Source organism: Stegostoma tigrinum, unplaced genomic scaffold (genome assembly GCF_030684315.1).
Source record: "Stegostoma tigrinum isolate sSteTig4 unplaced genomic scaffold, sSteTig4.hap1 scaffold_183, whole genome shotgun sequence".
NCBI lineage: Eukaryota > Metazoa > Chordata > Chondrichthyes > Orectolobiformes > Stegostomatidae > Stegostoma > Stegostoma tigrinum.
Window position 1 is genome coordinate 1 of NW_026728123.1, and position 70,000 is coordinate 70,000.

At 50.4% G+C, this 70,000-nt stretch overlaps 1 protein-coding gene across 4 annotated transcripts; it reads left to right on the forward strand.

Annotated features, from left to right (window-relative positions):
* The first annotated feature begins 13,529 nt into the window (after positions 1-13,529).
* On the forward strand, positions 13,530-47,418 carry LOC132207865 (uncharacterized). Of its 4 annotated transcripts, XR_009443925.1 has the most exons (5): positions 13,530-13,687; positions 20,021-20,153; positions 30,533-30,669; positions 32,447-32,605; positions 38,882-42,751. XR_009443925.1 is itself a non-coding variant. In XM_059643710.1 (4 exons), exons 1-4 carry the CDS (start codon positions 19,828-19,830, stop codon positions 44,695-44,697), a joined length of 843 nt encoding a protein of 280 aa, XP_059499693.1. In that variant the 5' UTR covers positions 19,536-19,827; the 3' UTR covers positions 44,698-47,418. The 4 variants fall into 4 exon arrangements, 2 of the variants coding, with proteins under 2 accessions (XP_059499693.1, XP_059499692.1); XM_059643710.1 differs by lacking the exons at positions 13,530-13,687; positions 32,447-32,605 and adding an exon at positions 44,591-47,418 and having other exon boundaries at positions 19,536-20,153; positions 38,882-39,154; XM_059643709.1 differs by lacking the exons at positions 13,530-13,687; positions 32,447-32,605 and adding an exon at positions 43,258-47,418 and having other exon boundaries at positions 19,537-20,153; positions 38,882-39,099.
* Positions 47,419-70,000: the final 22,582 nt, after the last annotated feature.

Consider the following 70,000-nt stretch of genomic DNA (forward strand, 5'->3'; position numbering starts at 1 on the left):
CCTCCTCCTCCTCCACTCCACCCACCCTCCTCCTCCACTCCCCCCACACCCCTCCTCCTCCTCCTCCTCCTCCTCCTCCTCCTCCTCCACTCCCCCACCTCCTCCTCCTCCTCCTCTCCCCCACTCTCCTCCTCCTCCTCCTCCTCTCCCCCACTCTCCTCCTCCTCCTCCTCCTCCTCCACTCCCCACATCCTCCCCCTCCTCCTCCCCCCACCCCCCTCCTCCTCCGCCTCCTCCCCCACCCCCCTCCTCCTCCTTCTCCACTCCACCCACCCTCCTCCACTCCCACCATCCTCCCCTCTCACCCCCACCCTCTTCCACCCCCTCCTTCCCGCCCCACCCCCCTCCTCCTTCTTCCCGCCCCACCCTCCTCCTTCCGCCCCCCAACCCCCCCTCCTTTGACCATACCCTTCCTCCTACTCCTCGTTTCCCCCACCCTCCTGCTCCACCTCCTTTTGCCCCCACCCTCCGCCACCCCATCCTCCTCACAGCCACTTGCCCTTCCGTCCTCACCCGCACACAGCCACTTGCCCCTTCTGTCCTCACCCGCGCACAGCCCCTTGCCCCTGCAGTACTTAGCAACTGACAGCAACTTGCCTCCTCTGTCATTACCCGTCCCCAGCTGTCCTGACCCCCTCAGCCTCTTGCCCCTGCAGTCTTCACCCGTCCACGGCGACTTGCCCTTTCCGTCCTGACTCGCTCACGGCGACTTGCGCCTCACTCCTGACGCACTCAGCGCCAGTTGCCCCTGCAGCCCTGACCCGCTCACAGGACTGACCCCCCCAGCCCTGACCCGCTCACAGGGACTGACCCCCCAGCCCTGACCCGCGGACAGGGACTGGCAGCCCCAGCCCTGACCTGCTGACAACTATTTGCCACGCAGCCCTGAACCGCTCACAGGGTCTTGCCCCCGCACCCTGACCCCCTGACCCGCTGACAGGGACTGTCCCCAGCAGCCCTGACCCGCTGACAGGGAAAGGCCCCCTGCAGTCCAGACCCGCTAACAGTGACTCCCCCCCGCATCCCTGACCCGCTCACACGGACTGGCCCCGCAGCCCTGTCCCGCCGACAGCGACTTGCCTCTGCAGCCCTCTCCCGCCGACAGCGATTTGCCCCTGCAGCCCTGTCCCGCCGACAGTGATTTGCCCCCTGCATCCTGTCCCGCTGACAGGGACTGGCCCCCGCAGCCCTGACCCGCTCACAGGGAAAGGCCCCCTGCAGTCCAGACCCGCTAACAGTGACTCCCCCCCGCATCCCTGACCCGCTCACACGGACTGGCCCCCTGCATTCCTGACCCGCTCACAGGGACTGGCCCCCTGCAGTCCTGACCCGCTCACAGGGACTGGCCCCCTGCAGTCCTGTCCTGCTCACAGCGATTTGCCCCTGCAGCCCTGACCCGCTCACAGGGACTGGCCCCCTGCAGTCCTGACCCGCTCACAGGGACTGGCCCCGCAGCCCTGACCCGCTCACAGCGATTTGCCCCCTGCAATACTGTCGCGCTCACCGGGCCTGGCCCTCGCAGCCCTGACCCGCTCACAGGCACTCCACTCCCCGCAGCCCTGACCCGCTGACAGGGTCTGGCCCCCTGCAGTCCAGACCCGCTAACCAGTGACTCCCCCCCGCATCCCTGACCCGCTCACACCGACTGGCCCCCTGCAGCCCTGACCCGCTGACAGGGACTGGCCCCCTGCAGTCCAGACCCGCTGACAGTGACTCCCTCCCGCATCCCTGACCCGCTCACACGGACTGGCCCCCTGCAGTCCTGACCCGCTCACAGGGACTGGCCCCCTGCAGTCCTGTCCTGCTCACAGCGATTTGCCCCCCGCAGCCCTGACCCGCACACGGGGACCGTCCCCCGCAGCCCTGACCCGCACACGGGGACCGTCCCCCGCAGCCCTGACCCGCTCACGGGGACCGTCCCCCGCAGCCCTGACCCGCTCACGGGGACCGTCCCCCGCAGCCCCGTCGCGCTGACGGGGACCGTCCCCCGCAGCCCCGTCGCGCTGACGGGGACCGTCCCCCGCAGCCCCGTCGCGCTGACGGGGACCGTCCCCCGCAGCCCCGTCGCGCTGACGGGTACCGTCCCCCGCAGCCCCGTCGCGCTGACGGGACCGGCCCCGGCAGCCCCGTCGCGCTGACGGGGACCGGCCCCCGGCAGCCCCGTCGCGCTGACGGGGACCGTCTCCCCCGCACCCCTGACCCGCGGACAGCTATTTGCCACCGCAGCCCTGAACCGCTCACAGGGTCTTGCCCCTGCACCCGGCCTCCCTGACAGGGACTGTCCCCCGCAGCCCTGACCTCACAGGGAGTCTCCCCGCTGCCCTTTCCCGCTCACGGGGACCGGCCCCCGCGGCCCCGTCCCGCCCACGGCGACCGGCCCGCGCGGCCCCGTCCCGCCCACGGGGACCGGGCCCGCGCGGCCCCGTCCCGCCCACGGGGACCGGCCCCCGCGGCCCCGTCCCGCCCACGGGACCGGCCCCCGCGGCCCCGTCCCGCCCACGGGGACCGGCCCCCGCGGCCCCGTCCCGCCCACGGCGACCGGCCCGCGCGGCCCCGTCCCGCCCACGGGGACCGGGCCCGCGCGGCCCCGTCCCGCCCACGGGGACCGGCCCCCGCGGCCCCGTCCCGCCCACGGGGACCGGCCCCCGCGGCCCCGTCCCGCCCACGGGGACCGGCCCCCGCGGCCCCGTCCCGCCCACGGGACCGGCCCCCGCGGGCCCCGTCCCGCCCACGGGGACCGGCCCCCGCGGCCCCGTCCCGCCCACGGGGACCGGCCCCCGCGGCCCCGTCCCGCCCACGGGGACCGGCCCCCCGCGGCCCCGTCCCGCCCACGGGGACCGGCCCCCGCGGCCCCGTCCCGCCCACGGGGACCGGCCCCCGCGGCCCCGTCCCGCCCACGGGGACCGGCCCCCGCGGCCCCGTCCCGCCCACGGGGACCGGCCCCCGCGGCCCCCGTCCCGCCCACGGGGACCGGCCCCCGCGGCCCCGTCCCGCCCACGGGGACCGGCCCCCGCGGCCCCGTCCCGCCCACGGGGACCGGCCCCCGCGGCCCCGTCCCGCCCACGGGGACCGGCCCCCGCGGCCCCGTCCCGCCCACGGGGACCGGCCCCCGCGGCCCCGTCCCGCCCACGGGGACCGGCCCCCGCGGCCCCGTCCCGCCCACGGGGACCGGCCCCCGCGGCCCCGTCCCGCCCACGGGGACCGGCCCCCGCGGCCCCGTCCCGCCCACGGGGACCGGCCCCCGCGGCCCCGTCCCGCCCACGGGGACCGGCCCCCGCGGCCCCCGTCCCGCCCACGGGGACCGGCCCCCGCGGCCCCGTCCCGCCCACGGGGACCGGCCCCCGCGGCCCCGTCCCGCCCACGGGGACCGGCCCCCGCGGCCCCGTCCCGCCCACGGGGACCGGCCCCCGCGGCCCCGTCCCGCCCACGGGGACCGGCCCCCCGCGGCCCCGTCCCGCCCACGGGGACCGGCCCCCGCGGCCCCGTCCCGCCCACGGGGACCGGCCCCCGCGGCCCCGTCCCGCCCACGGGGACCGGCCCCCGCGGCCCCGTCCCGCCCACGGGGACTTGCCTCCTCTGTCCTCAGCCGCTCACGGCGACTTGCCCCCCTCTGTCCCGACCTGCTCACAGCGACTGGCCCCTGCAGACCTGACCCACTCTCAAACACCCCACCCTCCTCCTCCTCCTTCTCTCCCCTCCCCGACCCTCTTCCTGCATCCGCCCCCCCCACACTCGTCTTCCTTCCCCCCCCCAACACCCTCCTCCTTCCACCCCCCCACCCTCCTCCTCCTTCCATCCCCCCACCCTCCTCTTGCTTTCCCCACCACCCTCCTCCACAACCTCCTTTGCCCCCACCCTCCTCCTCCTTCCCCCCACCCTCCTCTTCCTCCCCCCAACCCTCCTCCTCCTTCCACCCCCGACTCCCCTCCTCCTTCCACCCCGATCCGCCTCCTCTTTCCACCCCCCCACCCTCCTCCTCCTTCCACCCCCCCACCCTCCTCCTCCTTCCACCCCCCCACCCCTCCTCTTCCTTTCCCCACCACCGTTCTCCCACAACCTCCTTTGCCCCACCCTCCACCTCCCCCCACCCTCCTCCTCCTTCCACCCCCTACTCCCCTCCTCCTTCCACCCCCTACTCCCCTCCTCCTTCACCCCCCTATCCTCCTCCTCCTTCCAGCCCCTACCCTCCTCCTCCTTCCACCCCCAACCCCCCTCCTCCTTTCCCCCACCCTTCTCCTCCTTTCCCCCCACCCTTCTCCTCCTTTCCCCCCACCCTCCTCTTCCTTTCCCCACCAACCCCCCTCCTTTCTCCCCCCAATGCTCCTCCTTTCCCCCCCCAATGCTCCTCCTTTCCCCCCGACCCCCTTTCCCCGACCCCCCTTTCCCGACCCCCCTTTCCCCGACCCCCCTTTCCCCGACCCCCCTTTCCCCGACCCCCCTTTCCCCGACCCCCCTCCTCCTTCCACCCCCTATCCTCCTCCTCCTTCCACCCCCTATCCTCTTCCTCCTTCCACCCCCCACCCCCCACCCCCCTCCTCCTCCTCATTCCCCCAACCCCCCTCCTCCTCCTTCCCCCCCCAACCCCCCTCTTGCTCCTCCTTTGTTATCACGGAGCAGGAGGAGGGTGGTGTGGAAGGAGGAGGAGTGGGCTGGGGGGCCAATGGAGGAGTTGAGGAGGAGGAGAGATATGGGGAACTGCAGATGCTGGAGAATCCACGTGAACAAAGTGTGGAGCTGGATGAACACAGCAGGCCAAGCAGCACCTCAGGAGCGAAAAGCTGACGTTTCGGGCCTAGACCATTCTTCGGAGACGGGGATGGGGAGAGGGAACTGGAATAAATAGGGAGAGGCGGACCGAAGAAGGAGAGAAAACAAGATAGGTATTGAGGAGAGTATAGGTGAGGTTGGGTGAGGATAGGTCAGTCCAGGGAAGATGGATAGGTCAAGGAGGTAGGATGAGGGGAGAGGTAGGAAATGGAGGTGTGGCTTGAGGTGGGTCAGAGGGATGGGTGAGAGGAAGAACAGGTGTGGAATGCAGTGGGCGGAGGGGATGAGCTGAGCTGGTTTTGGGATGCAGTGGGGGGAGGGGGCGAGCTGAGCTGGTTTTGGGATGCAGTGGGGGGAGGGGACGAGCTGAGCTGGTTTTGGGATGCAGTGGGGGAAGGGGAGATTTTGAAGCTTGTTTTCTCTCCATCTTTGGTCCGCCTCCCCCTCTCTCCCTATTTATTCCAGATCCCCCACCCCATCCCCGTCTGTGATAGAGGGTCTGGGCCCGAAACGTCAGCTTTTGTGCTCCTGAGATGCCGCTTGGCCTGTTGGTGTTCATCCAGCTCCACACTTTGTTAAACTGGATTCTCCAGCGTCTGCAGTTCACATTATCTCTTCCCCCCACTCCTCCTCCCCCGACCACCCTCCTCCTCATCCTCCTCCTTACCCTCTCCCTCTCCTCCTCCTCCTCCTCCTCCACTCCCCCCACCCTCTTCCTCTTCCTCCACTCCCCCCACCCTCCTCCTCCTCCTCCTCCTCCTCCTCCTCCTCGACTCCTCCACTCTCCCCTCCTCCACTCCCCCTCCTCCACTCCCCTCCTCCACTCCCCCTCCTCCACTCCCCCTCCTCCTCCTCCTCCACTCCCCGCTCCTCCTCCTCCACTCCCCCCCTCCCCCTCCTCCTCCACTCCCCCCCTCCCCCTCCTCCTCCACTCCCCCCACCCTCCTCCTCCTCCTCCACTGCCCCCACCCTCCGCCTCCTCCTCCTCCTCCTCCGCCTCCTCCTCCTCCTCCTCCTCCTCCTCCTCGACTCCTCCACTCTCCTCCCCCTCCTCCTCCACTCCCCCTCCTCCTCCTCCTCCACTCCCCCTCCTCCTCCTCCTCCACTCCCCCCACCCTCCTCCTCCTCCTCCTCCTCCACTCCCCCATCTTCCTCCTCCTCCACTCCCCCATCCTCCTCCTCCACTCCCCATGCTCCTCCTCCTCCACTCCCCACATCCTCCTCCTGCTCTCCTCCACTCCCCCCACTCTCCCCCTCCTCCTCCTCCTCCTCCACTCCCCCCACCTTCCTCCTCCTCCACTCCCCCTCCCCCTCCTCCTCCTCCTCCTCCACTCCCCCCACCTTCCTCCTCCTCCACTCTCCCCACCCTCCTCCTCCTCCTCCACTCTCCCCACCCTCCTCCTCCCTCCTCCTCCACTCCCCCCACCTTCCTCCTCTTCCACTCCCCTCCTCCTCCTCCTCCTCCACTCCCCCCACCTTCCTCCTCCTCCACTCTCCACACCCTCCTCCTCCTCCACTCCCCACATCCTCCTCCTCCTCCTCCACTCCCCCCACTCTCCTCCTCCTCCTCCTCCTCCACTCCACCCACCCTCTTCCTCCTCCTCCTCCTCCTCCTCCTCCTCCTCCTCCTCCTCCACTCCCCCCTTCCTCCTCCTCCTCCTCCTCCTCCTCCTCCACTCCCCCCCATCCTCCTCCTCCTCCTCCTCCTCGACTCCTCCACTCTCCTCCTCCTCCTCCTCCTCCACTCCCCCCTCCTCCTCCTCCTCCACTCCCCCCACCCTCCTCCTCCTCCACTCCCCCCACCCTCCTCCTCCTCTCCCCTCCTCCTCCTCCTTCACTCTCCTCCCCCTCCTCCTCCACACCCCCTCCTCCTCCTCCTCCTCTCCCCCCACCCTCCTCCTCCTCCTCCTCCTCTCCCCCCACCCTCCTCCTCCTCCTCCTCTCCCCCCACCCTCCTCCTCCTCCTCCTCCTCTCCCCCCACCCTCCTCCTCCTCCTCCTCCTCCTCCTCCTCCTCCTCCTCCACTCCCCCATCCTCCTCCTCCTCCACCCCACCCACCCTCCTCCTCCTCCTCCACTCCCCCCACCCTCCTCCTCCTCCTCCTCCACTCCCCCCACCCTCCTCCTCCTCCTCCTCCTCCTCCTCCTCCACTCCCCACATCCTCCACTCCCCACATCCTCCTCCTCCTCCTCCACTCCCCCACTCTCCTCCTCCTCCTCCTCCACTCCACCCACCCTCCTCCTCCTCCTCCACTCCCCCCACTCTGCTCCTCCTCCTCCTCCCCCCCACCCCCATCTCCTCCGCCTCCTCCCCCCCACCCCCCTCCTCCTCCTTCTCCACTCCACCCACCCTCCTCCACTCCCACCATCCCTCCCTCTCACCCCCATCCTCTTCCACCCCCTCCTTCCCGCCCCACCCCCCTCCTCCTTCTTCCCGCCCCCTCTCCCTCCTTCCGCCCCCCCAACCCCCCCTCCTTTGACCATACCCTTCCTCCTACTCCGCTGTTCCCCCACCCTCCTGCTCCACCTCCTTTTGCCCCACCCTCCGCCACCCCGTCCTCCTCACAGCCACTTGCCCTTCCGTCCTCACCCGCACACAGCCACTTGCCCCTTCTGTCCTCACCCGCGCACAGCCCCTTGCCCCTGCAGTACTTGGCAACTGACAGCAACTTGCCTCCTCTGTCATTACCCGTCCCCAGCTGTCCTGACCCCCTCAGCCTCTTGCCCCTGCAGTCTTCACCCGTCCACGGCGACTTGCCCTTTCCGTCCTGACTCGCTCACGGCGACTTGCGCCCTCACTCCTGACGCACTCAGCGCCAGTTGCCCCTGCATCCCTGACCCGCTCACAGGGACTGACCCCCCCAGCCCTGACCCGCTCACAGGGACTGACCCCCCCAGCCCTGACCCGCGGACAGGGACTGGCCCCCCCAGCCCTGACCTGCTGACAGCTATTTGCCACCGCAGCCCTGAACCGCTCACAGGGTCTTGCCCCCGCACCCTGACCCGCTGACAGGGACTGTCCCCAGCAGCCCTGACCCGCTGACAGGGAAAGGCCCCCTGCAGTCCAGACCCGCTAACAGTGACTCCCCCCCGCATCCCTGACCCGCTCACACGGACTGGCCCCCGCAGCCCTGTCCCGCTGACAGCGACTTGCCTCTGCAGCCCTCTCCCGCCGACAGCGATTTGCCCCTGCAGCCCTGTCCCGCCGACAGTGATTTGCCCCCTGCAGTCCTGTCCCACTGACAGGGACTGGCCCCCGCAGCCCTGACCCGCTCACAGGGAAAGGCCCCCTGCAGTCCAGACCCGCTAACAGTGACTCCCCCCCGCATCCCTGACCCGCTCACACGGACTGGCCCCCTGCAGTCCTGACCCGCTCACAGGGACTGGCCCCCTGCAGTCCTGACCCGCTCACAGGGACTGGCCCCCTGCAGTCCTGTCCTGCTCACAGCGATTTGCCCCTGCAGCCCTGACCCGCTCACAGGGACTGGCCCCCTGCAGTCCTGACCCGCTCACAGGGACTGGCCCCGCAGCCCTGACCCGCTCACAGCGATTTGCCCCCTGCAATACTGTCGCGCTCACCGGGCCTGGCCCCCGCAGCCCTGACCCGCTCACAGGCACTCCCCCCCCCCCCCCCCCCCCCACTGCAGCCCTCACCCGCTGACAGGGACTGGCCCCCTGCAGTCCTGACCCGCTGACAGGGACTGGCCCCGTGCAGCCCTTGCCCGCTCACAGCGATTTGCCCCGGCAGCCCTGACCCGCTCACAGCGATTTGCCCACTGCAGTGCTGTCGCGCTCACAGGGCCTGGCCCCCGCAGCCCTGACCCGCTCACAGGCACTCTCTCTTCCCCGCCCCCCAGCCCTGACCCGCTCACAGGCACTTTTCCCCCCCCTCTCCCCCCCCCGCCGCAGCCCTGACCTGCTCACAGCGATTTGCCCCCCAGCCCTGACCCGCTCACAGCGATTTGCCCACTGCAGTGCTGTCGCGCTCACAGGGCCTGGCCCCCGCAGCCCTGACCGGCTCACAGGTACCGGCCCACGCAGCCCTGTCCCGCTGACAGGGACTGGCCCCCGCAGCCCTGTCCTGCTCACGGGGACTTGCCGCCTCAGTCCTGACCCCGCTCACGGGGACTGGCCCTCACAGCCCTGTCCCGCTCACAGCGATTTGCCCCCTGCAGTCCTGCCGCGCTGACAGGGACTGGCCCCCGCAGCTCTGACATGCTCACAGAGTCTGGCCCCCGCAGCCCTGTCCTGCTCATGGGGACCTGCCCCCGCAGCCCTGACCCGCTGACAGGGACCTGCCCCCGCAGCCCTGACCCGCTCACATCGACTTGCCCCCTCAGCCCTGCCCCGCTGACAGCGACTTGCCCCTTCAGTCCTGATCCGCTCTCAGCGACTGGCCCCTGCCGCCCTGTCCTGCTGACAGCGACTTGCCCCCACAGCCCTGTCCCACTCAGAGGGACTGGGCCCCGCACCCCTGACCCGCTCACAGCGACTTGCCCCCGCAGCCCTGTCCCGCTGACAGCGACTTGCCCCCGCAGCCCTGTCCCGCTGACAGCGACTTGCCCCCGCTGACAGCGATTTGCCCCTGCAGCCCTGTCCTGCTGACAGCGATTTGCCCCCTCAGTCCTGACCGGCTGACAGGTACCGGTCCCCGCAGCCCTGTCCCGCTGACATCGATTTGCCCCCTCAGTCCTGACCGGCTCACAGGTACCGGCCCCCGCAGCCCTGTCCTGCTGACATCGATTTGCCCCCTCAGTCCTGACCGGCTCACAGGTACTGGCCCCCGCAGCCCTGTCCAACTGACAGCGATTTGCCCCCTCAGTCCTGACCGGCTCACAGGTACTGGCCTCCACAGCCATGTGCCCCCTTAGTCCTGACCGGCTCACAGGTACTGGCCCCCGCAGCCCTGTCCCGCTGACAGCGATTTCCCCCCGCAGCCCTGTCCCGCTGACAGCGATTTGCTCCCTCAGTCCTGACTGGCTTACAGGTACTGGCCCCCGCAGCCCTGTCCCGCTCACGGGGACTTGCCCCCTCAGTCCTGACCCGCTCACAGGGACTGGCCCCCGCAGCCCTGTCCCGCTCACAGCGATTTGCCCCCTGCAGCCCTGTCGCGCTCACAGCGACTTGGCCCCCGCAGCCCTGACCCGCTCGCAGCGACTTGCCCCCTGCAGTCCTGTCGCGCTCACAGGGACTGGCCCCCCCAGCCCTGACCCGCTGACAGCTATTTGCCACCGCAGCCCTGAACCGCTCACAGGGTCTTGCCCCCGCACCCTGACCCCCCTGACCCGCTGACAGGGGCTGTCCCCAGCAGCCCTGACCCGCTGACAGGGACTTGCCCTCACAGCCCTGACCCGCTCCCAGGGACTTGCCCCCACAGCCCTGTCCCGCTGACAGCGACTTGCCCCCGCAGCCCTGTCCCGCTGACAGCGATTTGCCCCTGCAGCCCTGTCCTGCTGACAGTGATTTGCCCCCTGCAATCCTGTCCCGCTGACAGCGACTTGCCCCTCCTTCCTGATCTGCTCACAGGCACTTGTCCCCTCCGTCGTAACCCGCTCACAACGACTTGTCCCCTCTGTCCTGTCCCGCTCACAGCGTCTTGCCTTCCATCCCTCTTGCACAGGTCGCCCCTTGCTCAGAAACGGTCCCAATTATCCATGAGCCGGAAACCCTGCCCCCTGTGCCAGCTCCTTAACCGTGCATTCATCTCACCTATCTTTCTATGACAACTCTCTAACATGTGGCACTCGTGGCAACCCATAAATTATTACCCTCTGGGTCCTGCCTTTCAGCCTCTTTGCTAACTCCTTGTCCATAGTCCGCAGAATGTCTTCCCTCTTTCTGCCTATGTCATTGGTACCAACGTGCATGGTGGCCTTTGGCTGCTCACCCTCCACCTTAAGAATTTGTTGCAACCACTCAGAGATGTCCTTGACCTTGGCACCAGGAAAGCAACACACAGCCCTGGTGTCTCAAATGTGGCGACAGAATCTATGCCCCCAATGAATGAGTCTCCAACCACGCTCGCTCACTTGGATTTGCCTGACCCTGTCCCACAGCAGGGTGGTTTGTACCATGGACCTGGCTACTGCTGGTTCTATAACTGACCCAGTTTAGTTTTAGATCAGTGTTAACCTTGGTTTAGTGGATAACCAAGCACCTCAGTAGTCTACAATACAGGAGAAATACATTCTTCAGCTCACGGATTCTGTGACAGTCAAGGACAAGCACTGAATTGTTCTGACCTGATTTCCAACACCTGGCCCGTAGCCTTGCATGACTTGCATAGCACTTGCACATTTAAAAAAAAAATAAATGTATGGATGATGTGAGTGTAAGGACATGGAATTTTTTGGATATGGTCATATTCTCTCTTGTTGGAGCTGATTGCTGCTTTGCACTTGTATGGTGCAAATGTAACTTATCCTTTATCAGGCCAAGCCTGATCGTTGTCCAAGTCTCACTGTATTTTCTCATCGTTGACTTCACTGTTGGGTCTAACCAACATTTTGTACATACCCTGTCTATTCTGAAACTCTGTCACTTAATATTAAGTCTAACAAAGACAAGTATCCAATGTGCCTTCCAAACCACTTCAACGACCTCGTCCATTACATTGGGGGATCAACAGGCATACACATCAAGATCCTGAGATCCCTCTGATCATTGGTGCTTGTGAGGTCCCTATGATTCATCATGGGCTCCAAAATCTGTTTGTGCTGTGTCACCTAATCCTTATCCCGTTTGTCCTTAAATGAAATAATGTTCTCAAACGCTTCTCAAAAATTCTTCCCAATCCTACTTTTTGTAATCATGATACAAGTGAGCAGAAAACTTGGAACACAACAGCAACAGGAATGTGCCCTTTGGCCCACCGTGTTGGGCCAAACATGACAAGAAATGAAATAATCCCTTCTGCCTGTCCTTGATCCATAGTCCTCCATTCCTTGCATATTCGTGCACTTAACTAAAAGACCCTTTTAAATGCTTTCATCGTATCTGCATCCACTACCACCCCGGGCAATGTATTCCACACTTATAACATGCTCAGTGTGAAATATTTGCCCCTCACATCTCTTTTGAACTACCCCCCCCCTCTCAGCTTAAATGCATGCCCCCTAATAGTGGACACTTCAACTCCGGGGGAGAAATTTTCTGACCGTTAGCTGTATTTATGTATCTCCTAATTTTATAGACTTCTATCAAGCCTGCCCTCAGCTTCTACTGCCCCAGAGAAAACGAAGAGTTTTTCCAGCTCCTCCTCCTCGTTCATACCCTGTATTCCAGTCAGCATGCTGGTAAATCTCTTCTGCACCCTGTCCAAAGCCTGCACATCCTTAGTGTAATGTGGCGGCCAGAATTGAATGCAATACTCTGTGTGGTCTCAACAAAGTCTTGTAAAGTTGCAATGTGACATCCTGACTCTTGCACTGAGTTTCCCTCAGCATAAAGGCAAGCATGCGATGTGCCTTCTTGACCACCCTATCTACTTGTGTGGCTACTGTCAGGGAGTTATGGTCTAGGACCCCAAGATCCCTCTGGACTTCACTGCTGTTTGGGGTCCTGCCATTAACTGTGTATCCCTTTCCTTAACACTTGGTCTCCTAAAATGCAACACCTCATGCCTGCCCAGATTAAATTCCATCGGCCATTTCTCTGCTCGAGTTTGCAATTGGTCTGTATCTTGCTGTGTCCTTTGACAACCTCCCATGCTGCCCACAAGTCCATTGGTCCTTATATCATCTGCCAACTTACTAATCCCCCGTCTACATTTGCCACCAAGTCATTTACATATATCACAAACAGCAGAAGTCACATCGATGCGGAACACCACTCGTCACTGAGCTGCAGCCAGAAAAACAGCTTTCCACCACTGAGACGGCAAGAACTGTAGATGCTGGAATCAGAGTTAGCCAAGTGTGGAGCTGGAGGAACGCAGCAGGTCAGGCAGCATCAGAGGAACAGGAAAGCTGACATTGTTGATGCTGCCTGGCCTGCTGTGTTCCTCCAGCCCTACACTGTGTTATCTTTGTTAGCCTTCCACCGCTACCATCTGCCTTATATGGGCAGGACAAGTCACCATGGATCTCATGGATCCTAACCTTCTGGATGAGCATACCATGAGGAACCTTGTTAAAACGTTCGTATAATCCATGTATATGTTATCAACTGTTCTACCCGAATTGATCACCCTTGTCACCTCCGTGAAAACTTCAACTGACTTGGTAAGACATAACCTGCCCCGCATAATGCCATGCTGGCTGTCCCTTATTAGCCCATACCTTTGAGACATGAGACACTCACCAGTCTGTAGTTTCCTGGAAAGTCCCTGTTTTCCTGCTTGAACAGAGGAACGACTTTATCCACTCACCAGTCTCCGCAACCCCTCCAGTGCCTGGCAAGGATATCAGATCCTATTGAAAGTGGTGTGTTGATGCATTTGTGTAATGATTGTGTTTTGTTTCAGCCCTAACATTCAAAGCAATGTAAGAATGTCTTTGTGCAGCAGGCGAGGTGTGATGAGACTGAGCCTTAATACAATTGCAAGATGTTGAAAATTTGCCATTATTTATGAAAACAGTGATAAATTTCCATGATCAACATTTCTGTTACACTGCAATGATTATCCCGTGGCATGTAAAATCAGAAAGATACGATAAAATGAGACTGGGTCATATGCAGGGAGAATGTTTGCCTTTGATGTCTGTAGAAGTCGTGAAATATTTCCATGAATCTAAGAGTCACTTTTCCGTTCATTGAAGGACACAATCATCGCCTTGGAAGCTTCATCACGATACTACTTTGATTTCTTCTTCCCTCTTCAGAAATGCAATGTGCAAACTCAATTCCTTGGTTTTGGAAGTCCCATTGAGAACACGATTCATTTGCGCCGGCAAAATGCTCTGACCGAGAAAGAATTGAAGGTGAGTTTGTAGTTTGGAAGATCGCAGCAATTTATGCATCAACTTCTTCATCGATAACGTTCCATTGCTTTCAAACTGCATTTTCCACTCTGCGAGATAATAACTGTTAGATCAAGCAACAGCAGCGGTAGATGGGCTATGGGGAATGCAATGTTACAAAACCCGATCCATTCAACAACATATTTCAGATCTGTCAACAAATTAAATATTCCAGCACAGGATAAAACAAGGAAGATGAGAGTGAGGAGGCAATAGTTCTGATGACTTTAAGAACAGAAATTTACCTTTCTCCATTCGAGCAAAAAAGCAGGCACACAAATAAATAATCATCTAACAATGCACGTGTGCAACAGAGGCTACAGAGGGACTAAAAATGCCGAATTGTTGTCATGCGTATTGCTGAAAGGGTGAGTGAAACAGATTCTGTGGTAAATTTGAAGAAATACGGATAATGCATCTCAGGACGTTGGAGAAAGAATATTTATGGACTGAGGCAAATCGTATTGCCCTTTTCAGGAGTTAAGAGGTTCATATTGAATTGAAACACTTCCTTGTGTGCTTAGTTGCAGCTGGATGACAATTTCTGTTCCTGGTAGTATTTAGCAAACTGTTAAAAGTGAATGTCACTGCACAGAATTCCAAACATAACTCCAATCAGTACAGAAAATATCCAAGGGGTATGATGAGTTGTATCCTCTCATGTTGAACAACGCAGCTCCAGATACAATGGAGGCACTGATGATAATCTTCCAAGAATCCTTAGATTGTAGAAAATTCTCAGAGGATTGAAAGATTGTGAACATAACACCATTATTACAAAGATACTTGGACAAAATAGTAAGCAAGTATTGCCAATTTAGGTCAACCTGGGGAGATGTTCATGCCGGCAATGAAAGATGAAATAACAGGGTACTGAGTGTGCTATAACATCCTACAGAGTTAACATCCTTTCATAAAGGGGAAATAATACTTGACAAACTTGCTACAGTGCTTTGAGAAGGAAACAAACATTACTGATGAAGGACCACCAGTTGATGTAGTACATTGAGATTTCAACAAAGCATTTGATAAGGTACAGCTCATAAGGTGTCTCAAAAGAAAAGAGCCCGTGTGTTCAAGGGTAGTATGTTCGGATGGACGGAGGACTGCATCGTAAATAGAAGTAGAGTTGTAGCAGCAGGATGGTAACTTACAAGTCATGTACGGCCACAGAGCGAGTGCTGCGGAGGCCGAACACCTCGTGTTGACTGGGTTGATTTCGGAAATGGCAGAGGGGATTGCTATGCTTAGGAAAGTTGGGCTACACTCACTGGAGTTTATAAGATTGAAAAAAAACTTATTTTTTCGACATTTAAGATTCTTAAGAGTCTTGATAGTGTATATCCGTAGAGATGACTCCCATTTGTGAAAGATTTTACACCCAGAGGCCACATTTTCAAATTGGTTGCCTATTAATTCAGGGAAGAATTACTTCTTTCAGGTTGCAGCAATTTATTGAACACTTCAACCAAGAGTTCAGGCAGACCCTCTAATAAGAGACACCACCTCTGTATTAATTCTCTAGATTTGACAGAAGATCGGCCCTGTGAGAGGGTCAGTACTGAGGTATTGAAGCTTTGTCAGAAGGCGAATAATGAGTGCGGGCACTGAAGAAGTGCCTCATTGACAGGGGTTCAGTCCTGACCCCTGTGAGAGTTCATCATTGTCAGATGGTCAATACTGAGACAATGCTTCCTTGTAAAAGGATCAGCACTAAAGATCTGCCACACATTTTTAGTGTCAGTATTGAGGAAATGCAGCAATATGAGTGGGTCCGAACTGTGGGAGTGCATTATTGTCAGAACGCCAAGACTGAGGCAGCACCTCATTCTAAGGTGAGGCAATGCCATACAAATAGAAGGTCAGTCCTGAGATATTGCTACTGTGAGAGGGTCAGAAATAAAGGTGCCTCCTTGTCAGATGGTCAGAACTGAGGGATTGAAGCATTGTCAGAGCTTCGTTGTCAAAGGGTCAAATCTGTGGGAGTGCGATATTGTCAGAGGATCAATGCTGAGGCAGTGCCTCATAATAATGGTGTGTTTTTGATGACAGCGTGCATCGAAGTGGTTCTTTTGTGATTCTATCAAGTGCAGTTAAAGGAATGCTTGCCAATTTTCTGAAAGATGAACATTTATTGAGGAAATAAAAGATGGAGAAAGAGTAATTAAAAAGAATAACAAGTAGAGAGTAACAAAGAATAAGCCTCATGTTCTTGTGGCCGTGAGGGACCCCTCGATCAATGGCTGGCCTGGAGGCTGAGGTTGTTCCTGGCACCGTTCGCGGTCTCATTCCGAGATGACGTCCAGTGCCGAGGAACAAAATGCTCCCTCTGCTCCGGTGTAACAAACGACATGGCAAAGCAAAAAACCAGTTACAGAAATAAAATTAACTGTAAAACAGGAATGCTGACAGGACTCATTCAAAGTCAACCATTTCTCAAATATCAAGAAATGTTACCCTTCAGCCCATCCTATTCATGGGGTTGGAACTGCTAGTACCACACGAATGCAGCATCACGACTGAGGCAATGCAGCACTGTGCGAGGGTCAGTATTAAGGGTCAGTTTTGAGGCAGTGCCTTGATGTTATGGAGTCAGAACATTATTGCCACATGTTCAATACAGACAGTGTGTTGACCCTCTGTCAATGCTTCAATGCCTCAGTGCCTACCCTCTGATAATGAATCACTCCAACAGTTCTGACCCTATCTTGCAAGACCTCAGTATGACCTTTCTGACCCTATTACAGTGGGCCACTGCTCCAGTATTGACCATCTGATAATGATGCAATACCTCAGTTCTGACCCTCTGGCAGTTGTGCAACACCTCAGTCCGCACCCTTTCATCATTCGGCGCTTGCTCAATTATGAGCCCTTTGTGAGTTAGTTGTGAGGCAAGACTTCATTGCTGCAGTGTCAGTGCTGAGAGCGGGCCTTTTTATTACCTCATCAGTACCTAAGGTACTGGCTAATTGTCAGCAGGTCAGTTCTGAGGCAGCGTCTCTTTGCCCGAACCCTGACTCTAAACCCAGCCTCAGCCCTAAACCCATACAAACGCTCGCCTCAGGCTAACCCTCACCTCAGCATTAACCCTAACCCTAACCCTATCCTCAGCGTAAACCCTCCCTACCCTCAGCCCTAATGCTGATCCTCAGACCGAACATCTAGTCTCAGCCCTAAAGTGAGCCTCAGCCCTACCACTAGCTATGGCCTCAGCCCTAAAATGAACCGTAATACACAGCCCCAATTAACGCTTAGCCTCAACCCCAACCCTCGCCTAAGCTCCAAGTCTAACCTCAGCCCTAACCTAACCCCCAACACTTGCCTGCCAGAGAGTTAGTCCTGAGGAAGTGCTTTAATTTCAGAGATTTAGTCCTGAGAATGCGCTTCATTTTCAGAGTGACCATCTGAAACAGCGTCTCATTGAAATGGGGTCAGAATTGCTGGAATGCTACATGGAATGGTGACAGATTGTAGGACTGTCGGTGGGTCAGATCTGAGGTAGTGCATCAACGGTGGATGGTCAGTCTTGAGGGAGTTCAGAGGATCAACGAAGAGGGAATGCCTCAATGCAATGGCGACAGAACTGAGAGAGGGCCACAGGATTAGAGATATGTCACATGATTCGAGATGGTAGGAAGTGCCTCATTGTCAGCAGGTCCGTTTTGTGGCCGGTCGCCATAGCTGGAGAGTCAGTTCTGAGGCAGTGCGTCTTTGTCAGAGGGTCTGTACTGAAGCAGTGCCTCATTATTCGAGAGGGTTTGGTGTGAGGCAGTATCTGATTGGTGCAAGGTCAGCCCGAAGGGAGTGCCTCTTTGTCAGAGGGTCAGTACTGAGTTAGCGACTCATTGTGAGGAGTTCAGAATTGAGGGACTGCCACGTGATGAGAGGGTCAAAACGGAGGTAGTGTGGCTGTATCTGACAGTCCGAAGGGAGTGCCATTGTTGGAAGGTCAGTTCTGAGAAACTGCCTCCGTGTAATGGCATCAGCATTGAAGCTAACCACGTGACGAAGTTATTGCAGTAGCATCAGAGGGCCAGATCTGTCGGAGTGCATTATTTTCAGAGGTGAATACTGAGGCACAGCCTCAGTGTAAGGGGGTCAAAATTAAGTGAGTGCCACACAATTACAGGGCAGTACGGAAGTATTACAGCACTGTGTGCGGCGCAGAATCGATGGAGTGCATCATTGCTATACAGCCACAAGTGAGGCAGCGCCTCATTGCAATGGATCAGAATAGGGTCAGTACTGAGAGTCAGTACAGAGGTAGTGCAGAACTGTGGAGGTGTCAGAACTGAGGGAGAGCACCATTGTCTGCTGGTCAAAAGTGCCCCATTGTCGTAAGATCAGAACTGAGGGTGTGCCGCACGATGAGAGGGTCAATATAGAGGAAGTGACTCTTTGTCAGTGTTAATACTGAAGTATGACCTCATCTTGAGGGGATCAGGCTTCAGAGAATGCCTTGTTGTCAGAGGGTCGGCACTGCAGCAGGGCTATGTTGTAAGGGGGTCAGAATTGAAGGAGTGCCACCCATTTTAGAAGGTCAGTACAGAGGTAATCTAGCACTGTCAGAGGTAAGTCCTGATGGAGTGCCTCATTGTCATTGGATCAGTTTTCAGGCAGTACCTCTTTGGCAGAGCGTCAGTACTGACGCAGTGCCTGATTGTAATGGGATCAGAATTCAAGGAGTGCCACTGCCTCACTGAGGTACTGCAGCTCTATCAGAGGGTCAGTGGCCTATTGTCAGAGGGTCTGTTTGAGCCAGTGCCTACTTGGCAGAGTGTCAGCAATTAGGGAGTTTGCCTTTATCAGAGGGTCAGAACGAGAGAGTGCATTTGTAGCAGAGTGTCAATACTCAGCCTTGTCCGCCCAAGTCCAACACCAGCACCTCCACATCATCCGCCCACCCTGAGGACTGACCCTCCACCAATGAGCTACTGCCTCACACTGGACTGACCAACAATGAGACACTATCCCTCCAGACCCCCTGACAAAGAAGCAGTGCCTCAGTACTGACCGTCAGGCAAGGAAGGCTCTCTGTCAGTACTGACCCTCTCACAAGGAGACACTGCCTCAGATCATGACCCTCTGACAATAATGCACGCCCACAGTTCAGATTCTATGACGCTGTTGCAGTACCTCAGTACTGAGTCTCTGTTAGTGTGGCACTGCTTCAATTCTGACCCTTCTATCATGAGACACTGCCTCAGCATCGACAGTCTGACAATAGTTCACTCCCACTATTCTGATGCTCTGACAGTGCTGCTATACCTCAGTACTCACTAATTAACAATGAGGGTTAGCGTGAGAGGGTGGCGAGGGTTAGGGTTTGGGTTAGGACCGAGGCTAGGCTTAGGCCTGAAGCCGCGGTTAGGTTTGGGGTTGGACTGATTAGACCCACTCTGACCCATTACAATGAGGTACGACCACAGAACTGACTCTCTGTCGATAAAGAACATGAGATGCTGTCAGCTTGTCCAATCAGAGGTCCAATATTAAGGAAATAGTGCACTGTTGGAGGGTTGATAAATATAATATAACATAAAGGGAGTGCTGCACTGTCAGAGGGTTAATGACGTGGGAGTGCTGAAATAGCGCAGAGTCAGACCTGAGAGAGTGCTGCACGTTCAGAGAGTTAGTACTGAGGGAGTGTTATAATGTCAGAGGATTGATATCAAGAGGCACCGCCGAAGGATCAGTAGCGCAGTACTGTCCGAAGGCCAATATTGAGTGAGTTCTGCTGCGTCAGTGGGGGTCGACATGACAGAATTGCGACACTATCAGTGTATGGATGTCAGACGGTCAGTTCTGAGGGAGGGCTACGCTGTTGGAGGGTCAATATTGAGTGTTTGCGCGACACTCAGATGATCACTTTGTTGGAGTTCTGCACTGTAACGGAGTGCCACACTGGCAGCGGGTTAATATTAAGGGAGTGCTGCACTGTCAGAGGGTTAAAGATGAGGGAGGGCTTCTCTTTGTGGGGGTGGGTATGAAAGAGAACCTCCCGTTCGGGGATCGATATTAATGTTGTAGAGTCAGTAGAGAGGCAGTGCTGCACTGTGGAGGGTCAATAAGAAGCATGTAGCTCCACTGGCAAGGTGCCAATGATGACAGAATGCTGCACTGCCAGAGGATCAGCAATGAGGGAAAACTGTATTGTCAGAGTGTCTTCGTCAAGAAAGTGCCACTCTGTCGGAAGGCCAATATTAAGGGAGTGCTGCACTGTCACAGGATCAATATTAGGGGTGTGTTGCACTAACAGAGGGTCAGTGTTGATTGAATGCTTGACTGTTGCAGAGCCAGGACTGAGGGAATCCTGCATCGTTACGGTGTCATCATTGAGGGAGTGCTGCACTGTTGAAGGGCCGATAGTAAGGGAGTGTGACACTGTCAGAGTGTCATTACCAAAGGTGGGCTACAGTATCAAAGGGTGAGTAATGAGGGAATGCTGCGCTGTCGGAGGGTCAGCACTGAGGTGGGCTGTACTGTCAGATCGTCAATATAAATAATAATGTCAGGGGAGTGCTGCATTGTGAGTTGGTCCATATTCAGGGAACGCTGAAACTGTCAGTGATGCTCAGGGTGTGCAACACTGTCAGAGGGAGTGATGTATTCTGAGTGTCAGCACGGAGGCTGACCTTCACTGTAATTGTGTCAGAATTAAAAGACCGGTCAGAGGATATAAAGTGAGGCATTTCAGAGCCATCAGAAGGTCGAAACTGAGGTGTTTCAGATCAGTTTGAGGGTGCCTCATTTTAATGTGGTCAGACTTGAGCAAGTGCTTCATTGTCAGAGGCTCAGAACCAAGTGAGTGCCTCGTTATCAGACACTGTCCTAAAGAGGGCCTTGTTGTTCGTGGCTGTGTTGTAAGGCAATTCCTCATTGCTGCAGGATCAGCCTTGAGAGTGTGCCAGTCTGGAAGGAGTGCCTAAAAACTGAGGGAGTGCGACACAATTAGAGATTCAGCGCTGAGTAAGTGCCTCATTGTCACAGAGTTAGTTCTGAGGCAGGGTCACATTGCCTGAGGGTCAATTCTGAGGGTGTATTAGGAGCAGACTGTAAATACTGAGTCAGTACCTCAGTGCATTGGATTCAGAGTTGATGGAGTACAAGATGATTAGAAGTTCAGTCGTGAAGTATTGCAGCTCTGTCAGAGGGTCAGAACTGAGGGGGCAGTGCTTTACTGTCAGCGGATCAGTTCTGAGGCAGTACCTCATTGCTGGAGGGTCAGATGTGGACGAGTTTCACATTGTCAGAAGGCCAGTTCTGAATAAGTGACTTTTTGTCAGAAGGCCAATACTCAGTCAGTGGCTCATTTTGAGCAGATCAGAATTGAGGGTTTGCAACACTTGTCAAGATTCAGTCTGGAGACATTACTGCTACATGCCTGAATTGAGGGAGTGCTACAAGATTGGAGGGTGAAAATAAACCCGAAAACAGTGACCCCTTTCAATAACCTGTAAAACACAGGGATGACTGTAAATAATCCCTAAAACGCAGAGGCCTTTGTAGGAGTGCCTCAGTGTAATGTTTTCAGAATTGAGGGAGTGCCACGTGATTACAGATTCACTGCTGATGGAGTAGCTCATTGTCACAGGGTCAGTTCTGAGGCAGGGCTGCTTTGCTGGAGGGTCACTTCTGAGTGAGTGTATTAGTATCAGCCCCGTGTTGTAGGGACTGTACTTTTCCAGGAAGACAGTTAGAATAATCTTTAATTATAAACTAATCTGAAATACTGTTTGACTTGTTAAGGTTACAATACATCCTGAGTCACCTGCAGAATACGCACTTGCTCTCCCTGTGTCTCTGGGTAAGCAAAGGTAGTTTCTTTCAGACTACTCTCGGAAATAAAGTGCTGCGCTGGTGGTCAGTATTGAAGGAATGCTCCATTGTTGGAGAATCAGTACTGAGGGAGTGCTGGACTGTCACAGGGCCAAGATTATGGGTGTGCTGTGCTTTCAGAAGGTCACAAGCAAACAAGCACTGCCAGACATAAAAAACAAAAGAACTGCGGATGCTGCAAGTCGGGAACAAAAAGAAAGTTGCCGGAAAATCTCAGCAGGCCTGGCAGCATCTGTGCAGGAGAAAACAGATTCAACGTTTCGAGTCCATTGACCCTTCCTCAGAACTGGGGATCTTCCTCAGAACAGTTCTGAGGAAGGGTCACTGGACCCGAAATGTTAGCTCTGTTTTTGCCTCCACAGATGCTGCCAGACCTGCTGAGCTTTTCCAGCACTGCCAGACAACTGACGCTCCGATTGTGAAACACTCCCTCAGTACTGACCCTCCAACACTGCGTACTCTCTGATGACTGATTCTCTGATGGTGCATCTCTGCCACAGAATTCACCCTCCGTCATACTGGTGTTCTCTCAGCAATAACACTGTGAGAATGCCATGCTCCCTTACCATTGACACTCTGGCCGTGGGACACCACTTCAAATTTAACCCTTCAGCAGTGCAGCACACACTCATCATTGCCTCTCTGATATTGCAGTGCTGCCTTCATACTGACCCTTTCACAGTGCAGGACACACTAATATTGAACATCTTCAAGTGCCGCTCTCCCTCAGTGCTGACCCCCCTCTCATTTCTGACCCATTCAGTGTAGCATACCCTTTATTCTGAACCCCTCAGTGCAGCACTCCCTCAACGCTGACCTGCTTCAGTGCTGACCCCCTTCAGTCCTGATCCCCCTCAGAACAGCACTCCCGCAGTGCTGACCCCACACTGTGCTGCACTCCCTCAGAGCTCACCCACTTATCGCTGACGACCCCCTCACTTCAGCACTCCCTGATGACCTGGTCGTGCATCACTCCCTTTCTCCGACCCCTCGGACGGCGCAGCACTACGTCAGCGCTGACCCGCCAACAAGATAATGTCAGAGAGATGTTCTCCCATCACATTGACCCTCTGAGACTGGAACATTTACTAATGTTGGCCCTCTCACAGTGAAGCTCTCCGTTTAGTCCCTCTGACAGACCGCATGCCTTTTATTACAGGTCTTTTGACAACGCACTGCCCCGTCATCATTGATTCTCTGACAGTGCAGCCCTCTGTTAATATTGAATTTGTGACAGTGCACAAGTCCATTAATATTTGCCCTCTGATAGTGCAGCTCTTCCTCAGTCCTGACTCTCTGACAATGCAGCAGTCCCCTAATTACTGTCAGAGGGTCGATACTGAGAGAATGCTGCACTGTCAGAGTCAGCTGCCCGCAGTCCTATCAGACATTCAGTATTGAAGGTCTGGGAGAGGGTGAGTGTCAGTGACTTCTGCACTGCAACAGGGCCAACAGTGGTGTCCCATGGCCAGAGTGTCCATGGTAAGGAAGAACTGCAATGTCAATGTAACAGGGTCAGGACTGAGGTCAGAATTGAGACAGTACTGCAGGATTAGAGAGTCAGTGTTGTGGCTGAGGAGCACTCTGAGGTCCAGTACTGAGGGAAAGCTTCATGATCAATGGGTCAGTTCTAAAGCTGTGCTACTTTGTTAGAGGGCCATACTAATGCAGTGCCTCATTGTAATGGGATAAGAATTGAGGGAATGTCGCACATGCATCACTAGCTCATCATTGACTGTCTAACAGTGCAGCACACTCTTAGTATTGACCTTCCAACAGTGTAGAGCAGTGTGACACATTAGGTATTAAGAGAGTACTGCACTGTCAGAGGGTCAATGATGGGAGAGTGCTGTGCTGTTGGAAGGTGTGTACTGAAAGGGAGCCGCCCTGCCAGAGGGCCTATATTAAGGCAGTGCAGCATTGTGAGAGGGTCGATATTTAGTGCATGCTCCTGTCTCAGAGGGTCAATTTGATGGGACAACATGCCTCTGAAACTAACTTGTTGGAGTGCTGCACCGCCTGAGGGTTCGTCTGAAGGGAGTGATGCCCTGTCAGATGATGAGCTTTCCCTCATCTTTAGCCGTCTGACAGTGCAGCACTCCCATAATATTAACCCGCTACCAGTGTGGCACTTGCTTACAATTGAACTTCTGACAGTGCACAAGTCCAACAAAATGATCCTCTTGAGTGTCGCACACACTCAATATTGGCCCTCCAACAGTGCAGCACTCCCTCAGGACTGACCGTCTGACATTGATACGTGGATCGTGCAGCAATCCTGTAATATTGATCCACTGACACAGCAGAACTCCCTCAATATTGTTTTTCTGACAGTATTGCACTACTGATCCTTGGGCAGTGCCCCTTGATATCAATCTTTTCACATTAGACCACTCCCTCAGCACTAACTCTCTGAATGTGCAGCACTTCTCAGGACTGATTCTGTGATATTTCAGCACTCCCACATCATTAACCGTCTGACAGTGCAGCCCTCCCTTTATATCAACCCTCCAACAGTGCAGTGTCTCCTTAATATTGGACCTCTGATTGTGTGATACTCCCTCAGTGCAAAACTCTGACAATACAGCACTCTCTCTGAAATAACTCTCTGATTAAGCACTTACTCTGTGCTGACCCTCTGAAAATGGAGCTTTCTCTCATGACTGACCATTTGCAGTGCTGCACTGCCTCAGTACTCACTCACCACAAGTGCAGCACTCCATTAAGAGTGATCCTCTGACAGTGTGGCACTCCCCTAATATTGGTCCACCGACTGTGTGGCACTCCCTTAATACTGACCTGCTCGCGGTGCATCACTGCTCTAATATCAAACCTGCAGCTCTATCAGAGGGTCTATACTGAGCAAGTGCCCCATCGTCAGCATGTCAATTCTGAGGCAGTGCCTCTATATCAGTGAGTCAACATTGAGGTAGCTCCTGACGGTCAGAATTACGGGAGTGCCTCATATTTAGAGGGTCATTAACTGAGGGACAGCCTCATGATCAGCGGGTCAGTCTTTACGGACTGCCTTATAGCCAGTGTGTCAGTTCTGAGGCAGTGCCCTCAATGTAACAGATTTAGAAATGGGGGAGGGGAAACATGATTAGAAGGTCAGTAGCAAGCTATTGGAACTTTGTCAGAGGGTCAGTACTCAGCGAGTGCCTCATTGACCTCGGGTCCATACAGAGGGTTTGCACTGAGGGAATGCTTCCTTGTCAGAGATTCAGAACTGAGAAAGTGCCTCATTGTCAGAGGCTCATTCCTGAGGCAGTGCCTCATTGTCAGAGTGACATAATCAGATAGCACTCCCTCAATTCTAAACCTTAATACTGACCCTCTGACAGTGAATCACTGCCTCAGGACTGACCCTATGATAATCAAGTGTTCCTCAGGACCGAACCATAGACGATGTGACTCTCCATTCGTGTTGACCTTCTGATAATGGGGTTCTCCTTAAGTACTGACCCTCTGACGGTTGTGCACCACCTCAGTACTGACCCTCTAAATATCTGCCACTCCGTCAATTCTGACCTCCTTACGATGAGGCATTACCTCAATACTGACTGGGGTGCAGGTCTCTGGCACAGAGTCTGTCGCTCTTGCAACGAAGGGAAGTGGGTATAGGAGGAGAGTGTTAGTCATTGGGGACTGAATAGTTAGAGAGACAGATAGAAGGCTTGTTTGGAACCGAAGAGACTCACGATTGGTGCGTTGCCTCCAGGTGCTAGGGTCCGTGTTGTCTCGGATAGTGTCTTTGGGGTCCTGAAGGGAGAGGGTGACCAGCCCCAAGCCATGGTCCACATAGGTACCAACGACATAGGTAGAAAGAGGGATAGGGATGTCAGGCAGGATTTCAGGGAGCTCCGCTGGAAGCTGAGAGCTCAAACAAACGGAGTGGTTATCTCTGGTTTGTTACCCGTGCCAAGTGATAGCGAGGCAAAGAACAGGGAGAGATTTCAGCTGAACACGTGGCTGCAGGGATGCTGCAGGTGGGAGGGCTTCAGGTACATGGACAATTGGGGCTCATTCTGGGGAAGGTGGGACCTGTACAAACAGGACGGTATCCACTTGAACCAGAGGGGCACTAATATCCTGGGCGGGAAATTTGCTAGTGCTTTTCGGGTGGGTTTAAACTAGCTTAGCAAGGGGATGGGAAACTGTGGTGTAGTTTCAGTACACAGGAGAAAGAGAATAGAGAGGACATGGACAGGATCTCAGTGTCACAGGAGTGTGCTGGCAAACAGCCAGCTGAATTGAAGTGCGTCTACTTCACTGCCAGGAGTATCCGGAATAAGCGAGGTGAGCTTGCAGCATGGATAGGTACCTGGGGCTTCGATGTTGTGGCCATTACGGAGACATGGATAGAGCAGGGTCAGGAATGGATATTGCAGGTTCCAGGGTTCAGATCTTTGAGTAAGATCGGGTCAGGTGGGAAAAGAGGGGGAGATGTGGCTTTGTTTGTCGAGGACAGTATAACGGAGGCTGAAAAAACTTTGGAGGAGGACTGGTCTACTGAGGTGGTATGGGCTGATGTCAGAAACAGGAGAGGAGAGGCCACGCTGCTGGGAGTTTTTTAATAGGCCTCTGCAAAGTTCCAGGGATCTGAAGGAGAGGATTGGCAAAACGATTCTGGGCAGGAGTGAAAGGAACAGGGTGGTCATTATGGGAGACTTTAACTTCCTAAACATTGACTGGAAATGCTGTAACTCTCGTACGTCGGATGGATGAGTTTTCGTCCAATGCACGCAGGAGCGTTTCCCGACACGGTACGTCGACGGGCCGACAAGACGGGAGGCCACACTGGATCTGGTACTTGACAGTGAACCAGGCCAGGTGTTTGATTTAGTGGTAGATGAGCACTTTGGACAGAGTGACCATAATTCGGTTACGTTTAGTTTCGCGATGGAGTGGGAGAGGAACATGCCACAGGGCAAGACTGACAGATGGGGGAAGGCAATTATAATTGGGCAAGACTTAGGAGGCAAAGAATGGGGTAGCAAAATGCAGGGGATGGGGACACTCGAAATGGGGAGCTGGTTTAAGAAACAGATATTGCGTGTCCTTGATAGGTACGTCCCTGTCAGGCAGGGGTCAGTGATAAGGTAGGGGAACCGTGGTTTACTAAAGAAATTGTATCTCGCGTTAGGCAGAAGAGCGAGGTTTATGTGATGTTGAGATGAGATGGATCAGTTGATGCGATGGAGAGTTACAGATGAGCAAGGAAGGATTTAAAGAGAGAGTTAAGAAGAGCAAGGAGGGGTCCTGAGCAGTCATTCGCAGGTAGAATAAAGGAGATCCGTAAAGTTTTCTTAACGTATGTGAGGAATATAAGGATGACTGGGGTAGGAATAGGGCCAATCAAAGACAGAAGTGGCAAGTTGTGTGTGGACCGGGTAGAGATCGGAGAGGTGCTAAATGAATATTTCTCATCTGTTTTCACTGAGGAAGAGGAGAATATCATCGAGGAGACGACTGAGATACGTGCTATTAGACTTGAAAGGATTCAGGTTAGTAAGGAGGAGATGTTATCAATTCTAGAAGGTGTGAAGCTAGATAAATCCCCTGGGCCTGAGAGGATTTTTCCGAGAATTCTCTGGAAAGCTCGGGAGGAGCCGGCGGAGCCCTTGGCTTTGATCTTTGAGTCCTCATTGTCTGCAGGTTTAACACCAGAGGACTGGAGGATTGCAAATGTTGTGCCCTTGTTAAAGAAGGGTCGTAGAGATGAGCCAGGCAATTACAGCCAGTGAGCCTTACGTTGTTGCAGGAAAAGTTTTGGAAAGGGTTAGAAGAGATAGGGTTAATAATCATCTCGGAAGCAACAATTTGATTGGAGATAGTCAACATGGATTTGTCAAGGGCAGGTTGTGTCTCACAAACCTCATGGAGATTTTGAGGAGGTGACCAAGCATGTGGATGAGAGAAGGCCAGTTGACGTAGTGTACGTGGACTTCAGTAAAGCCTTTGATAAGGTTCCACATGGTAGGCTATTGGAGAAAATACGGAGCCATGTGATTGAGGGAGATTTAGCAGTTTGGATTAGAAACTGGCTTTCGGTAAAAAGGCAACCAGTGGTGTTTGATGGAAAATATTCAGCCTGGAGTCCGGTTACTAGTGGTGTGCCTCAAGGATCTGTTTTTGGCCCACTGCTGTTTGTCATTTTTATAAATGACTTGGACGCAGGCATAGGTGGATGGGTTAGTAAGTTTGCAAATGACACTAAAGTCGGTGGAGTGGTGGACAATGTGCAAGAATGTTGCATGTTGCAGGGAGACTTGGATAAAGTGCAAAATTGGGCGGAAAGGTGGCAAATGGAGTTCAATGTGAGGTGATTCGCTTTGGGAGGAATAATAGGAAGGTACAATACTGGGCCAATGGAAAGATTCTTGGTTGTGCGGATGTGCAGAGGGACCTTGGCGTCCATGTACATAGATCTCTGAAAGTTGCCACCCATGTTGATAGTGCTGTGAAGAAGGCATATGGGATGTTAGACTTTATCGGTAGAGGGATTGAGTTCCAGAGCCGTGATGTCATGCTGCAACTGCACAAAACGCTCGTGCGACCTGTTCTGGTCGCTCCATTGCGGGACGAATTCGGAAGCATTGGAAAAGGAGCAGAGGAGATTTACCAGGATGTTGCCTGGTCTGGAGTGAAGGTCTTAGGAGAGAAGGCTGAGAGACTCGAGTCTGTCCTCATTGGAGAGAAGAAGGCTAAGAGGGCCTTTAATAGAAACATACAAGACGATCAGAGAAAGATGAGTCAGGGTGGATGGTGAGAGTCTTTTTCCTAGGATGATGATGTTGGCTTGTACGAGGGGGCTCAGCTACAAATTGAGGGGTGATGGATTGAAGACAGATGTCAGAGGCAGGCTCTTTACCCAGAGAGTGGTAAGGGCGTGGAATGCCCTGCCTGCCAATGCAGTTAACTCAGCCACATTCAGGGCATTTAAACAGTCCTTGGATAAGCATAGAGATGATGATGGGATAGTGTGAGGGAATGGGCTTAGATTAGTTCACAGGTTGGCGCAACATGGAGGGCCGAAGGACCTGTTCTGCACTGTATTTTTCTATGTTCACAGATGACACTAAAATGAGTGAGAGAATAAAGTCTGAAGAGGACAATGAAAATCTGTGGAAGGATGAAGAAAGTTAAAGTGAATGGACAAGGGTCCAGCAGATGGAGTCCAATGATAGTAGATGTGAGGATATCCATTTTGGTAGCAATTATTGAAAAATGGAGTCTTGCTTAAATGGTGAAAAATTGTAGCATGCTGCTCCGCAGAGTGAGCTGGGCAGCCTTGTGTCTGAATCAGGTAGTTTGCAGATGCGGCTGGTAATTGAGACAGCAAATGGAATAGTGTCCTTCATTGCGAGAGTGATGCAGTTGAAAAATCGGGAGGGTATGCTACAGTTGTATAGGGTGCTGGTGAGGCTTGGTGTGGAGTAGTTTGTACAGTTTTAGTCTCCTCACTTGAGAAAGGATGTACTTGCACTAGAGGGGGTGCAAAGGAGGTTCACGAGGTTGATTCCAGAATTAAAAATGTTGCTGTATGGGGAGAGATTGAGTAGACTAGGATTGCAGTCACTGGAATTTAGAAGAATGAGGGGTGATCGAATAGAAACTTTCAAAATTATGAAACAAATGGATCGGAAATTGTTTCCACTGATGGGCGAAATTCCAACTCGGGGGCACAGCCTCAAAATAAGTGTGAACAGATTTAAAACTGAGTTGAGGATGAGCTTCTTCATCCAAAGGGTTGTGAATCTGTGGAATTCTCTGCCCACTGAAACAGTTGAGGTTCCCTTGTTGAATGTTTTGAAAGCCAAAACAGATAGATCTTTGAACAGGAAAGGAATTGAGGATTACGGTGAATGGGAGGGTAAGTGGAGCTGAGTCCGCAAAAAAGATCAGCGGAACGAGCTGGAAGAGACAGATGGCCTACTCCTGTTTTATTTCTTATGTCCGTATGTCCTTAGATTGCCATCCTTGTCATTCCTCCTTCCCTGGAATCGGCCAGTTCTGAACTGAAGAGCAGGTCTTTAAACAACTCCCACGTATCAAATGTTGACTTGTTCAATAAAAGCTCCTCCCAATTAATACTGCTCAGCTCCTACCTAACACTGATGTAATTTTCCCTCCCCCAATTTCGTCCCTTCCCACAAGGTCCTGATGATCCATGGCTGTCTTAAAATGTAAGGAGATGCGATCGCCCATTTAAGAAGCTCCTGGTTCACTGTTTTTCCCAAGTGGGAATCAGCTGCAGGCTTTCTTGTTCCACGATGGGGGAGGAGATGGCCTAGTGGTATTATTGCTGGACTGTTAATTCAGAGACTGAGATAACATTCTGGGGACCTGTGTTCAAATTCCAGCACAGCAGATGGTGGAATTTGAATTCAATACAAAAGAAAATCATGAATTAAGAATATAATGATGACCATGAATTCATTGCCAAATGTCAGAAAAACTCACCTGGTTCACTGATGTGCTTCAGGGAAGGAAACTGCCACCCTTACATGATCTGGTCTATATGTGACTGCAGACCCACAGCAATATGATTGACTTTGAACTGTCCCCTGGGCAATTAGGGATGGACAATAAACACTGCGTAGCTAGTGATGTCCTCCTCCCATTAACAAATAAATAAAATTGGATTCTACATCTTCCGATCCAAGATCGTTTCTTGCTCTCAGACTAATTTCTTCGCTTACAGTCACTTTCCCTCCTGCCTGTCTTTTTGGAATGTCGTATAGCCCTGCGCACTTAGCTCCAGTGTTGATCTCCTTGTAACCATGTCTTTGTAATTGCTATAAAATCATGCCCGTCAACCTAGAAATGTGCTTTAATTTGTTGATTTTGTTCTGAATACAATGAGCAACCAAGCAAAGAGCCATGAATTTAGCTTTATCACTTGATTTCACCTCTTGACACTATTTACAGCTGTTTTCTGTTTGTACATGCTGTCTTTTCCAGTACCACGCTGAGTATTGTTATCCCGATAGTTCTTTCGTATCAGTCCGTGTGTATTCCTGGACGATTGTGCTCGTGTGGTCTCAGGAGTTGCGGAGGTCACGGCTCTGGGACAGCCGTTTCATCGCCCGATGCTGCAGGTAAGAAGAAAAGAAAATCTCTTGCTCTGAGCTCTGCAAACCTGGGCAATGTCAAAAGGGATACAAGGTCAAAAGAATTTCAACAAGAATCTCAAAATTAACTGCTGAATTCATATCAACATTACGGGGATCGCCCAACTTAGTGGCCACAACATCCCACTTTCTATTCTTCACAAACAATCCAAAGGCTGAAGTATCCGTATCCCTCTTACCTTTTATGGTTTTTGAGCTGATTTCTTGTTTCTAACTTGTGCATATTTGTGGTGCCTTATGACTTCTTGCATTTAGCAATTGATAAACTCACTCTCTCAGGAGTTCAGGAGAAGCTAGTTTTATAGAATCCCCAGTGTGGAAACAGGCCACTCAGTTCAACAAGCCCACAGCAACCCTCCAAAGAGCATCCCACCTAGACCCATCCCCATTCCCCTACTCTATCCCTGTCAGCCTGCATTTCCCATGGCTCATGTACCTAACCTACACATCCGTGGGCACTGTGGGTAATTCAGCATTGGCAATCCACCTAACCTGCACATCTCTGGACTGTGAGAGGAAACCAGAGCACCCAGCAGAAACCCACACAGACAAGGGGAGAATGTGCAAACTCCACACAGACAGTCATCGGAGGCTGGAATCGAACTCGGGTCCCTGGTGCTGTGAGGTAGCATTACTAACGACTGAGTCACCGTGTCACCCTGAGTTATCTTGACTCCTTCTGAAACAGAGGAAGGTATCCACAAGACAAAGATCCTTTTTAATCAGCTTAATTCATACCAACTGAGGTGGATCTAGTTGGGTGTGTAAAGAAGGGGAGTCTTTCACGAGGGAACTGAACAATTTGGGAGACTCAGTCACCGAGGGAGCCTGACCCGAAGACTGGTCAAAACAATAATGATTCGATATGAATTAGTTGGAATGCAGCTGTTAACAGTAATCCTCCATCCCTATGTGGGAGCGAGATTTAACATTCAAAATCAAAACTGAAACTCTTGAACAAGGTAGTTCAAAACAGCCAGTTCTCTGATTGAGGTTGTGGACTTGCTCGCCGAGCTGGCTTCTTCTCATTCAGACGTTTCGTCACCATGATCGGTGACATCATCAGTACAGCCTCCAATGAAACGATGTTATTCTACTCTGTCTGGAATTGACACTGTCCAGTCTGTTACCATGAGTACTGTCATTTCCGGTTTTGATATGTATGGGCTTGTATGTGGGGGTCCAATTGTATCTGTTGGTTGGTTGCATTATGGGTGGAGAATCACGCCTCTCAGAGGACACTGCGACAAGGTAACCGTAGTAGCCCAAGCCAAGCATAGACATGCACAGGAATTCCGAGAGGCATGGTTCTGCACCCGTTCTCCAGCCTCACATTCTTGGTCTCTTCAGTCTGAATATGATCACTCAACCATATCCTTCATGACAAACAATAGAGTCTTACTTCCCAAAATCTAGAAACAGGACTGTCCAGACAGTTCCATTTGTTCTAATGATATCATCTTCTGCTGGAGGGATTCCAAAATGTCTGCATTCTTCCTCAACTGAGCATTCCTTGCATTCGTGGTTGACAGAGCTGTCAGCCACGTCCATTGTGCTGCAGGGTTCCCAAGCGGAATATGAGTTGCTGTTCCTGCAACTTTGGGGTGGCATCATTTGTGGCACTGCAGGAGGCCCATGTTCAGTTTGGTTATGACTTTTGAGGAACGGATGGTCCCTTTGAGATTGAAATTGGAGAAAGATTTCAGGATTTTTTCATGTTCTTGTCTTTCTGTTATGCCCCTAGGAAAAAAGCAATGAAAGTGCCGTTAATTTTTTGCATGGCGAGCTGCTGCATACTAACCGGTCTCAAACCATTACCAACACCTTGCCCTTGTGAAGGCAGATATGGATAAGGTTCTCAAAGCTGATAGAAAATTGAAACCACTCTAATCCTGTGACGATGGTAAGTTTCCCTTCTTTAAAAAAAAATGCTTGCAGCTGAATTCGCATAATATAGAGCACAGTGGCTCTGGTTAACACCACTGTCTCAATTCCACCCTTTGATGACTTTCTGTGTGGAGTTTGCACGTTCTCCATGTGCCTGCATGGGTTTTCTCCGGGTGCTCGAGTTTGCTCCCGCAGTCAAAAGATGTGCAAGGTTTGTGGATTGGCCGTGCTAAATTTCCCAAGGTGTTCAGTGACGTGTAGGTTAGGTGAGTTATAGGTGGATGGGTCTGGGTGGGATGCTGTGAGGGGCAGTGTGGACATGTTGGGCTGACCGACCTGTTTCCACACTGTAAGGGTTCTCTGATTAATGATTCCATGATTTTACTGAGCGCAAAGGTACAATATTAACTCGTCATATTTGTCTCACCTCTTTACACATTGACAAGAAAGCTTTAATGTCAGTTTCTATGCATTTGCAACTTGTCTGCTGTCTCTGACAAGGCTGACTATATCTCCTTCTCTAATGCACATCTCCTGTCCCCTAACACTGAGAGGTGACACTTGCTTTTCATTTAGTACAATCAAAAAAACAATAGCCTCCATATTACATCCAGCGGCTTCTCTTAACACTCACACACTGTTCTTTTTTTCCTCCAGGTATTGACCACTCATCATTTCTAATTCCTCATCTCATCTCTCTCTCATGCGCGCTCTCTCTCTCATGCGCGCTCTCTCTCTCATGCGCTCTCTCTCTCTCTCTCTCTCGCTCTCTCTCGCTCTCTCTCTCTCTCTGTCTCTCTCTGTCTCTCTCTGTCTCTCTCTGTCTCTCTCTGTCTCTCTCTGTCTCTCTCTGTCTCTCTCTGTCTCTGTCTGTCTCTGTCTGTCTCTGTCTGTCTCTGCCTCTCTCTCTCTCTCTCTCTCTCTCTCTCTGTCTTTATCTCTCCTCTCCCTGTTCTCCCCCCTCTCCCAGTTCTCCCCCATCACTTCACTCACAGGCACCAACAGAGGCTCACAGTCACACTATGTTGCACATGCATATTCTGTCCCTCATGCACAAACACACTGCACACACACTACCACAAGTCTCAAGTACACACACACTACCACAAATCTCTCCCTCGCGCACTTAGGTTTGCAAATTCACTTGCTGTCAAGCTCACTCACACTTAGAGACACACTCACTCCCTCATGCATGCTGTAACACTCCCTTCTTGTGCTAACTCCCTTTCACACACTCTCAAGCACAGTCACTGGCACACACATTCTGTCGTGCGCACACACACACTTTCATGCACTGTCTTTGCACTCTTGAGCACAATCATATGCTCACCTCTCTCTTGCACACAGTCAATTTGATTTGAGTCAGAGATAATGGGAGCTGCAGATGCTGGAGAATCCAAGATAATAAAATGTGAGGCTGGATGAACACAGCAGGCCAAGCAGCATCTCTGATGAAGGGTCTTGGCCCGAAACGTCAGCTTTTGTGCTCCTGAGATGCTGCTTGGCCTGCTGTGTTCATCCAGCCTCACATTTTATTATCTTGATTTGAGTCACATGTGCCCAGGTACAGTGAAAAGTTTTCTTCTGCATGCAGTATAGACAGGTGATATTAAACAAGGCGCATTAGTGAAACGGAACATAGTGACAGCTGCAGAGAAGATGTACAGAGAGCAAGATCAAAATTAGATTTAAGCTTTTCAGTGTCCTATTCAGATGTCCAATAACAGCGGTGAAGAAGCTGTTCTTGAATCTTTTCACGCATGTATACAAACTTTTTTTACATCTTCCCTTCAGAAAAAGGGAGAAGAGAGTGTAATTGTGGGGTGAGAAGGGCCTTTGATTATGTCAGTTTCTTTGCCGAGGCAGCGGGAAGTAGAGGTGGAATCAACGAATGGAAGGCTGGTTTGCATGATGGACTATGCTGTGTTCATGACTCTGCAGTTTCTTGTGGTCTTAGGAAGAGCTGTTGCCAAACCATGCTGTGACATGCATCCAGATAGGATGCTTTCTCTGGTACATGAATGAAAGTTGACCTTGCGGACACTCCAAATTACCTTCGCCTGCTGGGGAAATAGAGACATTTGGTGTGCTTTTTTGCCCATTGTGACGATCTGGGTGGACCAGGAGAGATTGTTGGTGATCGACACTCTCAACTATCTCCACCTCAGCAACATCTCTCTCACTGTCTGATGCAGGCGCTCACACACTCACATTCTGTCACCTATTGTGTCTGTCTCTCTCTCCCTCTCTCCCTCATCGCCCATCTCTCTGTCGCTCTCTCTCTCTCTGTCTCTCGCGCTCTCTCTCTCTCGCGCTCTCTCTCTCTCGCGCTCTCTCTCTGTCTCCCCCCCCAACCACTCTGGCTTTGTGTCTCTCTCTCTCTCTCTCTCTCTCTCTCTCTCTTTTTCTCACACACCAACTCATTGCTCAGTATTCCATGGTATCTGAATTGTTGGAAGAATTAACTTAGACTGAGCGTGGATTTTCCCCCAAATTAGTTCGGACAAAGCAGAACCAATTCTGCCTGGAAGAAGAAAGGCAGGAGCCATAATAATTAGGGATTGTTTTGCTAGAGGAACCGTGCTGTGATATGCATCCAGATAGGATGCTTTCTGTGGTACATCAATGAAAGTTGCCCTTGTGGGCACACGGAATTGCCTTAGCCTCCTGGGAAGTAGAGACAACGGTGTGCTTTTTTGCTCATTGCGATGATGTGGATGGACCAGTGAACTAATCTAAGCCCATCCCCCTACACGATCCCATTATCATCCATATGCTTATCCAAGGACTGTTGAAATGCCCCTAATGTGGCTGAGCTAACTGCATTGGCAGGCAGGGGGTTCCACATCCTTACCACTCTCTGAGTAAAGAACCTGCCTCTGATATCTATCTCAAATCTATTATCCCTCACTGTTTCGCTGTGCCCCCTCATACAAGCTGACGTCATCATCCTCGGAAAAAGACCCACACTGTCCACCCTGTCTCATCCACTGATCATCTTGTATGTCTCTATTAAATCCCCTCTGAACCACCTTCTCTCCAATGAGTACAGACCCAAGTCCCTCAGCCTTTCTTCAGAAGACCTTCGCTCGGGACCAAGCAACATCTCCTCTGCACCTTTTCCAATGCTTCCACATCCTTCCTGTAATGGGGCGACCAGAACTGAACGCAATATTCCTAATGAGACCGCACCAGCTTTTTGGACAGTTGCTCCGGATCTCCATCCCACTGCCAATAAAACCTAAAACACCGTAAGCCTTCTTCACAGCACTGTCAACCTGGATGGCAATTTTCAGGGATCGACATCGATGGACACCCTCTGCACAGCAACACTACCAAGAATCTTTCCATTGACCCAATATTCTGCCTTCCTATTATTCATCCCAAAGTGAATCACCTCACATTTATCCGCATTGAACTCCATCTGCCACCTTTCCGCCCAATTCTAACCGATCTACCAATGCCTCCGTCCAAGTCATTTATAAAAATGACAAACAGCAGTGGTCCCAAAACAGATCCTTGAGACAAACCAGTAGTAACCAGACTCCAGGCTGAATATTTTGTATCAACCACCACTGGTTGCCTCCTGAGCCAAAGCCAGTTTCTAATCCAACCTGCTAAATCTCCCTCAATCCCATGTCTCCATGTTTTCTCCAATAGCCTACCATGTGGAACCTTATCGAAGGCTTTACTGAAGTCCATGTCCACCACGTCAACTGCCCGACCCTCATCCACGTGCTTGGTCACCTTCCAAAATTACTCAATGAGGCTTGTGAGACACGACCTGCCCTTGACAAATCCATGTCGACTATCTCCCATCAAATTGGTGCTTGCTCGATGATTATAAATCCTATCTCTTATAATCCTTTCCAAAACTTTTCCTGCAACAGACGGAAGGCTCACTGGGTTTATAATTACCTGGGTCATCTCTACTGCCCTCTTTGAACAAGGGCACAACATTTGCAACCCTCCAGCCTTCTGGTCCTAAACCTGTAGACAATGAGGATTCAAAGATCAAGGCCAAAGGCTCCGCCGCCTGTTCCGTAGCCTCCCAGAGAATCTGAAAGTTTTGAAGGATGATGCGTTGTATCCGGAGGTTGTTGGGGTGGGACGTCAGGACGAGGGAGACTTTGTTTTGGTTGTTGTTGCGGGGTGGGGTGAGAGGGATTTGTTGCAGAAAATGCTGGAGACACGGTCGAGGGCGTTATCAACCACAGAGCGGGGCAAGTTGTGGTCCTTGAAAAATGAGGACATGTGAGATATACGGGAATAGAATACCTCATCCTGGGAGTGCAGATGCAGAGGCAAAGGAATGGGGAATAGGGGATGAATTGTTGCAGGAATATGGTGGGAGGAGGTGTAATCTTGGTAGCTGTGGGAATTGGTGGAGTTGAAATGGATATTTGTTTCTCAGTGGTTGGAAATAGAGTGGTCCAGGTAGTAGAGAGAGGTATCAGAGATTGTCCAGGTTAACTTCAAGTTGGGGAGGAAGGTGTTGGTGAAGTGGATGAACTGTTAGAGCCCCTTGTGGGAACACGAGGCGATGCCGATACAGTCAACAATGTCACGGAGGAAGAGGTGGGGTTGAGGGCCAGTGTAGGTGCGGTTCCTTGTAACCTACAAAGAGGCAGGCATAGCTTGGGCCCATTTGGCTACCCTGGCCACCCTCTTTGTCTGTAGGAAGTGGGAGGAATTGAAAGAGAAACTGTTGAGGGTTGTTCAAGGACCGGAACATCCCCCTCCTCAGTGGCCAAAAACACCCTCGACCGTGTCACCCGCGTTTCCCACAATTCATCCCTCACACCCGCACCCCATAATAACTACCAAAACAGTGTCCTCGTCGCCCTCACGTACCACCCCACCAACATACGGATTCAATGCGTCGTCCTCCGACCCTTCTGCCATCCGCAATCCGACCCCACCACCAAAGACATTTTTCCCACCACCCTGAGGTGACCCCCTTATCCGCTCCACACTCCCCTCTAGCACTCCCTACACCCAGCACTTTTCCCTGCATATCCATAAATGTTGTCATCACAACGTTTAAAATTCACTGGTCCCGATACCTCACCCCCATCCCAGGCCCCAGGAAGAATGTCCTCATCAAACAGATGTTGACCTGCACACCTGGTAATGTGGTGGACTGTATCCACTGTTGCCATTGTGGCCCCCTCTACATCGGGGAAACCAAACAGAGGTTTGGGGACCGCTTCACCTGTGCTCAGTTTGCACTAAAGAACTGCACCTCCCAGTCGCGAACTGTTTTGACTCTCCCTACCAATCCTCAGGTAACATGTCCATCCTGGGCCTCCTGCAGTGCCACAATGATGCCACCTGAAGGTTGCAGGAGCAGCACCTCATATTGCGCTTGGGAACCCTGCACTCCATGGTATCAATGTGGACTTCACAAACTTCAAAATCACCCCTCCCCCTCCCGCATCCCAAAATCAGCCCACCTATCCCATCCTACCACCTCAAACCCCACCCCCATTTACTTCCTCCTAACCTCTTCCCGCCCCGGAGACCTGTTCGTCCTCCCCGGACTGGCCTATCCCCTCCCTACCTCCCCACCTACACTCACCTCTGCTGGCTCCATCCCCACCTCTTTAACTTGTCTGCCTCCTCTCCACCTATCTTCTCCTCTATGCATCTTTGATCCGCCTCCCCCTCTCTCACTATTTATTTCAGAACTCTCTCCCCCTCCCCCTTTTCTGATGAAAGGTCTCGGCCCAACGTGTCAGCTTTTGTGCTCCTCAGATGCTGCTTGGCCTGCTGTGTTCATCCAGCTGCACACTTTGTTATCTCTACATCTCTTAACAACCTCATTAAGTGAGTTCGAGAGCGAACTATGCAGGGTAGACTTTGGGTTTATCATTCTAACTTGCCAGTCCTGAAAGATGAAAGTTGGTTTGTGTTGGATGTTTGTCTCATAGCTATGAAAGATATCCTGAAAGGATTTTTCAAATCTTTTGTTGAGAATTGTACCCATTTAGTCGCTAATCCTTTTCCTTCTTTAAAGTTTCCTTGGTAGTGACAAATTTCAAATATCTGCAGAATTTTATTTGGCTTTGTATTGGTTCTCTGTGATTCTCTGTTCATGGCTCCACAACCTGCCAGCTAATTACAGAATTTATCATTGATGTGCCTGTACTAAAATCTTTCGTCTTATACTATATATCCCAATTTCAGGAGAAAGTCCAGAGAGACCTTTTAAAGGAAAGGGGATTAGAAAGAAAATCTATCGATCAAAATCATGAATAGTTGATAAATTATTTGCATTCCATATTTCCAGAACCTGCCCCGGAAGAGAGAGCCCAGAGAATTGCCAAAGCTGTCCGCAAACAGTCAATAGAAGTGAAGGAAAATTGGGAACAACTGAAAATCCGTGCGAGCAACTGGCAGAAACAGGTGGAAAAGGCGTTGGAGAAACTTCAAGAACTGCACAAAGTTCTGGATGATCTTGAGGCTCATGTGATAACAGCTGAGGGGGTCCACACTGATTGGCAACCTGTGAGTGACCTGCTTATTGACTCATTGCAGGATCACTTTGATAAAACCACAGGAAGTGCAATGACATTACACTTCACTTATGAACAGATGTAACCACAATGTTGTATGGAGACGATCAGTAATATGAGTACTTCAGTAATATTGATTGAATGGTTGTTAACTTAATTTGCAAATTAAAACTTAGTTGAGCATGCCTTCTGATGATATCACATGGTTAATATTAGTATAGTTGAGGATTCTATTAGTCAGTGACATCAGCTGAGTTATCTGCTTGTTGCCATGTTATCAGGGTTAAAGGTAAAGTCTTAGCACGCCATTTGGCGACTCCTTAGAGAGAGACAACTGGTTATGATTTAACCTGAAGATCACCATGCCTCAGGGAAGTAGAGGGGTTGAGGCGAAGACCCTTTGTGGTCAGCTCACTGGTGTGGCAATTGAGCCCTCTCTGCAGGGCATCAGTCTGCCTCACAAACCAACTGAATTTGAATAGAGTTTAGGATTGGAGAGCCATCCATGCAATTATTTTTTTTTAATGAATGTTTCTCACTGGGACTCTCTCACTGGCAAACCTTTTAAAAGCCAGCTCAGCCATACAGGCGAGATCAGTTCCTGATCTCAGCTGAATTTTTTGACGTGGGGTGGGTCAGCGTTAGGAGTTCATTGATTGGAATGAATTCTCATTAAGTTAGCGAGAGGGATACTGCACGTGAATAGATCGATGTTTTGAAAAGAGGATGAGATATAAGCAAAAGTTGAATTGATGTGGAAGACCAGCCACAATCATCATCGACGGTGGAGCAAGCTTGAGCGGCCATGCAACGTTGTGCTGCCGCTATTTGACTTGTTCTGTGGAAAGGAAGGAAAATGGTCCAAGTGTCAAAAATGCCAAAGACCACATCATTCTACAACCTCAAAATTTGATTGTGTTCAGCATATTATCACTCCTGGTACCCCTAAATCCTGGTCTATCATCTCAGCAGCTCGACTCTGCCCAAAAGCTGGTTACTTGTGACATTTTTGAGGGATCTTCCCAAGTCTGAAAATCAGTTTTGTTTTTGTACAATCAGAGTTGGCCAGTGTGGAAGGAGGTCGTTTGGCAAATCGTAGCTCTTTGAAATAACTCCCCAATTCGTCCCCCTCTGCTTGGCAATGACTTCAACCACTTATAAAATCTCTTTAATGGAGGGAGACTTTGAAGGCATCTGATTGGAGTATTAACGATCCCAGAATACAACTGAGCCTTATTAAGTTGTTAGTTCTGATGATCAAGAGCTTGATGAAAGAGGATTGTTTGAAAAAGTGCCTTAAAAGAGGAAATGTCCAGAGGCTAAGAGGTGTAGGAAGTTAGCGAGTTTTGAGAGGATTTGTTGCTTGGGTTGAGGTTCTGGATGTGAGTTCGCTCGCTGAAGGTGTAGGAAGTGTCTTCTTGGGTTTGAAGCCGACACAATTAAATGTTTGGCAACTAGTAGTGGGCTGTTTAAAATCAAGAGTGGGCAAGCGGACATAATGAGATGAGTGCAGATGTCCTGAAGTATGGTTGGACTGGTGGAGATTACCAAAATAGCGATAGGCATAGCCAAGTAACGATTTGTAAAGAAAAATGAGAATTTAATAAAATTACTGTTAATAGTATCAGTCAGGTAGAAAGTACAGAGAATAGGAATTGGTTCAAGTTGAGACTCAGGCAGTGGAGTTTTAGACGACCTCAAGTGTTCAATGGACAAATGTGGGTCTCCATCAGGGAATGCATTGGAATTGTCAGGTCCAGAAGTGAAGTAGTTCCAGGTGAAGGTTTCACTGCTAATGAGCCGAGACAAAAGACAGGTAGGCAGGATTGAAAAGATGTAAAGAGACAGCTTTAGGGATTGCATGAATGTGTGGTCGGACGTTCATCGTGGGATAAACAAGATGCCAAGGTTGTGCTGAGACAAGCGTAATATTACATTGTTGCCAAGGCGGAGTAATGCAATCAGTAGGTCGTGAATAGAGGTTGGTGTGGGGACCACAAAGTGGTCTTCCCAGTTTTAAATTGTTATCTCTACATAGTTGCGCAACTTTATGTTCTGTTCAAAAGGCATTACTGACGAGGAAACAGAAGTTAGCCATTTGTTTACTTGTCAATATATCTTGATTTTTCCACCATGTTCTCCAATTATTGACACAACATGTGCAGCGTACGAAGTGAACCGTTCAAACCTTCAAAGGAAATGTTAAAATTGTGGAATATAAAGTTAAATTTATTTTATTGAAAATTTAAATAAATTACATGAAGGTTTGACCAAGACTGCAAGGAATTAGATGGAACACCAGATGAATAAAACAAGCAGTAGTAAGGTGGTATAAGCTGGATGTTCCTCAAGAAACAGAACGCAGCCAACCTTTCTTCCATCGGGGAATTAATTGTGTGGTGTCAGACACAGTCGATGAAATCATTCCTTCTGTCTTTACTGTCTGACTAGACTATGGTTGTAATATTTCCTTTTTTAAGCGCTCAAGGTTAGACATTACTTCACTTGACATTCTCATTTTATAAATTTTAAGAAGTTGACTTATTGTCAAGTCACGATAGGATTGAAAACACATTATATAACTGTTTGAAGTCAGAGTCACATCACACCAGCTTGTCGTCCAACAGGTTCATTTGAAATCACACAAGCTTTTGGAGTGCAGCCCCTTCATCAGGTGCAGTTAGTGAGGTGACCACAGAGAGACACAGCTTATCAGCAGAGAGATCAAAAGATCATAGAATTGGCGTGAGTGGAGTGTCAGATAATAACTCTATACAGGTGACCAAGAGTGTTAGAGGCAAGTAAAGCGTTTATAAAGTCAATGTCAGTGCTGTGTTGTCATGATAATCAGGCAGCGCAACAGGAATGTACAAAAGGTGACATCTCAGGTCAGACTCTGACTTGTAGTTTCGAGGCTTGTGTTCAGAATCTGTCTGAGAGTTTTAACCTTTATTTCAAAAGCAAGAATTTATAAGATACCACACTGACTGTAACTACAAGTTGTGTGTTTCTTCAACAAAATATCTGCAAACAAACAAACATCCTGGATGAAGACTTATTATCTGACACTCCACTCACACCAGTTGTATGATGTTTTGATCTGTCTGCTTATGAATTGTGTGTCTGTGTGTTTTCCTCCCTGACCGCACCTGATGAAGGGACTGCACTCCCAAAGCTTGTGTGATTTCAAATAAACCTGTCAGATTATAACCTGATGTCATGTGACTTCTGACTTTGTCTATCCGAGTCCAACACCAGCACCTCCACATGATAACTGTTTGGAACCAATTCAGCGCAACAGGTACATATCGAACATTTGACTTCGGAAGAATGCCGAGTGCTGAAAAGTTCATTAATAACAAAGGATTTCTTCATTATGCCATCTATCGTAACATGTTGCGTCTCACAGTCACAATGAAAGGATGGCCACTTCAATTTAGCAGGGCCAAGAACAGTTATGGACATTTTTAGCATGGGAGGAGGCCATTCAACCTGTTTTAACTGTCCCAGCTCTCTCCCAGCGCAACAAAATTAATCCTTCTCTCGAACTCATTCCACATATTTCACAGAATTGAAATATATAGGTACATACTGAGGAGATTTTAACATCAAGTGAGCAGTTCTCGCACTTCACTTTATCACTAAAAATGTCTTACAAGGAGTGGGTCTTTATTTTGTTCTGTTTTGATGATGAAGCAGATGCAAGTCAAAGTGCTGAAACTGGCGTCTTGAACTTAGCAACTGTTCAACGTGTATAAAATGAATTCTGTGCACATCTGCTAAAAGCCGTTTTATGGAAGGAAAAGGTACCAAAGAAGATTTGGTGTATTGTGCTTGATGCTATTCTACTCCAACCTGTGAAAACAGAACTCTACGACTGTGAGTGTTGAGTTCTGAGAGGGTGCTATCTTGTTTGAATGTACATTGCTAAGCCTAGGCCTATTTTCCCAACAGCAAAATTGGTAATCCAGCAAGAAATGGCTATTTCTCACATTTGGCTGTAAGTGTCTGTTTAAAGTTTGAGTACAGTTTCCTCATATACAGGTGCTTAAGCTGCTTTTACAGTTGGAACATTTGTTGTGCCAATGAAAATTTTTTGAATGGTTTCACGTCCAGTTTTCCTCTTTATACATATTTGGTATTTTTTCAGGGTAAGGACTATCTTCAAAATCTGAGATTGGGTTTTGAAAGACAGCAGCCTTTGTTTTGGAGAGATAATGGGAACTGCAGATGCTGGAGAATGCGAGATAACAACGTGTGGAGCTGGATGAAGACAGCAGGCCAAGCAGCATCTTACGAGCACAAAAGCTGACGTTTCGGGCCAAGAACCACCTTCAGAAAATGGGGAGGGGGTGCGGGTTCTGAAATAAATAGGGAGAGAGGGGGAGGCGGATGGAAGATGGATGGAGGAGAAGATAGGTGGAGAGGAGAGTATGGGTACGGAGGCAGGGAGGGGATAGGTCAGTCTGGGGAGGCCGGTCAGGTCAAGGGAGCGGGATGAGGGGAAATAGGGGTGCGGTATGAGGTGGGAGGGGGGATGGGTGAGAGGAAGAATAGGTTAGGGAGGCGGGGACGAGCTGGGCTGGTTTTGGGATGCAGTGGCCGGACAGGAGATTTGGAAGCTTGTGAAATCCACGTTGATACCATTGGGCTGCAGGGTTCCCAAGCAGAATATGAGTTGCTGTTCCTGCAACCTTCGGGTGGCGTCATTATGGCACTGCAGGAGGCCCAGGTTGGACATGTCCTCTCGGGAATGGGAGGGGGAGTTGAAATGGTTAGTGACTGGGAAGTGCAGTTGTTGATTGCAAACTGAGTGTAGGTGTTCTGAAAAGCGGTCCCCAAGCCTCTGCATCGTTTCCCCAATGTAGAGGAAGCCACAACGGGGACAGCGGATGTTTTGGATATTTCTTAAGCATTGATTTTCATTCAGAGTTGGTTGGATTTTGCTGAAGCAATAGACATAACTCACTATGACGTAGACAATGTCAGAGTTAATGTTTCGCGTCCTGTGACCCTTCCTCAGATCTCACTCTTGACTGATGCTGCCAGACCTGCTGAGCTTTTCCAGCAACTTCTGCTTTTGTTGCTGATTTACAGTGCCCACAGTTTTTTTGTATTTTACGACACAGACAAAACTTGATCTCTGCAGGAAGCATGATGCTGCATTCTCCAACTTCCCTGCCTTTTTGTCATATAATATTGTCTTTTTAGGACAGAAGTGGCTTTTTTTTGTTTGTTTAAACTTCCGCACATACTTTCTATGCAGGTTAAAAGTCTACACCTTTTCAGTTCTCTGCTGCATAATGAAGACTTGGAACAATTTTTTTTTATAAAGTAGAAAATCAGTGTGGTTTGTTTTCCAAAATGTGATGTGTAAGTGCAACACTTAACAGTGTGTTCATCAAACTATTGTTTCCTTTGATCTTTGTGTTGCAGAAATTTCTAGAATCATTTCATATATTTTTTTTGATATATTTTAGCAGCTTTCCTGGAGCAAGTCTGTTTTCCTTCGGATGAGACGACTTTCAGACATACTCCCTTTATTATGAGATTTAATTACGGTAAAATGAGGAGGATTTTTATTCACTGAGTTACAAAGGACTATATGTTTAAAGCATTGGAAAATGCATTCTGTTCTGACTGTCATGTTATCTGGTGTTTGTACCAGGCTTTCCGATTAAATGCAAGTGATTAAGGATGCTAATGATGCCACATGTTATTACAAGAGGAAATGAACATCCAAGTAAGGATTTTATGCCACATTTATGCATAGCATGGACCATGCAGCATGGATGCAGTGACTGAGTGAAATGGGATGCAGTGACTGAGGGTAATGGGATGCAGTGACTGAGTGAAATGGGATGCAGTGACTGAGTGAAATGGGATGCAGTGCCTGAGTGAAATGGGATGCAGTGCCTGAGTGAAATGGGATGCAGTGCCTGAGTGAAATGGGATGCAGTGCCTGAGTGAAATGGGATGTAGTGCCTGAGTGAAATGGGATGCAGTGCCTGAGTGAAATGGGATGCAGTGCCTGAGTGAAATGGGATGCAGTGCCTGAGGGAAATGGGATGCAGTGACTGAGGGAAATGCTCACAGCGAATTGCCCCCTCCATCCTGACCCGCTCACAGCTACTTGCCCCTCCAGTCCAGACCCGCTCACAGTGACTAGCCCCTGCAGTCCTGACCCGCTCACAGCGACTTCTCTCTGCAGACCTGACCCGCTCACAGCGACTTCTCTCTGCAGACCTGACCCACTCACAGCGAATTACCCCTGCAGTCCTGACCCGCACGTTGCGACTTGCCCCTGCAGCCCTGACCCCCTCACAGCGACTCGCCCCTTCAGTCCTGTCCCAATCACAAGGACTTGCCCTCTCCGTCCTTACCCGCTCACAGTGACTTGCCCCTGCAGTCCTGACCCCCTCACAGTGACCTGCCCCCTCACTCCTGACCCGCTCTACATTGAGGAAACCAAGCAGAGGCTTGGGGACCGCTTTGCAGAACACCTCCACTCGGTTCGCAACAAACAACCGCACTTCCCAGTCGCGAACCATTTTAACTCCCCCTCCCATTCCTTGGACGACATGTCCATCATGGGCCTCCTGCAGTCCGACAATAATGCCACCCGAAGGTTGCAAGAACAGCAACTCATAATCCGCTTGGGAACCCTGCAACCCAATGGTATCAATGTGGACTTCACCAGCTTCAAAATCTCCCCTTCCCCAACTGCATCCCAAAACCAGCCCAGTTCTTCCCCTCCCCCTACTGCATCACAAAACCAGCCCAGCTGTTCCCTTCCCCTGACTGCATCCCAAAACCAGCCCAGCCTGTCTCCGCCTCCCTAACATGTTGTTCCTCTCACCCATCCCTTCCTCCCACCTCAAGCCACACCTCCATTTCCTCCCTCCCACCTCATCCTGCCTCCTTGACCTGTCCGTCTTCCCTGGACTGACCTATCCCCTCCCTACCTCCTCACCTGTACTCTCCTCTCTACCTATCTTGTTTTCTCTCCATCTTCGGTCCGCATCCCCCCCTCCCTATTTATTCCAGTTCCCTCTCCCATCCCCCTCTGATGAAGGGTCTCGGCCCAAAATGTCAGCTTTTGTGCTCCTGAGATGCTGCTTGGCCTGCTGTGTTCATCCAGCTCCACAGTTTGTTATCTTGGATTCTCCAGCATCTGCAGTTCCCATTATCAGTGGCATTTTCCTCTTCATCAAAGTTTGTGCAAAAGCAACACGATATGGGGCGGCACGGTGGCTCAGCGGTTAGCACTGCAGCCTCATAGCACTGAGGACCCAGGTTCAATTCCAGCCTCAGTCTGTGTGGAATTTGCACCTTGTCCCTGTGTCTGTGTGGGTTTCCACCAGGTGCTCCGGTCTCCTCCCACAGTCCAAAGATGTGCACGCTCGGTGGATTGGCCATGCTAAATTGCCCATCGTGTTCAGGGACGTGGGTCTGCGTGGGATGCTCCAAGGTTTGGTGTGCACTTGTTGGGCCAAAGGGCTTGTTTCCACACTGTAGGGAATCTAAACAATCCTGTTCCCACATCTCCATGTACCCTGCTGATCACTGCACACAGAGATGTTTGATAACAAAAGGATAACAATAATATTCAAACCCAGTACTGGAGATGTATTTTAAATACACTGAGGCCAGTGTCGATCTCGTATTCAACTTTTATTTACAAATGAACTGTCTTCAACTTTAGCACTGCCTCATTCAGAGATAGTTGCCAGGGTGTCAGCATCTCTGACCCTCACACTTCTTATCTGTCAGCCAGGGCTCCCTGATTTGGGCTGTTAATATGGAACAATCAGGCAACTCATATTCTGTGAGGTTCAACTGGCCGACCTGGTCACAAACCAGTGCGGTGTGTTCATCGAAAATCAAACGTACTAGAAAGATACCATTCCATACCAGTGTCAAGGAAGGCATGAGGCTAAACTGGGGAGGGAAGGGAACTGCTTATTGGGGGTGGCCCAGAGAGTGGAAGAAAATCGAATGGGAAGAAGACCATTTGAGACTGAGGGAGAGAGATGTAATTGCCTGAATGAGGCATTCCAATTGCGAAATGGATTTTTGTGTGTACACCATGTTCAGTTTCCCCGATCTTAATCTGTACTCCTCTTTAAATCATTAGTATCTGAAATTTCTGTATCATTTCCAAATGTTCTGTCTCTAATGTTATGCTGTTGGAATTGGTTGAACTGCAGAGATATTATTTATTTGCACAAATGTGTTCAGTGAAATGAGTTGCATGCTATATATGTATTATTCTTCCTGATTCTATTGTACGCATACAAATTAAAGTTAGTTCCACTTTTGAACAAAAAACTGCTTTTAGATGTCTGATGTATCTCATTTGCCTGCCACTTACTCTTGTTGATGAGTTGTGTTTCTGTTTTGTGAAGAAATATGAATGAGCTGGAGCACTAATGGCAATGCCCAATGTGGTGATCTTCCAACATTGCAGCTGGAAGGTTGGGCAGGGAGGGAGATGGGTTTCACAAGAACTATTACAGAGGGAAATGGAGAGACAGGTGATGTATGTGGCAGCACCGAGACAGTGAGGAGAATGACATGCAGCCTGAAGGGGAATCTGGCTGTCGTCGCAAAGGCACGGGCTGAATGGAAGAGGACAGAAAGGATTCACTCAGAGGAAGAGAAGATCAGACTAGACTGACTGTGAAACAGGCAGTAATCATTGGCAAGTTACTGATAGGAGGGTGAATCAATCGGGCTCACTTTAAGACTGTTGACAGTTACCATATAGTTTGTGGGAGATGTGTCGATCAGGCCAGGCTCATAGAGAAACGCTTCCCGGAGTAATTAACATGGAGACCCCACTGGGAAAGAGTGAGGGGTTGGCCGTCCTGCTTCCACTGCTGCTGGTGATGTCCAGGCCAGTCATTCTGGCCAGAGACTTCAGCTGCATCATCGGCACGAATGAACAATATGGAGGGTATGACAGTGAACTGGACTCGACGTCCAGATTTCTGATGGAAACGGTTAAAGTTGCCAAGCTGCATAACATCTTCAGCACCCCTGCAGACTGAGCACAGAGTAGAAACGCCTGGTCATAGCCAGACGGGTCTATACACCCATTGGATAGATTTCCTGTTTGCGCCCACACGTCCTCGATCATATCCGTTGAAGTCAAGCCGGTGTTCTTCTCTGACTACTGCCTCCTGCTGGCTGACTGTCACCTACAGGATGACCAGCGGGCTGGCAAGGGAAAGTGGAAGCTGAATGTGAAACTGCAGGGGACAGGACGATCTCTGAGAGCCTCGCGCTCCTAGGGATACGATCACCGGCAGGCAGAACAGAGGGGTGGATACCTGCCTCATCAGCCTGGACCAAGAGAAGGCCTTTGGCAGGATATTGCAGACCAACATGTGGGATGTGCTTTATAAAATGGGCTTTGGGGAGAGAATCTGCTATTGGGCCCGACAGATCTACACCGACATCATGAGCGCAGTCTCAATCTGCGTATGGGAATCACAGAGCTTACCCATCAGATCCAGGGTCTGGCAGGGCTGCCCACTCTCTCGAGCCCTTTGCTGAGTCCATCAGTAAGGATGTGAGCCTGAGAAGTGTGATTATTCCAGGTAGAGCGGGCCTGCAGGTCAAAGCGTCCCTGTACGATAACGATGTCACCAATCTCTGCTCAGCCCCAGTGTCAGTGCGCAGGTTCATGAGCATCTGTGACCCTTTCAAACTGGCCTCGGGAGCCACGGTAAATCGAGACAAGAGTGAGGCCATGTTCTTTGGGATCTGGCCTGAATGATCCTTCATTCCCTTCACCGTCAGGGCAGATTACCCAAAAGTGCTGGACACACAGTTCAGAGAGCCTGGGGCGTGCAGAAAGCCTTGGGAGGTGCACATTGTGGGTAAAATCCTGGTCATCAGGTGTGAGGCACTCTCTCTGTTGTTGTGCATGGCACAGTTCTGGCCCATCACCCACACTGCACTGTTTCCCTCATCCGAGCCATCTTCCATTCCTACTGGAAGCCTAAGATAGACCGTGTCTGCAACAACTCCATGTACTAAGCTCTGGCTAAGTGGGGGAAGAACGTACCCAATGTCACCCTCATCCTGATGTCCACCTTGTTGTGCATTAAGCTGTGTGTAGACTCTCAGTACGCAAAGACCAAGTGTCACTAGGTACTGAGGTACGACCTGATCCCAGTGTTGCGAACGAAGGGACTGGCCTCTCTGCCACGGAAAGCTCCAAGTATTTGGACCGTTCTATAACATATGTCCTTTGTTGTGAAATTTGCAAAGAAACAAACCTCTGACCGCCAGTCCATCAGGTCGTGGTCAGCACGCAGCGTGCTCGAGACCCTGTGGGAAAAGGAGAGGCTGGATCCTGTCGTGTAGTTCCCAGAGCAGACTGACAAAGTCATTTGGTACAATGTGTCATCATCAGAACTTTCCAACAAACAACAAAACATAGATTGGCGGGTGGTGAGAATCCTGTCAGATTGTTTATGTGCACCTTGTTGGCCTGTGCCACAGTACACTGCCCTGGAAGTGGCTGTGGGTGAAACCCGAAACATCAGCTTTCCTGCTGCTCTGATGCTGCCTGTCGTGCTGTGTTCATCCAGCCCACACCTAGTTATCGCAGACTCCAGCATTAGCAGTTCCTACTCTCTCTCGGCTGAGTGTGAGACCTTTTACAGTTACCGTATAGTTACAGGGAGTGTGTGGATGAGGCCAGGCTCAATGTTTACCTTCAGCATATAGTTCTTGGGAGGTGCACGGATGAGGACAGACTTGCTGTGAGACTGTTCACAGTCACCGTACAGTAAGTCGGAAGCATGGAGATGAGGCCAGGCCCACTGTGATACTGTTTACAATCACTGTTTAGTTTCTGGGAGGAGTGTAAATAAGGCCATGCTCGGTGTGAGACTGTTTTGTGTCCCTGTATAATTACTGGAGGTGTGTCAATGAGGTGAGGGCAATTGTCAGACCGTTTACAGTCAAGTAGGACTTCCTGTGAGTTGTGCGAATGAGGCCAGGGCCACTGTGAGACCATTTACAGTCACCGCATCATGACGCGGAAGCGTGTAGATGCTGCCAGGCTCCCTGTCAGTAACCAGGTGGTGTGTCCACGAGGCATAACTGGGATGCACTAAAAGCTTGGGGCATAACTGGGACGATGGGGTTGCTGCAGCCGAGGCACAGTCGGGAAGGACCACTGTCTGAGGTTTTCCTGCTGAAGGTAAATGAGGGTCCATTCAGTTATCGGACCATCCCCGTGTCTCACAAGTATGTAAATATTTTTGTTGTCTGTCTAAGAGAGGTCTTTGGTTCATTGGGTGGAGCCAAAGTCCAATGCTTTATTTGTTTATTTGATATGCAGCTGGACAGAACGCAACTGCAGTTGTGACATTGTACAAATACAAAGAGATTTCTTGTGAAAAAGGTGTATTTTTCAAATCAGAAATGTGACTGGGAGGAGTGTGGATGAGCCCAGGCTCTCTGTGGGTCTGGTTACGGTCACCACATTGTCACTAAGATGTGTGTATATGAGGCATGGCTGGCTGTGAGACTGTGAAAAATCACTAATTAATAAGAGTTTGTTTCTTCAATTATTTGTTGGATGTGTGTGTCACTGACTGGTCCAGCATTTATTGCCCATCCCTAATTGCCCTGGAGATGTTGGTGGTGAGCTGCCTTCTCGAACCGCTGCAGTTCGCCTGCTGTGGGTTGCCCCCACAGTGCCATGAGGGAGGGAATTCCCATCTTTTGAACAGTCGCAGTGAAGGATTCCGGATATATTTCGAAATCAGAATCACGAGTGGCTTGGAGTGGGATAGAAGGAGGTGTTCCCGTGTACTTTATGCCCTTATCCTTCGAGATGGAAGCTGTCATGGGTTTGGAAGGTACTGCATGAGGAGCTTTGGCGAATTTCTGCCATGCATCTTGTCGATCGTACACAGTGCTGCTGAGGCCGCTCATCATTGGTGGTGGAGGGAGTGGATGATTGTCGATATCGTGTCAGTCAACTGGGCTGCTTTGTCCTGGATGGAGTCAAGCTTCTTGCATGTTGTTACAGCTGCGGCCATCCTGGTAAATGGGGAGCATTCCATCACAGTCCTGACTTATGCCTTGTAGACAGTGGACACGTTCTGGGGAATCAGGAGGTGGGTTAGTCGCCGCAGCATTCCTCACCTCTGACCTGCTCTTGTAGTCACTATGTTTATGTGGTGAGTCTGGTTCAGTTTTTGTTCAAAGCTCACCCCCACGACGGTGACAGTGTGGGATGCAGTGAATGTAACAAATTGTTTGTCGGTGGGGGGGGGTTGTCTCTTGTTGGTGACGGTCATTGCCTGATATTTCTGTGGTGTGAATGTAACTTCCACTTGTCTGACCAAGCCTGGGTATTGCCCAGATCTAGTTGCATTTGGACAAGGACTGCTTTAGGATCTGAGGAATCATGAATGATGCTGAACATTGTGCAATCATCAGGAACATCCCAACTTCTGGCCTTATGATCAACGCAAGTTGATTGATGAAGCAGCTGAAGATGGTTATATCTCGGACACTACCCCGAGAAACTCCTGCAGGGATCCCCTGGAGCTAAGATATCTGACCTCCAATAAGATCATTCATTTTCCTGCGTGCCAGGTATGACTCCAGCAAGTGGAGAATTTGTCCCCTTCTACCCATTGAGTCCAGTTTTGCTCGGGCTTCTTGATGCCACACTTGGTCAAATGTAGTCTTGTTGTAAAGGGCTGGAGCTCTCACTTCCCCTCTGGAATGCAGCTGTGTTGTCCATGTTTGAACCAAGGCTGTAATGAGGTCAGGAGCTGAGCTGCCCTGACAACACAAACTGGCCGTCGCTGAGCAGGCGCTGCTTGATAACAATGTTCCTGACACCTTCTATCACTTTCCTGATGATTGAGTACAGCCTGATGGGGCAGTATATGGCCAGGTTGGATTTGTCCTATGTTTGCAATACAGCACATACGTGGGCAATTTTCCACTGTGTCGGGTTGATACCAGTGTTGAAACTGCACTGCAACAGCTTGGCACGGGGAGCGGCACGTTCTGGAGCTCAAGTCTTCAGTATTATTGCCAGAATATTGTCAGGGCCTGTGAGCTTTGCAGTATCCAGTGTCTCCAAGTGTTTCCTGACATCACGTGGGGTGAATTGAATTTACTGAAGACCGGTATCTGTGATGCTGGCGGAGCCCGAGATGAATCATCCACTTGGCCCTTCTGGCTGAAGATTGCTATGAATACTTCAGCCTTATCTTTTGCACTGATGTGCTGGGCTCTTCCATCATTGAGGATGGGGATATGTGTGGAGTCTTCACGTCCAATCAGTTGTTTAATTGTGCACCACAGTAAATGACGAGATGTGGCAGGACTGCAGAGCTCAGATTTGATCCAGTGATGGTGGGATCACTTTGCTGTGTCTATCACTTGCTGGCTATGCTGTTTGGCGGCTTCACCAGGTTTCTTTATTTATTCATTCACAGGACAAGGGCATCATAGAATAGAATCAGAGAATCCCTACAGTGTTTTGGTATTTCCAGGCGGTCCCGGGAGGGGTGGTGTGTCGGTATTTCCAGGGGGTCTCAGGGAGTGTGTCAAGATTTACAGTGGGTCGCAGGGAGTTTGTCTGTACAGGGGTGTGGGGCTGTGTGTCAGTATTTGGAGGAGCTCCTGGGGAATGTGTCAGTGTTTCGAGGGGACCCTGGGAAATGTGTCATTATATACAGGGAGTCCCAGGGAGTTTCTCAGTACTAAAAGCGGGGACAGGGAATGTGTCAATATTTGCAGCTGGTCCCGGGGAATATATCAGTATTTACAAAGGGTCCTGGGGAGTGTGGCAGTATTTTCAGGGGTTCTCTGGGACTTTGCCAGTATTTAAAGGGTGTCTAGGGAATATGTCAGTATTTAGAGGGCTTCCCGAGGAGTGTGACAGAATTTACAGGGGTCCCGGTGATTGCATCAGTATTTGCAGGGTGTCCCAGGGAGAGTATCGGTATCCGGGGGTGGAATGTGTCAGTGTTTACGGGAGTTCCGGCGTGTGTATCGGTATTTACAGGGGGAATGGGGAATGTGTAATTATTTCCAGGGGGTCCTGGGAGTTTCTCAGTGTTTACGGGGGTTCCGTGGAATGTGTCAGTGTTTAGGTGAAGTCCCAGGGAATGTGTTCGTGTTTAGAGGGGTCCCTGGGAAATGTGTCCGTATTTACATGCAGCCCCAGGGAGTTTCTCAGTATTTACAGCGGATTCCAGGGAATGTGACAGTAGTTACAGTGTGTCGTGAGGTGTGTGTCGGTATTTACGGGATATCCCAGTATTTGTGGTTAGTTGTGTAGAGTGTGTCTAGACGTACAAGGGTCCGGGGATGTGTGTCAGTATACAGAGGAGGCCGAGGGAATTTTTCAGTGTATAAAGCGGGCCCTGGGAAATGTGTCAGCGTTTACAGAGGGTCCCTGGGAGTGTGGTGGCATTTTCAGGGATTCTCAGGTACTATGTCAGTATTTACAGGGAGTCCTGCGGAGCGTGTCAGAATTTCTAGGGGCTCGGTGCATACTGACACACACCCCTGGAATCCCTGTAAACACTGGCACACTCCCTGGGACCACCTTGAAATACTGTAGCTCTCCCTAACACCCGCTGAAAAAACAAAGCCCACGGGCCCCCCTGTAACGACTGACGCTCTCCCCAAGTCTCCCTGTCAATCCTGACACAATCCCTGAGACGCCCTGTAAATACTGACTCTCCATGGGACCGCCTGTAACTACTGACACACTCCCGGGAGCACCTGTAAATAATTACAAATTCCCCGGAACACCCTGTAAATACTGACACTCTCACCAAGAGCCCCTGTCAATACTGACACAGTCCCTGAACCCCTGTAGATCGCGGGAATTTTTCAATATTTAAAGGGGGCCCCGGGAAATGCGTCAGTCTTTGCAGAGGGTCCCAGGGACTGTCAGTATTTTCAGGATTTGCTGGGACTGTGTCAATATTTACAGGGGGTCCCACGGAGTGTGTCAGTTTTACAGGTGATTTCAGGGGCTTTGTCAGTATTTCCAGGGGGTCACACAGATGTGTCAATATTTACAGTGTGTCCCCGGGGACTCTGTTGGTATTGACAGGGGATTACCAGGTCGTGTGTCAATATTTACAAGGTGTCACAGGTTGTGTGTGTGTGTCAATATTTACAGGGTGTCCCTGTGTGTGTGTGTGGGTATTTACAAAGAGTCCCTGGGGAGTGTGTCAGTGTTCATTGTGAGTCCAGGAGAGACTGTCAGTATTTATAGGACGTCCAGGGAGACTGTCAGTCTTTACAGGGGGTCGTCAGGAGTTTGTCAGAGGGTGAACGCTGAGGCAGTGCCTCATTATGCAGGTGTCAGAATTCAGATAGTGTCCCTTGATGAGAGGGTCAGTACTGAGGTTTTGCAGCTCTGTGAGCAGGTCAGTTCTTAACCAGTGTCTCATTGTCAAGTGGTCAGTGCTGAGGCAGTGACTCCATGCTGGATGGTCAGTGTTGAGGAAGTGCCTCATTGTTAGAGGAACATTACGGAGGGTAAGTCTCAAGGTAATGGTGACAGAGCTGAGACAGAGCCACATGATCAGAGATTCAGGGCTAAGGGATTGAGTCAATCACAGCATTGTCTTGAGGCAGTCCCTCTTTGTGAGAGGTTTCGTTCTGATGGAGCGCATTTGTCAGAGGCGGTCCACACTGATCCAGTGCCTCATTGTCGTGGGGTCAGACTGAGAGGCTGCTAAACAATTATCAGGTCAGTTGTGACATATTACACTTCTATCCTGGGGTCAGTCCTGACAGAGTGCCTCATTGCCAGAGTATCAGTACGGAGGTATTGAAGCGCTGTCTGAGCATCAGGGGTTAGGGAGTGCCTCATTGTCACAGGGTCAGAAATGTGGGAGTGGGTTATTGTCAAAGGGTCAATGCCGAGGGAGTGCTCCATTTAAGGGGGACAGAATTAAGGAAGTTGCTCACATTTCAAGGGCCAGTACTGAAATAGTTTTGCACTGGGATGTCAGTGTGGAGGGAGGGCCTCAGAAGCAGCGGGTCAGTATGACGGTTTCCCTTATTGTCAGGGGGGCAGTTCTGAGGCACTGACTCGTTGTCAGAGGGTCAGTACGGAGGTATTGAATCACTGTCAGCGTATCAGAACTGTGGGACTGTTTTATTGTCACAGCGTCAAAACTGACGCAGTGCCTCATGAAAAATGGGTCAGAATTGCGAGAGACCCACACATTACACAATCAGTAATGATGTACTGCAGCATTGTGAGATGGTCAGAATGAGAGAGGGCCTCATTGTCGCAGGGTCTGTGCTGAGCGATTTCATCATTTTCAGACACTCCGTACCGAGGCAGAGCCTCATTGTGATCGGGTCAGAACTGAGGGAGTGCCACTTGATTACAGGGGCAATACCTGAGGTATTGCAGTTCTGTCAGGTGGTCAAATCTGATGGAGCTCCTCATTGTCAGGGGATCAGCATTGAGGTATTGAAACACTGTCAGAGCATAAGGGCTGAGGTGTTACAGGTCTATGAGAGGTCAGTACTACGGGAGTGCCTCATTATCAGAGGTCCAGTCCTGAGGGAGTGCACAATCGTCAGACTGTCAGTCCTGAGGGAATGCCTGATTGTTCAAAGGGTCAGTACACAAGGAATGTCTCAATGTAATGTATGATTAGAGAGGCAGTGCTGAAGGAGTGCCTCATTCTCAGTGTCAGTTCTGAGGCAGGGTCACATTGCTGGAGATAATGGGAACTGCAGATGCTGGAGAATTCCAAGATAATAAAATGTGAGGCTGGATGAACACAGCAGGCCAAGCAGCATCTCAGGAGCACAAAAGCTGACGTTTCGGGCCTAGACCCTTCATCAGAGAGGGGGATGGGGAGAGGGAACTGGAATAAATAGGGAGAGAGGGGGAGGCGGACCGAAGATGGAGAGTAAAGAAGATAGGTGGAGAGAGTGTAGGTGGGGAGGTAGGGAGGGGATCGGTCAGTCCAGGGAAGACGGACAGGTCAAGGAGGTGGGATGAGGTTAATAGGTAGCTGGGGGTGCGGCTTGGGGTGGGAGGAAGGGATGGGTGAGAGGAAGAACCGGTTAGGGAGGCAGAGACAGGTTGGACTGGTTTTGGGATGCAGTTGGTGGGTGGGGGGGGGGGGGGGCGGGGAAGAGCTGGGCTGGTTGTGTGGTGCAGTGTGGGGAGGGGACGAACTGGGCTGGTTTCGGGATGCAGTCGGGGAAGGGGAGATTTTGAAACTGGTGAAGTCCACATTGATACCATATGGCTGCAGGGTTCCCAGGCGGAATATGAGTTGCTGTTCCTGCAACCTTCGGGTGGCATCATTGTGGCAGTGCAGGAGGCCCATGATGGACATGTCATCTAGAGAATGGGAGGGGGAGTGGAAATGGTTTGCGACTGGGAGGTGCAGTTGTTTGTTGCGAACTGAGCGGAGGTGTTCTGCAAAGCGGTCCCCAAGCCACCGCTTGGTTTCCCCAATGTCGAGGGAGCCGCACCGGGGACAGTGGATGCAGTATACCACATTGGCAGATGTGCATCACATTGCTGGAGGGTTGTTCTGACTTGGTGCATTAGTAACAGAGGGTCAATACTGAGGCAGTATCTCATTTTAGGGGCTTAGAATTCATGGGTGCTGCATAATTTGGAGGTTTGCCCCGAGGTATTGCAGCTCAGGTGCGGTCATTAGTGAGGGGGGAGTGCAACATTGTCAGGGGTCAATTCTGAGGTGTCAGAAAAAGTCCTCCCAGAAACTTCAGCAGGACTTGACAAAATCTGTCCAAGCGAAGCAATGCCTGGCCCGTTAAATAAGAGCAGGTTTGTTGGAGCCGATATAAACGATAGACCTCAGTGTAATGGAGGAAGCATTGAGGGAGTCCTGTACTGATAATACAAGATAATAATTCAGACATAATTGCAGCATTGTCAGAGGATCAGGACAGCCAGAGTGCATTATTATGAGAGACTGAACACAGAGGAGGAGCTTCATTGGAACGGGTTCAGAATTAATGGTGAGCAACCCATTCAGAAGGTCAGTACGGAAGTACTGCATTTCTATTGGAGGCTCAAGACTGAGGAATTACCTCTGTCAGAAGTTCGTACTTTGTCAGTCGTGAGGAATTGTGGCATTGTCACTGTGTTGGTCTGAGAAAGTGCCTCTTTATCAGAGGGTCAGAATTGATGGGAGTGCGACATGATTAGATGCTCAGGACTAACAGATTGCAGGACTGTCGGCGGCGGGTCAGATCTGTGGGAGTGATCATTGTGAGATGGTCGCTGATGTCCAACCCTAAAACATAGAGCGCCCTGTAAATAACTCCTTAAAAAAAAGGCCCCTTCAACTAAACCCGAAAACAGAGCCCCCGTATCTAAGTCCGAACACACAGAGCCCACTAAATAACCCCTAAAACACGAAGCTCACTGTGAATAAACCCCAAACACAGATGGCCCTGTGAATGAACACGAAAGAAGAGAGCCTCCTAAAACAAACAGCACCCGTGAAATAAAGCCTAAAACACAGGAACCCCAGTGTATAAACCCTGACATTCAGAGCCCCCTGTAGATAAACACTAAAAAAAAGTAAAAACTAAAAGGAACTGTGGACACAGTAAATTCAGGAACAAAAACAAAATTGCTGGAAAAGCTCAGACCGCACGCTCGCCCAATCCGGCACTCACCAGAGCCTCAGGCCCAAACTAAACCAAGCTTTAGCCGCACTCATCGCCCTCACACACGGAGCCGCCTGCACAGAGGCCCTCAAACACCTTTCGAAAATCCGTAAAAAGCGGGCTTCACTGTAAATAACACCTAAAACACAGAGTCCTGTTTAAACAAACTTCTACAACATCAACTTCACCCCCTGTAATTATACGCTTAAATACAGAGACCCCTTTAAACGAACACGAACACATATCCCCCAGGAAGTAAAAGGTGAAATACCGGGCTCCTTCGAAACAAAGCCGAAGGCACAGAGCACCTGTCAATACACCCCAACATCGAGCCGACCTGGATATTATCCGTAAAACAGGGCCCCTTACAAATAAACCCTAAAAGACAGAGCTGGCTGTAAGTAAAGAGCCCCTTGTAAATAAATACCAAAAACACACAGTAAAAACCGGAAGAACTGCGGATGCTTCAAATCAGGGAAAATGTACAAAGTTGCTGGAAAAGGTCAGCAAGTCTGACAGCATCTGTGAGGGAAAAGAAAGAGTTAACGTTTTGGGTCAGGTGATCCTTCCTCAGAACCTCTGGCTGGCGCGTCTTCAGTAATTCAGGGTCAATTGCTTTAAAATCTCCTTTTTCTGTGAGGCTCTATAACATTATAATAGAAAAACATCAGAACTTAGCAGGAGTAGGCCACCCGGCCCCTCGAGACTGCCCCTCTGTTCAATAAGATCCTGGCTGATCTTTTTGAGACTCAGCTCCACTCATCCACTCGCTCACCATAAACCTGAATTCCTTTCATGTTCACAACGTGATCTGGTCTTGCCTTAAACACATTCAGCGAGGTAGTTTCAACTGCTTCACTGGGCAGGGTATTCCACAGATTCACAACCCTTTGGGTGAAGAAGTTCCTCCTGTCCTCAGTCTGACATCTGCTTCCTTTTATTTTGAGCTATACCCGCCTCGTCCTCGTTTCACCTGCCAGTGGAAACAACCTCCCTGTCTCCACCTTATCTATTCCCTTCATAATCTTGTATGTTTCTATAAGCTCTCCCCTCATTCTTCTGAATTCCAATGAGTATCATCCCAGCCAACTCAGTCTCTCCTCATATTCCAACCCTCTCAAGTCTAGAATCAACCAAGTCAATCTCCTCTGTGCCCCCTCCAGTGAGAGTATATCCCTTCTCAAGTCAGGAGACCAAAACTGCACACAGTAGTCCAGGTGGAGCTTCATCAGGACCCTATACAGCTGCAGCATAGCCTCCCTGTTCTTAAACTCCATCCTTCTCGCAATGACAGACAAAATTCTATTTGCCTTTATAATTACCTGCTGCAATGTTACTTTTAGCGATTCCTGCACAACGACACCCAAGTCACTTTGCACAGTAACATGCTGCAATTTTTTTACCATTTGAACCATAGCCTACTTTGTTGTTATTCCTATCAAAATGGATGACCTCACATTTATTGACATTGTACTCCATCTGCCAGACCATTGCCCACTCACTTAGACTGTATAACCATCTGCAGGCCTTCAGTTCTTCTGCACACTTTGCTCTACCGCTCATCTTAGTGTCATCTGCAAATGTTGACACACCACACTTCATCCCCGACTATAAATCATCTGTATCAATTGTAAACAATTGCAGTCCCAACACTGATCCCTGAGACACACTACTAGCCACTGACCGCCAACCAGATAAACACCCATTTACCCCTACTCTTTGTTTTCTGCAAGTCAATCAATCCTCTGTCCATGCCAATACATTACCTGTAATGTCATGCAACTTTATCTCATGTTGCAGCCTTGGCATCTAGTCAAATGCCTTCTTGAAATCCAGATACATGATATCCACAGGTTCCCCATTGTCCACCATACAAGTATGTCCTCAAAGAATTCCACCAAATTAATTAAACATGACCTCCCCTTCATGAACCCATGCTGGCTGTTCCCAATGAGACAATTTATATCCAGTTGTCTTGCTGTTATCTTCCTTAATGATGGATTCACGCATTCTCCCAACAACCGAAATTAAGCTAACTGGCCTATAGTTATGTGCTTTTTGGAAAACAGCCAATGTGACACCACTGTTTAAAAAGGAAGTTTACAATCTGCGGGAACAAGCCCAGATTCCAGTGAATTTTGGTAAATAATTACTGGTGCAAGCCTCTTTACTATACTGTTGTACTAAAGGTCCTCTTTACCAATGTACCCACAAGCACTGCATATTAGTGCTCTCACGCTCTCATTCATCCATAACTTTACTAACCTCTGACTGGCGTACCTTGTTTAATATTACCGCATTTCATTCATAAAATTGCCATCTTGTCATACCTTTCACTATGAAAGGGAGACTGAATTAAAATGCTCCTTCCACCCCATTTACAGTCCTTTCACAGTTTTAATCCTCACGGCTTTATTTGCTGACAGCTGCAAAACGTGTGTCTACATCAGTGTCTATCCCTGAGTACATGTTAATTTTCTAACCTATTCAGAACAATACCATCGTGTCATCGTTTGAAGAAGCATAATATTAATCAGCCCTCAGCAACAGTCTCCCAGGGCTTGAATGGCTTGCAGAATATCAAACAAGTTTTCTGCATTAGCAGAGATAGTAGGAACAGCAGATGCTGGAGAATCTGAGATAACAAGGTGTAGAGGTGGATGAACACAGCAGGTCAAGCATCAGAGGAGCAGGAAGATTGATGTTTCAGGCCGAGATGCTTCTTCAGAAATTGGGAAGGGGAAGGAGGTTCTGAGATAACGAGGGAGAGAGGGGGAGACGGATAGAAGATGCATAGAGGAGAAGGTAGGTGGAGAGGAGACAGACAGGTCAAAGAGGTGGGGATGGAGCCAGTAAAGGTGAGTGTAGATGGGGATGTAGGAAGGAGCTGGGTCAGTCCAGGGAGGATGGACAGGTCAAGGGAGCGGGATGAGGTTAGTCGGTAGGGGACGGAGGTTGGGGCTTGAGGTAGGAGGAAGGACAAGGGTAGGGAGGCAAGGGCGAGCTGGGCTGGTTTTGGGATGCGGTGGGGGAGGAGAGATTTTGAAGCTTATGAAGCCCACATTGACACCATTGGGCCGCAGGGTTCCCAAGCGGAATATGAGATGCTGTTCCTGCAACCTTCGGGTGACATCGTTGTGGCACTGCAGGAGGCTCAAGATGGACATGTCGTCTGAGGAATGGGAGGGGGTGTTGAAACAGTTCGCGACTGGGAGGCGCAGTTGTTCAGTGCGAACTAAGTGTAGGTATTCTGCAAAGCGGTCCCCAAGCCTCCACTTGGTTTCCCCAATGTAGAGGATGCCACAACGCGAGCAGTGGATGCAGGAGACCACATTGGCAGATGTGCAAGTGAACATCTGCTTGAGGTGGAAAGTGTTCTTAGGGCCTGGGATGGGGAGTGAGGGGAGTGGTGTAGGGGCAGATGTAGCACTTCTTGCAGTTGCAGGGAAAAACGTGCCAGCTGTATTGGGGCTGGAGGGGAGTGCGGAGCAGACAAGGCAGTCACAGAGACAGTGGTCCCTCCAGAAAGCAGATAAGGGTGGGGAGGGAGATATGTCTTTGGTGGAGTCGGATTGCAGATGATGGTTGGAGGATGATACGTTAGATCCGGAGGTTGGTGGCGTGGTACGTGAGGATGAGGGGGATTGTGTTTTGGTTGTTATTGCGGAGAGGGGACACGAATTACGGGAAATGTGGGAGACGCGGTCAAGGGCGTTCTCGACCACTCTGGGGGTCGGGGGGAGGATTTGTGGTCCTTGAAATATTAGGAAATCTGAGATGTATTGGAGTGGAATGCCTCATCCTGGGAGCAGGTGTGGTGGAGGTGAAGGAATTGAGAACAGGGGGTGTTATTTTTGCAGGAAGGTGGGTGGGAGGAGATGTATTCTGGATAGCTGTGGGAGTCGGTGAAATAGATATCAGTTTCTAGGTGGTTGCCGGAGATGGAAACAGAGAGGTCCAGGAAGGTGAGACAGGTATTAGAAACAGTCCAGGTGAACAGGTATTAGAAATACTTCTAACTTCTGGTTGGAGTGGAAGGTTTTGGTGAAGTGGATGAGATGTTCAAGCTCCTGGTGGGAGCACGAGGCGGCGCCGATACAGTCGTTAATGTTATTGAGGAAGAGGTGGGTTTAGGGCCAGTGTAACTACGGAAGAGGGACTGTTCCATGCAACCTACAAAAAGGCAGGCACAGCTTGGGCCCATGCGATGTTTCTTCTGACTGCAGCCGCCTGGCGGCCCGCCCGTGGTGGTGCTCATCTTTGCTGCGATCTGCCGGCTCGGTCCCCGAAAGGCAGCATCGGTTCCCCATCCCCGCCCTCCCTACAAACCAACCCTTTAAAGGCGGAAGGCACCCATCCCCTTATCATAAAGGTCAGGTTGCGGGGTGGGGGGGCACGGCGAGAGGGTGCCAGAGGCTGCATTTATTTTGGCGCAACCCTAATCTGGGGGTTATCTAGCACCCCCGCGCCCCCAGAAATAGGGATTATGGGTGCACACCGCTAATTTTGGATTCCATTTAGAATAAAAAGTAGAGGGGGAGTGTGAATAGGGTTTTGGGATGGGGGATGGGATAGGGTGTGGGGGTGGGGATGTAGGTCGAGTTGGGGGAGAGGGGGAAGAAGGTGCCCCTCTCCTTCCATTGAAGGGTGCGTACCCACAATTTGGCCCCTTAGGCTCTTTCCTGTTCTGGTTAGGGTTAGGCCGATGGTGAAGGTTAGGGTTTGGGCTGAGGTTAGGGTGAGGGCTGATGCCTGGCACTCCCTCCATACTGACCCTCGAATATCTATGTACACCTAAAACACAGAGTTTCCGGTAAATATGCCCTAAAACACAGAGTACCGTGTAAATCAGCCCAAAATAGAGAGGGCCCTGAAGATAAGCCCTGTAACGCTGAGTTCACTGTAAATAAACCCTAAAACACAGATCACTGTAAACAAACCCAAAGACACAGAAAACCCTGTAAATAAACCATGAAATACAGAAAACCCTGTGAATAAACTCTAAAAACACAGATCTCACTGTAAATAAACCCTAAACACAGATCTCACTACCGACAAACCCTCAATCAGAGAGCTCCCTGTAAATAAACCCTAACACAAAGCTAGCTGTAAATAAACCCTAAAACACAGTGCCCTCTGTAAACAAGCTCACTGTAAATATTCCCGAAAACACGGAGATCACTGTAAAAAAGAAACTCAGAGCAAAGAGCCGCTCGTAAATTTTCCTAAAACACAGAGTGCCTTGTAAAAAGCCCGAAAACACAGAACCTCCTGTAAATAAAACCTAGAACACAGAAGCTTCTGTAAATAAACTATTAAACACAGAAACAAAGTTGCTGGAAAAGCTCAGCAGGTCTGGCAGCATCTGTGGAGGAGTAAAATGAGTTAACTTTTCGAGCCTGGGTACCCTTCCATTCTGAGGAAGGGTTGCTGGACCTGAAAAGTTAACTCGTTTTTCTCCTCCACAGATGCTGCCAGACCTGCTGAGCTTTTCCAGCAACTTTGTTTTTGTTCCTGATTTACAGCATCCACAGTTCTTTTGGTTCTTATTAAACACGGAACCCACATTAGATAAAACCTAAAGCACAGAGCTCAAGTACATAAAGTACATAACCATAAACGCACAGCCCCCAGTAAATAAGATTTAGGGCTGAGGCTAGGCTTCATGTTTATGCAAGTGTGAACATTAGGGCTGAGGCTAGGCTTAGGTTTAAAGCTGGTGTTATCTCTGAGGGTAGCGTGGAAGAAAGCAGCTTTGCATTCCCAGAGACAGAGCTGAGGGAGAGCATTTGTGTATTCCGTAGGAGGCACGGGAACCATTGTAACCTTAACAGATCAAATTATATGACAGATTAGTTTACAATTAAAGATCATTGTGACTGTGGTCACAAGGTGAAGAGCTGGATGAACGCAGCAGGAAAAGCAGCACCAGAGGAGCAGGAAAGCTGCCGTTTCGGGCCGAGAGCCTTCTTCAGAAATGGGGGAGGGGAAGGGTGTTGTGAAACAAATAGGGAGAGAGGAGAGGCCGATAGAAGACGGATAGAGGAGAAATTAAGTGGGAGGACGGGATAGGTGGGAGGAAGGACAGGTTAGGGAGGCAGGGACCAGCTGGGCTGGTTTTGGAATGCGGTCAGGGGAGGGGAGATTTGAAGTTTGTCAAGTCCACATTGACACCAGTGGGGTACAGGGTCCCTAACCTGTCATTCCTCCCACCTCAAAACCCAGCCCCATCTCCTACCTACTAACCTCATCCTGCCCCCTTGGCCTGTCCATCCTCCCTGGACTGACCTATCTCCTCCCTAACTCCCACCTACATTCACCTTTTCCTGGCTCCATCCCTGCCTCTTTGGCTTGTGTCTCCTCTCCAACGATCTTCTCCTCTATCCATTTTCTGTCTGCCTCCCCCCTCTCCCTATTTATTTCAGATCCCCCTCCCCCTACCATTTCTGAAGAAGGGTCTCGCCCAAAACGCCAGCCTTCCTGCTCCTTTGCTGCTGCTTGGCCTGCTGTGTTTATCCAGCTCTACACCTTGTTAACCCTGTAAATATGCTCTCAAGCATAGACACCCCTTTAAATAAATCCTAAGAAGGGTCATTCAGGAACTAAAATGTAAAAGAAACCATAAAAGCCAGAGTCCCTGTAAATAAAGTGTAAAACATAGAGCTCCAAGTAAATAAATCCTGAAACACAGTGCCCCCAGCAAATCCTCCCTTCAACTAAGCCTCCTGCAAATAAACTCGCAGAGGCGACTGCAAACAAACCCCAAAACACAGGACATCCAGTTAATAAAGCCTAAAACAGAAGGCCCACTGTAAATCAACATGAAAAAACACAGCTCCCACTGCAGCACTGCGAATGAGTCGGATTGAGTTAGTACCTCAGTCAGCAAGTCAGTTCTGAGGCAGGGCCTCCTTGTCAAAGAGTCAGATTTGAGGGAGTACCATTGGATGATGGTTATTGCAGCACTGTGAGAGTACTGGAGTGAGAGAGCACCTCACTGTCAGAGGATCAGTACTGAGGGAGTACCTCACTGTCAGAGGGTCAGTACTGAGGGAGTACCTCACTGTCAGAGGGTCAGTACCGAGGCAGTACCTCACTGTCAGAGGGTCACTACTGAGGGAGAACCTCACTGTCAGAGGGTCACTACTGAGGGAGAACCTCACTGTCAGAGGGTCAGTACTGAGGGAGAACCTCACTGTCAGAGGGTCAGTACTGAGGGAGCACTTCATTGTCAGAGGGTCAGTACTGATGGAGGACCTCACTGTCAGCGAATCAGTACTGTTGTCATGTTCGTTTTCGGAGACCCTCACGGATTTGTTGCAATAACAAGACACTGACCTGTTTAGAAAAACACGAATCCTTTTATTACCAAGCAAGTACAAGCTGTGGAGAATCACAGTACTTAACCCGGCACAGAGCGCAGAGTCTCGCAGGTAATTCTCCCCGAGCAGCGGACAGTCCCCGTCTTCATACTTTACAAAATACATGATACATAAAATAATTACACATTTTACAATGACATGATACATAAAACAATTACTACAACAGACAAAGACAGGATACCAAACAATTATTATGTCAAGAACATAAAAGACCAGGATATAGTCCCGAAGATAATAAAATGTGAGGCTGGATGAACACAGCACATCTCAGGATGCTGCTGGACTTGCTGTGTTCGTCCAGCCTCGCATTTTATTATCTTGGATTCTCCAGCATCTGCAGTTCCCATTTTCACAGGATATAGTATCGATTGCTCTTGAAGTGGCTGCTGATGGCATGAGGCGATTTCAAGTAGTTATCTGGACAGATTGTTCTAGCCAATATAATAAAATGTGAGGCTGGATGAACACAGCAGGCCAAGCAGCATCTCAGGAGCACAAAAGCTTTTGTGCTCCTGAGATGCTGCTTGGCCTGCTGTGTTCATCCAGCCTCACATTTTATTATCTTGGAATCTCCAGCATCTGCAGTTCCCATTATCTCTGAGATTGTTCTAGCCAGCCAGACACACTGGCAACTTGAAATCACAAATTCAGTGCCCTGGCCCCTTTGTCAGCGACAGAAATTGCATGCTTTAGAAGTTTCACACCTTTACAAATGTTCCCCACCGAACCCTATTTGACACAGTTTAATTCTAATTGTATTCAGTCAGGAAGCTTAAGACAGTGTCTGCATACCGATGTGTGGGAAGACAAAGAGTTACAAAAGTTTTACACTGAATTCCTAGCTGGGCAGGAAGCTTCAGGGCAGTGCCTGCATCCCTGTGCGTAGGCAGATGAAAGACTTTAATTTGTAGAAGTGTAGAAATCAATGGGATGTTCTACAATAACATCTCATTGTGAGAGTACCTCATGGTCAGAGGGTCAGTACCGTAGACGTGCAGTGTTGTCTGACGGCCAATCGGGTCAGGATTGAGGGCTATTACAGGGACAGGACTGAGGTATTTGAAATAGGGCAATGACTGGTGTGGATCCTTTTTATTTTTTTAAAATTAGACGACACCAGAAAGATTATCAACCCGATGTGATTTGATTGGGCTGACAATCAGTTGATGACAGCAGAAAGGTCAGTGGCCTGATTACCGCGGCCGGGACTTGAGATTTCACTCTTGCCGACCTTCTCATTCTTCTCGCTCAATTTCACGGAAGAGCTGTTTTGAGAGAGAGTAGGAACTTTCTGAAAGTGATCGCGGGCCCTAGTCAATATGTATCTAACAGAGACGTGGTAAAGCAGAAACTTGTTTGATGTCCCGCCAGCTATTCAAGTCCTGGGAGACGTTTGTTGAGGGCTGATTAATATTATAATTATTCATAGTTTCGGGTGACACGATGGATGGGAAGATATTGTTCTGAATAGATTAGAAAATTAACACATAGTCAGGGATTGACTCTGATGTAGACACAGGTTTGGACACTGTCAGCAACACGAGTTCAAACTGTGAAAAGGCAGTAATGCGTGGAAGGAACATTTTAATTTATAGTCTCCCTTTATTAGTGAAAAGTATGGCAAGATCGCAATTTTATGAATGAATGAATGAAATGCGTAACAGTAAACAGAGGACCCGAGTGAGTGGTCAGTAAAGTTATGAATGAATGAGAGCGCGATCGTGGTCACATGGAGCGCTGTGGGTACTTCGGTAAAGAGGACCTTCAGTGCAACAGTAAAGAGGCTTATGATATAATGTCACACAAAAACCACACAAAAGGATATTTGAAGGCGATTGGCCCTGTATCACTAAAGACACACCAGCCAGCCTCCGGAAGCCTTGTTAAGTGCTAACCGATATGAGTAAACAGGGCAGACCACAGGATATTCAGGGGCAAAGATTACAAGATTAACAAGTGACCACTTTTGTGAAGAAGGGTCTAGGCCCGAACCGTCAGCCTTCCTGCTGCTTGGCCTGCTGTGTTCATCCGGCTCAACACCTTGTTCTCTCAGACCACGTGAGCGAACGAGTACGGCGTGTTTGACTGGTAAATATGTGATACACAACCATTTGATGTTACTGACTGCCTGGTGAATTGAAAACTGAAATAACTGCGGATGCTGCAAATCAGGAACAAAAACAAAGTTTCTGGAAAAGCCCAGCAGAACTGAGGGAGGTTCTGTGGAAGGGTCACCGAACCGGAATCGGTTAGCTCTGTTTTTCCGCTGACAAATGCTGCCAGACCTGCTGAGCTTTTGCAGCAACTTTGTATTTGTTTTCTGATTTGCAACATCCGCAGTTCTTTGGGTTTTTACTCAGTGTTTTAGAGTTTATTTACAGGGCGCTCTTTATTTATCGCGAGCTCTGTCTTTTAGGGTTTATTTGTGAAGGGCCCTGTCTTACAGATAGTTCACAGGTCGGCTCAGTATTCGGGTGCATGAAGAGGTGCGCTGTGTTTTCGGCTTTATTCAGCCCTGTCTTTTCCTGTCTACTTCCTGGGGGATGTGTGTTCGAGTTCATTTTAAAGGGGTCTGAGTATTTGAGTGTACAATTGTAGGGGGCTCTGTGTTTTACACTGTCCTGTATGTTTTTGACTTAATTTGCAGGGTAGATCTGTGCTTTATGGCTTATTTACAGGGGGCTCTGTGTTGCAGTGCTTCTACACTGGCGGGGTGGGGGACTCTGTTTTAGAGTTTATTTACATTGAGGCCTGTGTTTTCGGGTTATTTACAAAGAGCTCTGTGATTTAAGGTTTACATAGAAAGGCTGTATTCTAAGGTTTATTTACAGAAGGCTCTCTGCTTTAGGGTTTATTTACAGTGAGCAGTGTAGTTTAGGATTTATTTCCAGTGAGCTCTGGGTTTTAGCATTTATTTACAGGAGGATCTTCATTTCATGGTTTTGTTTCAGTTGGATCTTTGTTTCAGGGTTTTTTTTAAACAATGAGCTCTGTGTCTTATTTACAGTGCCATCTGCGTTTTTGAGTTTATTTGCAGAGCATTCTGTGTTTTTGAGTTTATTTCCAGGAGGCTCTCTGTTTTAGCGTTTGTTTGCAGGATCCTCTGTGTTTTAAGATTTAATTTACTGTTTATTGGCATGGGTACTCTCTGTTTGAGGCACTGACTGAGTACTGGCCTTCTGACAATGTGGTACTCATTCAGATCTGACCCTCCAGCAATGAGGTACTGTGTCAGAACTGATCCACTGACAGTAAAGCACTGCCCCCTCAGTTCTGACCCTCTGACAGAGCTGCAATCGTTCAGGACTGAACTTCTGATCATGTTGTACTCCATCAACTCTGAACCCAATGCATTGAGGTACTGACTCAGTATTTACTGTGTGCAACTAATATACTCACTCAGAACTAACCCTCTAGCAATGTGAGCCTGCTTCAGAACTAACCGTGTAACAATGAGGCACTGACCTCAGCACCAAATCTCTAATTACGTGGCTCTCTTCAGTTTTGAGGCACTCCTTCCGTACTGACCCACGAACAATGCGGCACACACTCAAGAATGATCCTTCAATGAGGTATCACCTTATGACAGATCTACTGACATCAAGGCCCTCTCTTTGGACTGTGTCTGATAATGAGGCACTGACTTGGTTCTGACCCTCTGACAATGAGGCATTCTGTCAAGTCTTACTGCATTAAAATGAGGCACCCTCTGACTGATCTGAAATGCCTCAGTATAGACCCTCTGACTGATCTGAAACACCACTTCTTAGACCCTCTAAATGACAATCTTTTAATTCTGACACCATTACAGTGAGGGTCTGCCTTGGTGCTGACACTCTGTCAAAGAGACGTTGCCTCAGAACTGAGCTGCTGACAATTAGCCAGTGCCTTAGGTACTGATGAGTGAATGAAAAGGCCCGCTCTCAGCACTGACACTGCAGCAATGAGGTATTGCCACAGAACGAACCCAAAAAGGGCTCATAATTGAGGGAGTGCCTACTGATTGAAGGGTGCAGATTGAGGTGTTGCAGAACTGTCAGAGGGTCAGAACTGAGGTATTGCATCATTGTCAGATGGTCCATTCTGAGGCAGTGCCTCAGTGCCAGAATTGAGGGTATGCACATGTTTAACTCTTCAGGAATGAGCTTTATGCAGCTCTATCAGAGACTCAGCACTGACTGCCTGCCTCATTCTCATAGGATCAACACTGATATATTGAAGCACTGTTAGATCTTCAGTACTGAGTGGGTCAGAACTGAGGGAGTGCATTGCTGTCAGAGGCAGTGCCTCATTATGCAGGTGTCAGAATTCAAGGCATGCCCCATGAATGGAGGGTCAGGACTGAGGTATTGCAGCTCTATTCAGAACCAGTGGCTCGTTGTCAAGCGGTCAATGCTGAGGCAGCGACTCAATTCTGTATGGTCAGTCTTGAGGAAGTGCCGCATTATTAGAGGGCCAATACGAAGGGTAAGTCTCAATGCAATTGTGACAGAACTGAGGCAGAGGCACATGCTCAGAGATGAGATTACCTACAGCGTGGAAACAGGCCCTTCAGCCCAGTAAGTCCACACCGCCCGTTGAAGCATCCCAGCCAGACCCATCCCCCTCTAACCCACACGCCCCTGAAAACTACGGGCAATTTAGCATGGCCAATCCACCTCGCCTGCACATCTTTGGACTGTGGGAGGAAACTGGAGCGCCCACATAGGAGGAGGCCCACATAGATAGCGGGAACTGCCGATGCTGGGGAATCTGAGATAACAAAGTGTAGAGCTGGATGAACACAACAAGCCAAGCAGCATCATCCAGCTCGACACC

What these genes read in the sequence shown, in the direction of transcription:
- LOC132207865 (XM_059643710.1), top strand. Translation starts at nt 19,828, where the DNA reads ATGATGACAGAATGCTGCACTGCCAGAGGATCAGCAATGAGGGAAAAC. An exon ending in TTCATCGCCCGATGCTGCAG is followed by an intron (nt 30,670 to 38,881) that starts GTAAGAAGAAAA and finishes CCATATTTCCAG; the next exon opens with AACCTGCCCCGGAAGAGAGA. An exon ending in CTTTGATAAAACCACAGGAA is followed by an intron (nt 39,155 to 44,590) that starts GTGCAATGACAT and finishes ATATTTTAGCAG; the next exon opens with CTTTCCTGGAGCAAGTCTGT.